General features: G+C 37.0%; 3 protein-coding genes and 1 pseudogene across 8 annotated transcripts; 2 read left to right on the top strand and 2 right to left on the bottom strand.

The window, feature by feature from the left end:
• The window catches only part of LOC145604093 (protein FAR1-RELATED SEQUENCE 11 pseudogene), a 2,586-nt pseudogene extending 1,903 nt beyond the window's left edge, over nucleotides 1-683 (bottom strand).
• A 2,636-nt stretch (nucleotides 684-3,319) lies between these two features.
• LOC145605281 (uncharacterized) lies at nucleotides 3,320-20,867 on the top strand. Its single transcript, XM_081661328.1, has 13 exons — nucleotides 3,320-3,858; nucleotides 3,927-4,002; nucleotides 6,266-6,471; nucleotides 6,583-6,669; nucleotides 11,619-11,711; nucleotides 12,969-13,123; nucleotides 14,084-14,168; nucleotides 14,269-14,355; nucleotides 15,722-15,841; nucleotides 18,274-18,375; nucleotides 18,452-18,622; nucleotides 19,131-19,218; nucleotides 20,450-20,867. Exons 1-11 carry the CDS (start codon nucleotides 3,487-3,489, stop codon nucleotides 18,617-18,619), a joined length of 1,551 nt encoding a protein of 516 aa, XP_081517454.1. The 5' UTR covers nucleotides 3,320-3,486; the 3' UTR covers nucleotides 18,620-18,622; nucleotides 19,131-19,218; nucleotides 20,450-20,867.
• A 3,223-nt stretch (nucleotides 20,868-24,090) lies between these two features.
• Nucleotides 24,091-25,215, top strand: LOC145604095 (uncharacterized). The gene has a single exon (XM_081660042.1). It carries the CDS (start codon nucleotides 24,091-24,093, stop codon nucleotides 25,213-25,215), a length of 1,125 nt encoding a protein of 374 aa, XP_081516168.1.
• Nucleotides 25,216-37,947: 12,732 nt separating this feature from the next.
• On the bottom strand, nucleotides 37,948-51,349 carry LOC145604591 (Galactose oxidase/kelch repeat superfamily protein). Of its 6 annotated transcripts, none has more exons than XM_081660482.1 (14): nucleotides 51,264-51,349; nucleotides 50,792-50,910; nucleotides 50,152-50,229; nucleotides 49,278-49,397; nucleotides 49,137-49,200; nucleotides 48,985-49,046; nucleotides 48,712-48,851; nucleotides 48,502-48,628; nucleotides 40,955-41,069; nucleotides 40,751-40,839; nucleotides 39,507-39,590; nucleotides 38,640-38,951; nucleotides 38,501-38,560; nucleotides 37,948-38,396 (listed from the first exon to the last, which is right to left on the bottom strand). In XM_081660482.1, exons 2-14 carry the CDS (start codon nucleotides 50,900-50,902, stop codon nucleotides 38,220-38,222), a joined length of 1,539 nt encoding a protein of 512 aa, XP_081516608.1. In that variant the 5' UTR covers nucleotides 50,903-50,910; nucleotides 51,264-51,349; the 3' UTR covers nucleotides 37,948-38,219. The 6 variants fall into 6 exon arrangements, with proteins under 6 accessions (XP_081516608.1, XP_081516609.1, XP_081516607.1 ...); XM_081660483.1 differs by having other exon boundaries at nucleotides 49,289-49,342; nucleotides 50,792-50,907; nucleotides 51,264-51,333; XM_081660481.1 differs by having other exon boundaries at nucleotides 50,792-50,907; nucleotides 51,264-51,333.
• Nucleotides 51,350-72,089: the final 20,740 nt, after the last annotated feature.

Raw genomic sequence — 72,089 nt, forward strand, 5'->3', positions numbered from 1 at the left:
TGATCAACCTTAACAACATATTGGAAGTTGGAATTTTCTTCTTTACAAGATTTGAAATATTGCAGTAGATTGGCTACATCATCTCCACAAATTGATCTTCTCACTTTAGTAAAAAGATTAAGGATATCTTTTTCAAGAAAAGGTAACTCTCCGTGTTCTAGATTTTTTTCAAGCTCGAGAACACGAATAATTTGTCTCACTGTAAGACCGGCCTCCTTTAAGATAAGAATATGCTTCTCATCTTCTTGACTTATCATTCTATTTGCCGGAAGGAACCGCACTTGTGATTGAGATAAAAGAGGATGATTATGCTCTTTTGTAAATGTAGTTACATGCCATTCTTCATCAAATATTTCATTGCATCTCCTCAATTTAATACGCAAATGAGCATTGCAATTACATCTAGTGGATACTCTCTTTCTTTGCTCTTTGTTTGGGTCAATTTCCTTTAGTGGTTGACTTCGACTACGATGACAATAGAAATCACGCCGGATGATTTTACCATCTTGTTTTTTGGTTCGATCTTTTCGAATGCTAAAACCATGGAGGTGTGCATAATTTTGGTAGAATACCCATGCTTCTTCTTCACTAAGAAAAGTTTGACCCACAAATGGCTCAAGCCATAAGTTCGATTGATCATGATTTTCTTCTTCATATGATGGAGGTTCATTCAAATCAAACATTTTTTATTTTCTGTTTTTGTTTTTGACGATTTGTATTTGATGGAGGTTCATATGATACCCATGAAATATCAATTTTTCATGTTTCTGTTTTTGACGATTGGAAGAACAATGATATACATGTATTCACATTTTTTTTTATCTTCTATGAATTAAGGACAGTTATGGCAGTAATTAATTTTGGTTTGTATTCACATTTCACATAGTACTCAGAGTATTTTTTTTGGGACAATAAGAAATATTTAATACAATAGTAATAAATGTGAGAAAGCTAATGCATCAAATATTGCTCTTATCTAGTGCCCCCGGGGCGCCAATTAGCTTTTGCCTATTTATAATATTTATGTGCCTGTGTTTTTCCGGGATTTAAGTTTTAAAAATCCAAATTATTTTTGGGTTGATAATTGATTTTGTTCTAAAATGATTTTTAATTGTCCATTCTACAATTTATGCCATACATATTAAACAAAGCTAGTCCATTTCATTTACCTAATTGGCCCATAAATTTTATGAGGCCCAATCTTAAAACTAACCCTACACCACTCTCTCTCCTATAAATACCCCATTATTCCCCAAAATTTTCCCCACACAAAAGGTTAGTCTTATTTTTCCTCCTCTTTATTTTCTTTATTTTATTTTTTTTCCCTTTATTTTATTTTCCTTTTATTTTTTTTCTTTTCTTTTTCCTTTTTCTTTCTTTTCTTTTTCTTCCTTTCTTTTTCCTTTTCACGTGAGTTTTCACTCACGGTCACCACCACCGCCCAACACCAACTGCCGCCACCCCTGCACACCAGAAACCGGCGCCGACCACCGCCGGCCGTCGGCGACCCACCACCAGCCCATCAGCTGGCCCACGTGGCTCCTCCTTCTTCTTCCTCCTTTTTATAATTTGTATAATTTTATATGTAATTGTTTTGGGTTTTGATTTTGTAGTATAAAGATTATATGTTTAGTATCAAAATCATGTTTTTGATAGCTTAAACCTATAATTTCATATTTTAATTATGTTATAAATTTTCAGATTTTATAATTTTAAAACCTAGGGTTTTAATTTAATCAAATTGAGATTTTAGGGTTCTAATGAGCAATAAATTTGGGGCTTTTGTTCCTATTGGATTTCTAATGCATAATTAACCATAAAAACATGTTTTTAATGAAGTTTTAAGGACTTTTAATGTAAATTATATTGCTGGAAATTTTTGTAAGTATTAATTTGTGATTATTGGTTGTTTTCTAGGAAGTGATTTTTCTCTAGGAGACTTTTAAGTAATTAAAAGTGGCGCAAAGGATTGTTTACACAAGGTACGTACATGTCTACTTCGTTGTAAGTAGTATCATGTTTAGGTACCAAAAGAAAAAAGAACTTAATTTCATGATTAGAGAACACTTGGATGGAAATTGTTTGGTTATATATTTAATTAATTTATGTATTTATGTTTATGAGGCATGTTTTGGTGAATTAATTATGCTTGTATGGAATTATGGATGCAAGTATGTTGAATTATATTGGATTAATTGTTTGTATGGAATGTTGATACAAACATATTTTATTGGATTGGTTTGTTAACCACATTTGGATTATTAAAGGATTGGAATTGAATGGTTTAAGTGGAATGAATTTATTAATTATTCCACAATGTTATTATTTATTTATTTATTACTCAATCATGACTTGTTAGTATGTTGAGTAAAGGTGGTTTATTAAGCCGAAATGGCTAGGTGGGTTGACTATATTCAACAATTTTGGATAATTTGGAAGTTTAATGGAATTAAAGGTCAATTTGTGTTGTGATCACCATTGTCCTAAATAAGATTAAAAGTGAGTTGATGTATGAATGTTATGTATGGTCTTCTTGAATGAGTCGGCTATTAATTAAAATTGTAATCACGTGAAGTGAAACATGGATGAGCAATAAAACTCTGGAAAGGGTGCACTTCTAGAGTATTGACAATTATGGGTTGGGGTACACGATGGTAGCCCGTGGCTTTTTGAGGCTTGTTTGATCAACATGTCCTCTTCTCTTTTGGTATTTACATTTTGTGAGAATGGAGTCGCGCCCATTCTTGCATCGCGCTAAACTTTTATTTTAAATGGTCATTTGAGACCAAAATGATTTGGTGGATTGGACAACCTCGTCTATTGCTTACTCCAAACTAAATTGAATTAATTAAATTGAATATAATGAGTCAAGTGTTTGGAATTGGTTAGTAAGTATGTTGAGTCAATTGAATTGTTAAAGTGTGGAGTCTTGATTAATGAATTCGTGTTGTATGTTTATTTATTATAATTAATTGAGCATGCTAGGTTTTGGTGCGTTGTAAAATCCTAGGCTTTTAAAGGGCCATGGGCATCTAAGGAGAAGGATCCCCTACGATGGGAACACCCTCCTTACACTACCCAAACCGTTTATAACCCGAACCGAATTGAAATCGCTCAAGAATAAACCGGAACCCAATCGAACTGATAATTAATTAAACCGAACAGAAACCGACCCGAAAGACACTTGAATCGATTTCAAACTGACCAATTTCAAAGCGACCCGATTTCTAATCGAACCGAAACCGATTTGGCAGTACTACCAAACTCCCATTCCCACATCCCATACGCCCCGTTTGAGTACTCCAATTCGATCCTCCTTCTGTCCTTCCTTATCTTAATTATCTCAGTTAAGTAAAATGACGAAATGTGAACCTCCATAGACCAAAAAAAAAGCCAATCAAAGATCTTCTTCAAACTCCATCATATTCATTCGTCATCTTCACTTCCTTCAATCTCTGATCATACTCCAAAACCCTAAAATCCGCCATGGAAGCAGCTTCTTGCTCTTTACAAGTGTACCAAGTCTCACTCTCTCCAATTCGCTCTTCACCTCGCTTCCTCACTTCCTTATCTCGAATATCTTTCTCTTCCAGCTACAAATTGAAACTCAACTACTCATTTCGCGACATTCGGCTCAAGAATCGCTGCTCAATTTCAAGTAGCGCTGACATTTTCGTCGCGTCGAAAGAAAATGGGAAGCGTATTGAAGAAGAAGATGCGGAGGAAAGAGAATTTGACTTGAAATCTTGGATGCATTCTAATGGTTTACCTCCTTGTAAAGTTGTTCTTAAGGAAAAACCCTCACATAATTCTAATCACAGGCCAATTCATTATGTTGCTGCTAGTGAGGAACTTCAGGTTTGTATTTTTTGTGATAATTTGCAGTTGCTTTTGATGAATGAATAAAATTCAACCCTCTTTGGTAGGCTGGTGATACTGCATTTTCAGTTCCGAATTCGTTGGTTGTCACACTCGAGAAGGTCTTGGGTAACGAAACTGTTGGTAAGCTGCATTTTCAGTTCTGAATTCATTGGTATTGCATTCGTCTAGGGAATTACTACCTCTGTTTCAGATTAATGGCAACGATTAGACATTTTCTACTACACTTTATGTCAAATCGTTGCAAATAACTTGAAACGGAGGTAGTATATATGTGATTTAGTTTCATATGCAATGGGATGTGTACTGTGTATACAATTGTTTTTATTTTTTTAGCAGCTAAGATTGGAAATCACAATTTCAATTTATTTTTACAGTTGTTATATAGGGATTAATTATGTTGTTTTAACAATATTGATAAAATATTGTAATAATAAGTACAATGAAAATGAAATTGTTAATTTACTGATTTCTTAGCCAGACGACTCAAGGCTCATAATTGATTTCATACCTGTGTGAATGTGTAATTGTTAAAACTTTCGATTCCATACTCAAGTTGATATGTATACTCTGTTGTACAAGGACCATAAGTTTTCATATCTATATCTCTAACTTTCAATTAAACAAATACGTTAACAGGTATATGGGATTTAAAATATACTCAAGATAACTTTACTGATGTGTAGAGTGATCCCAAAATCATGATAAAAAACAGTAACCTTTACTATAAATAATTAGAGGAGTCATTATTATACGGAGTAACTTCTAACCATATTTCCTTAAAACTTCAATACTTAAATTCTTTACACTTTAACTTTAATCTAAAAAGTAAGATATTAAACGATCTTTTTTTTTCTTCTCTTTTGTGGCATAGGTAGTGCTTTAGCATAAACACATTCCAGTTTTCATAAAATTAAAAGCAATGTAAGGAAACTCCTTTTTTCATGTAAACTTATGGTACTAGAATTTGTACTTCCTCCGTTCCATTTTGATTGCTAACTTTGAAATTTTACACCGTTCACGAATAGTTTTTGCTCTGTCTTTAGTGATTCATACTCCAGGAAATTGTATAATGTATCAAATTTACTTGTATATACATATATATATATCTCTCATATCCTTTGTATATATCTCCTTAGATAGATCAAATGCATTCAAGTCTATTTAACAATTTGAATTTTTTCTATTGGTGCAAGTATGAAATTATTTTAACATGCAGAAAAAGAAAACAAAGTACTTGTATAATGAATCAATTTAAAGTGTAATTGTGAACTTGACATTAGTTGAGAAAATTATGAATTTCACCAAACTTATTTGCGTCATTAACCATGATTATAGTGGACCGTAGAAAGCAAATCCAGATAGCAACATCCAAGGACCAAGATCTGTAGATATGGAAGTAATACACCATAGAAATTGTCGAAGAAAACCATAGAATAAAATTAAATAGTATTATACCAGCTGAAAAAAAAAATGATATGTTTAAGAAAATTAGCTACAAGAACTACACAATGATATGCTCAAAAATATTTATATATACACCTACATCATCATCGAAATAAATTGGTTAGATGATGAAACTGAGTATATGACAGAAGGTAAATTTAATTGTGGATCAAATGAAATTGGTGTTGAACAAATGCCTCTGCTCCTAACTCTTGTGGTTAAATTTGTGAAATTGAGATGTGAAAAGGGGAAGGATATAGGGAAAGAAGGATAGAAATGCTGCAACTTTGGAGATAATTTTTGTTTGTGTCGGTTTTGGATAATGGTTTTGAATGAAGCAGTTTGAAAAATACACTTAGATTTTAAGCGGGAGTGCATAAGGGAGCAAGATTGGGGTATTTGATGTTTCCCCATAAAATAGACATTTTTGTTTTTGTCACTTTTTTGAGATTTCACATTATAACGTTGTTTTTGCCCACTATGTTTTTTTGTGGCTTTGTTGTTGTTGATGGTGATGATGACTTGTTGTCATTGTTGTTGTTGACCAACTGATGTCATTTGGTATAGAATGAAAAACAAATAAGGCATAGCACATACTCTCCATGGTCTGAAATATTCCAGACTTACATTTTTTAATATAACTATGAAATTTTCTTCAAGATGTAAATTTGAACCTGGCTTTGTATGAAGCTGGGTCTTTTTGACGGTTGCATCAAAACCTGATCTGTCTACCACTAGGAGGATCATGTGATGATGCTTACTAGATAAGGTGTTTTTTAATTTTTTGTTTCAATCAGATGCTACAGAAATGCGTCCAAACTAATATTTGAGGCTTATTGACTATTGGCCATGCTATTTGCTTACAGACATGTGCCTTTCATGATATTGAAACAAATCCAACTGCGTCTAACTTGCTTCAGCTTCTTCAACTTGTGTGCAGCGGAACTTTTGGCTTCAAACAAATTGTCAGAGTTAGCTTGCTTGGCATTATATTTGATGTATGAAAAGAAACAGGGTAAAAAGTCCTTTTGGTATCCATATATCAGAGAGCTTGATCGGCAGAGAGGTAGGGGACAACTTGCCGTGGAGTCTCCTCTTCTTTGGTCAAAGAGTGAACTCTCTTATCTTTCTGGAAGTCCTGTCCTGGTATTCTATTTCACTTTCTTATTTATAAAGAAACTGAGCTTTGTTTGTTTTGTGATATTGTATTTAGGTTGATATATTGTTGACTATAAAAATTTGTTTGATGGTTTGCAGGCTGAAATCATGGTAAGGGACGAGGGAATAAAAAAGGAGTATGACGAGCTCGACACAGTTTGGTTTATGGCAGGATCGCTTTTTCAGGTGACTTTCTTTGTCTTCCTTAGAATTAGACATCATCATTATATAGTTCATTTTAGCAATGTGCTTAAATGCATAATTTTCTTCTAATATAACATTTATGTTGATTTTACTCATCGATATGGTATAGTTCAGCTATTGTTAATTATTATTACTTCTTTTTGTACACAAAACTCAAGCAGCTAGTGTGTATTCTGAGATTTTATTGTCAGCGATTCTTCATAATTGACAAACTATTTTGTTTTATATACTGTTAAGTGATTCTTGAATGAAGCTGTGGTATGACATTTCCTCAATCAGTGCATTTTATCTTCTACAGAATTATGTGTGTATTTCCATTTCGAAAGTATAAGCTACTTTCAGTTTTTGATGTCAAAGGTAAGTTACCTTTGACAATTATCTTCTTAAAAAGGTAAGTTACAACACATAAACTTTAAAGATTCATACTGATAGATATTTTCATCGCAAACTTTTAGTCAGTTTGCTTTAGTAATATTGTTAGCAGTTTGGGCTGGGTCTATTTTGATTCCATTGGGCTATTATGGGATGGAGACCATTGCTTAGTCCTGACCTTTTACTCCCATGTTTGGCTTAAGCTGGACTAATAGCTAGACTTTCTCTGTTATTATCTCTCAATTATGATAGTAAGTTAGGTTCTATTTGTATCCATAATAAAAAATAAAAAAAAATAAAAAAATAAAAAATAAAAAATAAAAAAAAAGAAAAGAAAAAACCATAACCGCTCTCCCACTCCTCTCTTGGTTTTTCAAAAACTCGAACTTTTCTAGGTTGTTGGAATTTGGAAACTTGGCTATTTCTGACTTCTCTATAAACTTTGCATGTTGGTGTTTATAATTTCAATGAAACTACATTGTTTTACTACAGTGGATTCCTCTTGTGGTAGGATTGGTTGAGTATGACTATGAGTATATGAGCTATGTTACTCGGACCCAAATACACATGTCCAACACGAGTGCGTGACTAAGTGTTCGACTTGGCTATTTTGTGAAAAAGTTCTATGTCCAAGTGCCATATCCATGTCCAAGTGTCGAGGGTCCAATACGGGTATTTCAGGTGAAATGAAATATGAAACGAGTCTGAGTAACATAATATGAGTATGAGTATGAATATGAGTATTGAGTATGAGTATGTATGAGTATGAGTATGAGTATGAGTATGAGTAAATGAGTATATGAGTATGAGGAGATGTATTGCGTTACAAGATCTATTCTATAATTGTAGTCTTGAAGTAGGAAAGCTTTATTCAATTCGTATTGTTATGTATTTGTTAAAATTATATCTCTTTTGCAGATGTTGTTTATAAAACAAATTTAGGCTCTATTCTTTCAAAAGTTTTAGCAAACATTAGTTAAGTAAATACAAGCTAAACTAAGGATAAGGTTACCTAAAATAAGTTAGCATCGATAAAAATAAGTGTATTTTAGGCAAAAATCAATTAAGTTCTTTTACTATAATGCAAAAGACAAAACTTAACGTATTAGATAGTAATTATCTATTCAAGATATTAAATGAACCAATCTTACAAGCAAAATACATTAATAATTGACGTAGGAAAAGTAGGTTGAAAACTGACCTTCTAAAGTCAAACAAAATTTATAATCTCTTAACTACCCTAGTACAAGTATATGGGCAAGTAGTCATAGGGTGAACCACTAGAAATGGTAATGTTAGAGCGTTCTTGAAGTAAAGCCTAAGCCAAGTCAAAGTCAAAAAAGTGAGAGGAAACTAAAACTAACTAGCCAACTAACACTTAACACCAATATGAATTAAAGTCTACTATGGGCCAAGATCCATATCAATATGTAACGGAGAATTAAATTGATAATGAATCATGCAAATCAACCAATGCAATAAAAATTATCAATCAAAGCTCACAATCCCTTGCAAAACTAAGATCAATATGCAATTAAGCTAGCAAACAATTGTGATCAATCCATCATAACCTAATAACATGCCTCCATCAACTCAATCAATTTAATCACATAATTAATCATGAAAGTTAATCATAATCTACTCGACCAATCAATTTAATGCTTTACTCAACACTTAGTAGATCAAGTTTGAAAAAGCAATTAACAAAACAATTAAAAAGCATGAACTTATCAAAATTGAAGAACAACTACACTAATTAAAGCATGATATTGAAGAAAGCAATGAAGAGCGGAGAGAGTGAGAAATGCTCATTGATTAAATGGAGATCTTCAATACAATTGTCACACTCTAATTTTTAAAATCCAAAGCCTCTTGGATTTTCCTCACTTTCTCTCTCTAAAACTATGCAAGGGATCAGCCCAAGCATTAGAGTTAGGCAAGAAGGCCCAAGAATACTAACAATTGATGAGACGGAAGTTGTTAAGAAATCAGTTTTGGAGAAAGGGTACAGTAGTAATTCATGAATAAGTTAGTTATTGAGTTTGTTATTTTGATTCCCTTTGCTAGCAACTTCTAGAGTTTGTTGGTTAATTTTTGGGTATTAATAGGAGATTGGGGTGAGGGGGAATGTATGCTGAAAATATTGTTAAGCTTTTGCTTAGTTTTGGAGAGCTGCTCTTCCTCTCGAATGAAGGGTGATTGTATTGCTTGATTACTCTGATCATCAATACAAATATCTGTTACTTAGCTCACATCAGAGAGATTAGGAAGATGATTAAGCAGAAAATTAGCTAAGTAAAAGATATTTGTATTGATGATCAGAGTAATTAAACAATACAATCACTCTTCATTCGAGAGGAAGAGCAGCTCTCCAAAACTAAGCAAAAGCTTAACAATATTTTTAGCATACATTTTTCCTCACCCCCATCTCCTATTAATACCCAAAAATTAACCAGCAAACTCTAGAAGCTGCTAGCAAAGGGAATCAAAATAACAAACTCAATAACTAACTAACTTGAGCTTGAATTACTACTGTACCCTCTCCCCCAAAACTGATTTCTTAACAACTTCCCTCTCATCAATTGTTAGTATTCTTGGGCCTTCTTGCCTAAGTCTAACGGATACTATGCTTGGGCTAATCCCTTGCAAACTAATCCTAATCTAGAGAGAGAAGCTCTTAAGAAAGCTAATTTCTAGAAAAAAAAAATGAGATTTAAAAATGGGTTCTCCTACTTTTGGCCCCAAAGGGTATTTGTATTTACAAGCTGAATATAAGAGAAGTAAAAGGAGGAAAAGAATATAAAGAAAATAAAAAGAGTTAGAAATTAAACGTAGAAGAAAATTAAAAGAGAAGTAAGAACAAAATAAAACAAATCACAAAATAAATAAAAGAAGTCAGACCTTTCTTCACTTTGATTTTGGCTGCTCTAAATAGGGAATAATCCCCTGCTTCGCACCATCACCAATCATACAACATCATCACCGTTGATGGTTGATCATCAAGCTTCCAAATATAATTAATGGTCAAAACGCTTCAGACCAGCGTGCATGCACTCGACGCCACCGCACACGTGGCTGGGTTGCATACTTGCATCACCCTCAAGGTGAGTGCTCATGCGAATGCGCTAAGGACCGTGAAGCTTAACAGAATTTGGGCCAAAAATTGCCCAAAAACGTGAGGGCGCAGCTAGGGGTCTCAAGAGCGCTGTATGAGCGCGAATCTGGGTTTCAATTTATGAATTTAACTGATGTTGAATGCCAAATCTTTGCAATTGGAGGCCGGAATTATTGTAACTGGTGGCGGGTTACTGTGATTGGTGGTTGGAATTTGTAATTGTTGGTGGCGAAGTTGGCGCCAAGTGTTGCGGGGCCTGTTTGGTGGTGATGCAAGGAGCAGGGACTGCTGATAGGCATTACAATTGCTGCTGGGCTGCCGTTGCTTTGTTGTGCGAAGTGCAGGGGCCTCCATGACTGGTGTGTGGTGTTGGTTGTTGTTGTTAGTTGTTATTGTTGCGGTGGAGGTGCAGCGAGGGGCTGCTGTGTTGCGGGTTGGTGGACTGTTGCTGTTGTTTGCGTGGGTACAGAGGGGGGTGCGAGGTTGCTGTGTGTGTAGGAGAAGGAAGCAGGTGGAGACGTGGAGCGTTGATGTGGCTGTTACAGATGCGTGGCTGCTGGGATGTGGATAGGAAGAGGATAGCAGGGAAATGGGTGTTAGGGTGTGGTGTAGGATAGAAAATGATGTGTATGTTAAGTGGCTAGCAGCAAGGGACTTTATGAATGTTGGCTGTGTTGTTGATTGCAATTCCTCAAATTAACACTAACACTTTGAACACAACTTTCGGCCTTGAAACCCGAACTTTGAGCCAAATGTATACCTATACACGCAAAGAAAACCGAGGAAAGGAACGGGAAATAAAATAAAACTAAACTAAATAAAATAAATGTAAAAGAAATAAAAAAAAAGGAGAGTCAAAAGAAATCAAAATAAAAGAGAACGAAATAAAGAAAATGAAAATAAAGGTCACCAAAATAAAATCAAAACTAATTCTAAAAATCAAATACTATAAAAGAGAAACAACTAAAATACAAAATTATGAACTAATAACACGAAAAACTACTTAAAGTCCTAAACAAGTTATTAAAGATGTTAAAAAAAAAGTTATTAAAGACGAAAATTAAAGAAATCATTGAAAAAGAGAAGAATAACTGAGAAAGACATACAAAAAAAAAGGACCTAAACTATTCTTTTGAGTAAGTTGCAATTTGACCAAGGGTTGTTCGGTTCGCAAGAGTCGAGGAAGGGAAACAATAGAAAAGATATATGAAGGGTTATGGATCAGGATAGATTTACTCATAGCCTATAGGTGATGATCAACAATATTGGTCAATGTTAGCAATGTTTTTGACGACAAAGTCCAATTACCTTAAAGCCTATCTTTCTCTCTACCCCTCGTCCCATTGTGAATTGCTAGGAGTCATGATTTATGATCCTTTCCTTCTATATCTTCATTCTTTTTATTTTTATTTATTTATTTTTTGTTGTTGTTGCCATTTTACAGCAATATCCTTACGACATTCCCACTGAGGCTTTTCCTTTTGAGATCTTTAAGCAAGCGTTTGTTGCTGTTCAGTCTTGTGTGGTGCATTTACAGGTAAGTTTAGTACAAGGACATATTGACATTTCCTATCATGTATAAATCATCTTGAATGTCTCTTCCTTTATAATTTGTAAGTAAACCATTTTGTTAATCAAGGGCATTTCAGTTTGTGGTTTCTTGCATCTGTCATGTGCTATCTTTGAGTGTCTTTACGCTGTATATGTCCACTTGTCACATAACAAGTTTATTTTCAGTATTCTAACGTGAGTTCTGTCTGTTACTGGATACTCTTACGGCTACACAAGTAATTCTTCTTTTTTTTAGTGTTCATTATTATCACTTTTTCTGTGTTCTCAAACTGCTAGTCTAGTCTTTCAAATGTATATTACCAGAGTATTGCAAATCTTTATTTTATTTTGGGAAAGGCTTTTTCTTCTCTTCAGTTGCTTGGAGTTCTATGGTGAAGGGATAGTTTGTAGCCCCATGATACGTAGTGTAGTCTGGGTGAAGTCTTGCTCATACGATGAGATTGAAGGGGGATAAGCTCCTGGTGTAGATTGTATGTCTTTTAAGATGTCAGGTTTGTTGGGGAGAGGATCGTATGATGAGAACTGAGATTGTAAAGGAGTGTTTTCTATACTTATGACAAGTTAATATGAATCTATGTTTCCTGTCAGAGTATCTCCTTTTTCAGGGGGAGTTTGGTTTATAAATAGGTATGAGGTATGGGCATATCTAATGTTTGTTTAAGAAACTTTCATTTCTAAACCCATACCTCAAACCAAATGGTATGGGTTTTAGAAACTCGGGGGGGGGGGGGGGGGGGGGGGGTGGTTCTTAAAATTAACTAAGAGTATATCAATATACAATGCAGGATGGCATTAGTTCTTGTACAAATAGTCTTTTTTTCTTAAAATTCTTTTTTTTTTAAAAAAATACCCCTTATTTTCCTCAAGTACTATGATTGCCCATTTATTTTGCTAAATTATACTTTAAGCAGTAGTGACCAATTTGGTGATAGATTTACTACTTTGCTGCAGAAATGATTACAAATATTTCTCATTGACAGGGAGCAAGATTCTTTGCTTGTTTTATGAGACTACATGTTCCTGTAGTATGCTGATGCCTGCTTATGCTTCTCTTTGAGTCATGTTATTTACTTAACTTATTTGAATGTTTTTTCTTGACTTTTGTTTTTCTGCTTCATTTGTTGATGTTTTGCATTCCATGATGTATAAAAATGCTTAAGTCAATAATATACTTGATATTTTTTATTTATTTAATATATATATATTTAAAATCTATGATCAGGGAGTGAGCTTGGCACGCAGGTTTGCTTTGGTGCCCTTGGGCCCCCCACTGTTAGCTTATAAGAGTACCTGCAGGGCAATGTTAACTGCTGTAGATGATGCTGTGCATTTGGTGGTTGACCGACCTTACAAGGATGGAGAACCTATTGTTGTCTGGTATATTTATGTACTCTTATGATTTCTTGGAACATGGATTTCCCTTTATGTAATTACATTCTTTACACTGTTTCTTGAAATTGTTTGAAATTAAGCCTCATGGATTTGGTTTATTTGGAAACATATGTTTAGCTTTTTGTGTCTGTTGCACAAGAAATCACTGAATCAGGAGGCATGAATTTGATAGCACAGTTGCATGAATGAGATTGTAACCCATCATGTCACCTTCTTTCTAACTTTGTGAAGCAGCACATTAATGGCAGCTCTATCTCCTATAGTCATATTACCCATTGTTTGCTTAGAAAATCTCTTGCATATCTCTCTGTTTCGTATGTTAAAAAAAAAAAAAAAAAAAAAAAAAAACCCTATCATTTGTAGTTTTTTTTTTTTTTTTTTTTTTTTTTTTTGACGAAATACTAGAAAACTTATCAAGGTTGGATAAGTTAAAAAATTTGTTGGCATGGAGAAAGTAGTGAGCAACAGCTTGTTAAGTAATAATTTTCCACTGCAGGTTTTTTTTTTTGTTTTATTTATTTATTTTCAAACAGCCATCCAGTGTATAAAAAGGCACATCACTGAGGTGCAAGATGACATGGTCCATGCCCTTTTTTTTAGGCGAGGAAAACAGCTTTTTTTACCAAAATTATTATCAATATTTTATTTTTTTATTATGAAGTATGCCTCACTTCAATGAGGCACAAGGAAATACATATTGCCTTGTGCTTTGAGTCTTCTTATACACTGTAGTTCTTTGCTGATTGTCTGAGGTGATTATTTTTCTTATCCTTTGCTGGAACAAGTTACTTTATAAAAAACCAAGATTCAACCTGGTTTTTTTGCCCCCACCCCCCACCACTTTTTTTTTTTTTTTTTTTTTTCTTTTCTGTCTCCCTGTTTCTCTCCTAACTCACGCAACTACATTTTCTATCTTATTATTGTGATATGTTTGACATATACCAGGTGTGGACCGCAGCCCAATTCCAAGTTGCTAATTAATTATGGTTTCGTTGATGAAGATAATCCCTATGACCGTATTGTGGTTGAGGTAAAACTAGCTAGTAACTTTCTTACGGTACATTATCCTTTTCAGCAACAATTCCTTGTATAATATTTTTTAAGTTTCTAATTAATTACGTATTCTTTAGGCTGCCCTAAGCACAGAGGATCCACAATATCAGGAAAAGAGGATGGTTGCCCAACGTAATGGAAAACTATCTCAGCAAAGTTTTCATGTAAGGACTCATTCTTTTAAGTAGGGATGAACCTTTTCAGATAGAATTTCCTTGTCTGAAATTTACTATATGAAAACACAAAATTTGTGATACCTAGTATCCTTAAAATATTCCGCTATGCGATACTACATTGCTGGACTTGCTGTTTAACTTTTTTTTTTAGCGGCTTTTGAAAATTTCAATCTGTTCGTTCAGTTATAATTAGCAGCCTAAGTTAGTAGCCAAATGAACGATAATAAACAATAACTTCTTAAATCTTTGTTCAAGGAACATAAATATTGCATTTGCACTACAGAAACCTTGTTGCTGTTTTGTTGCACACTTGGACATAATTAAAACTCTTTTACAATTAAAAATGCTTCAGTTGAATTTCAAGGTGGGAGAAGAAGATGCTGAAAGTAGTTTTTCTGATAAGGATGTTTTTTAAAAAAAAATGTATGGGCAGGTAAGATTTTTAATTATGAGAGGGGTAGCACTGGTGGAAGACTGAAAAATTTCTTGGGTCTTCTGAAGTCTTTCGTTCCGGAATTGACTTGATTTTGCATTTGAAATGACGTGTTAATTTTTTTTTTTTTTTTTTTTTTCTCCTGATTAATTCCAGAAACACTGCAGTTATGTTGGTTAAAGTTTTCAGAAATCTGGTATCTATTTACATTAGTTATTGAAATTCCAATATCTTGAAACTTAATGACCGAATTCATAATTCATAAATCTTCTTCCAGATCTCACCATGAGCGTTTTTTTTGTTGAAATTATAGAAACCTAACAAGATTATCAATTCAAATTCCCCAAAAAGCTGAGACCAATCCTATCGAATTCTAAATTCTGCTATTCCCAAAAATCGAATGCTATAGAAGTTGATAATTTCTTAAATAATGTTATTTTAACCTGATTAAATTTGATTAGATATGACTAAAGTTCAAGTTTACAAAATTTACCCCTCTTTATAATCTCATACTATGTTTAAAAAGTCTTTTATACGAATTTTATTCAATTTTGTCTCCTCTTTATATTATCAAAACTTTCTGTTTTTGTCATATGTACTTGTTCAAATACAAATACTATTTATGTTTAAGGTTTGATTATGTCTCCCTTATATTTTTAAGGTTTTATTCATTTAATAATATTATTATGGCCTTAGAATTAATTGGATAAGACCTGAAACCAATTTAGTTCAAATCCAATAAAGCAGCACATCTGCTTCATTTTAACTTGATCAAACCTGAGCCAGGTACTTGCATGACCTGAAATCACCCGAACCCGCAACAACACATTACTGTAGTGACCTGAACTGTTTTCAATCTGATCTGCCTGATTGCCACCTTTACTGAAAATAGGGTTGTCACTTTCTCAATTTGTGTTGCAGGTGCATGTTGGGAAGGAAAAAGAAGCAGTTGCTGACATGCTTCCATATTTGAGACTTGGTTATCTTTCAGATCCTGCCGAGATGCAATCTGTTATCACTTCTCAAGGGCCAGTATGTCCTGTAAGTTGACTATCTTACTGTTATGTGTTATGTCCTGGTAACGAAACTTTACTATGTTGATACTTTGGTGGAAGTTTCTTCAATTTTTTAGTCACATACATGCGTTGTAGGTTATTTCTGCTTGTCTGTAGATACACCATATATCTGTTTGTTGGTATGCTACCCATAGTTCTGGTCAGATTTTGGAGGAGTCATGCTTATGTGTCTTGATACATTCTCGAGTTAGTGTGTATAGGTCCAAAAATTGTGGATACCTTTTCTTACTTCTCCTGTATGGTTGCCCTTGTGAATTAGCCCAATCTAGATAGCTTCTTTACAATAGTGTCTATCTGTTTCTGATTTTTGAAATTTGAATTGCTCAAGGTTGTGGTTTAATCTGTAATTCTCTATAAAATTTCATTTATTACTAGGAGGGTTTATGTAGCTCTCAGTGTATAAATTCTAAGCTTGATATCATGTCCTAATCTTGCAAATTATTATAGGCTCAACAAGGATTTTAATTATGAAATAGAATGAGTATCTGCTTATTCCTTTGCTGTTCTCCTTGTTTTACTTGTGCTGTTGTGTAACGAAAATCTATACTAATATATTAAAAGGCGTTACTAAGAACGTCTCCGTGCCACGTATACCACGCCACGCACCTACTCATCTTTCATTATGCCACATCATCACTACTTAAGCGACCAAAATCATCATGCCACGTCACCCAATATTGGGTCGTCATATAAAAAGATGATGGTAAGGGGATTCGAACACCCAACCTCTTATATGAAAAATGGTTATTTAACCATCTAAGCCAATCATCAAGTATGCTATGAACATGAAAATAAATATATATATTTGATAATCACAAGGTCTTATTAAAAAAAAAAAAAAAAAAAAAAAAAAAGACATTATAAATATCAAATACATCATCACAAAGAATTATTGAAGAAGCAATCTGGGCTACACACTAGTGAGTTATTAATTGCCAAATCTTGAAGGCTTTATTGTTTGACCTTGTATCTTGTACTCTATTTTCCTTACTTGAATAGTTTCAGTTTGTTGCCGCAGGTTTAAGAGAAATTGCAATTTGGTGACCTATCACCTATGCTTTCAATGAATTCATTCTGAGGGCTGGTTTAGTGGTTTTTCAGTTTTTGTTCACTTTGGCATCCTATTGTTACCCCAATGCTTTAATAATTTGACATGTATCATAAATTACTTATTAGATGGATGACATTTATCCTGGACGAACCTCAACTAGCCTAAGTCCCTAAAACCTTTTCTTCCAAGACACACGTCTCTCAATTACTAGCTCAAAACATTTCTCTGATTATTTAAGAGGAGTTACAAACTGTAAAAAAAATAAACAAGAATTTTTTATGTCAGGTGACCAAACTGTAACCCAACTCTAAGTGCAATTTAACTAGAAATTTGGCACTGAAGTGAGAATTTTTCTACTTTTAAATAGACATTTGCTTATGCATTATCTGAAATTATATGTATGGTTTATCTTGAAAGTCTCAAGCTGGGCTTCATCTATGGTGATTCTTCCTTGGTTGAGCTAGAAAAGCTGTTTTTTTTTTAAAAGAAAGGAAAGCTTGCCTGTCTTTTAGGACTAAACATACTTAATTAGTAACTTCTAAGCTCTTAGTCTAATAAAACCAAGTCTGATTCATGTTGCAAAGCCATTTCTTTTGCCTTTTAAAGCTAACTTATTACTCATCTCTGAACAAAAACTGCTAGTGTTACACCCCCTTTGCCTTTATTTCACAATGTGAATGGATTGGAATGAATCAACTTCCGCTATTTTTGAATGAGCTGAAAGGGTTTCCCAGAGAAAGAAACTCTTTTAAATCCACAAATACATTTCTCTTTGTTATGTTCCTCCATTCATAGAACCCATGCTCTTTTTGGAAAGCTTTCGCTCCCTCCTTAAAAAGTTATAATTAAGCATTGTGGGGAAAGAGTTGTTTTTTCAGATTTTTTTTCCTTTTTATACGCTCTAAAGAGATTATGTCATGAAGAATGATGCTTGGTTGAATGAGCATTGTTTGGAAAGAGGTGTTATTATCAAATTACCCCTGCCCCCCATTTGGTCTGAAGAGATTATGACATTCCAAAAACACCTCGTTGTGGGATGAAGACCACTACCTTAGTAGCTCAATGCTCTATATGGTGCTTCCTTGTGGCTTAGTATTTGTTCAAAAAAAAAAAAAAATGATCAAGGCAAATTTATACTTTTTTTTCCCCAAATGAATTGTCGGGCTTGCACCATTGGGATACTTCATTAGGAGGTGTGGGTTTAAGTAGTTAAAAACTCATAAAAAAATTCCAGTATTCTGTAAAAGGATTATTATTGCAGTTTGTATATAGAATATTTGAATTGATAATTTGATATGACACTGCACTGTTATCTTATAAAACATAAAACAAAAAAATAATTGCAGGTGAGTCCTTGTGTTGAAAGAGCAGTTCTGGACCAGCTTTTGGATTATTTCAAGGAAAGACTTTCTGGCTACTCTACCACTTTAATAGAGGATGATGCCTTGGTACTCTCCTGTTCTCTCTATTTTAATATGAAATGATTCACTATGAAGCTTTATATGACAAGGTTTAATAATTTAGTTAGCAGATCAAAATCTAAATCCCAAAAAACGAGTTGCTACCCAGCTTGTTAGGCTGGAAAAGAAAATACTACAAGCATGCTTGCAGGCAACTGTGGATTTGATAAAACTGTTGCCTGATCATAGTGTCTCTCCTTGTCCTGCTCCATATGCCCCTTCATTGAAGTGAAAGGTATTGTGGTCTTTTTATTTAGTGTTTGGGCATAATTTAGAAAGAACTATATTATGTGTATTTTTGTTGAAGAGCATGAGTACATCACATTATGATAAAAAGAACATGGAGTCAATTTTAATTTGAAGCTATAATTAAAAAAAAAATAATAATAATAAAAAAAAAAATTAAAAAAAAAAAACAGAATATATTTCATGTTCTTTTATGAAAATGACATGTGATACTTCCTCTACTTCTCAATATCTGCATCAATGACTTTTTAAACTATTGTTATACTAACTTTGACCACATTTTACCACTAATGTATATAAACTATTGTTAAACTTGTGCATTGACAAACGTGTGTAGTCAATTGGTGCAAATATTAAGAAATAGAGGAAGTATTACAATGCTCTTGTGTTTTTTGAGTGCACAATGTTCACTCTTTTCCATAGTCTACTAATTGGATTTAGGATATAAAAAAATTGTGTCAGTTTAATATTTGTCTTGTAATTTTTTCTTCTCAAAGGTTGTCACGTAACATGCGCTACCATAAGATTTCCTTGAAGAGGATGCGTTTGAATCTTTTCTTGTACATGGTGATATCAAATTGTGAGGTCAGTATAGGCACTTTTGAATGATTTGAAGATTAGTATTCCTTCTTTTTTATACTTTTATTTATTTATTTTTAATTTCGGGGGGTACGAAGCTCCATCTTACCAAGCTTTTTCCGTGTATATTATTTGCAGACTTTTATCTTGGTGTTCGCACATGTGTGTGTGTGTGTGCGCACGCACGTGCGTGTGCATGTGTGTGTGTGTGTGTGTGTGTGTGTGTGTGTGTGTGTGTCTGTGTGTCTGTGTGTTTTAAGCATTATCATCCTTTGATTCCTTGATTGTCCACTTTGGGTAATGAATGTATTACAATTTTAAATGGGAACTTATACTCTGTCTAACACCATATAATAGTTTCTATAAAATCTGGAGGGAACCATGTATCTCTTCTCACTCTTCATTGGTGTGTGGGGTAAGGGGGAAGAGAAAGGGGTGGGGGTGGGTGGGGTATTGCTAGGGCTACAGGGTACATTTGTGATTGAAATTGAAAGAGTTTAAAGTTTGGACATGCATTTAGTGTCTCTGTGTACTGGTGGAAAGGGGGAGGACAAAAGAGTTTTGAGGGATCAAGGGTTGGGGCTTAGTGGTTTGGGATAAAAAGGTTGAGCAGTTGGTGATTTTAGGTTACATTTAGTGAGGTAGCGTAATGATGATAACGGGTACCGTAGCAGCAGCTCATACATTGTGTTACTGTGGAGTGGATGGTTTGACTGCCACTTTGCACAGAGTCACCCTCCTAATTGTTCACTGGTTTCATTTCCTGACTTGCAACTATGACTAGAAGAATGTTCGAAGTGCTATTGTTGATATTTTTCTACACCGCAACCAGCTTTAGGATGTGGTTTAGGAACTCATGTCCGAGTGTGGGATTTTTTCATAAGTCATTTTCAAGAATGTTTTATATATTTGTTTTATTTGACTCATGTTAATGCTAATTTCAAATTGCGGTGAATAATTAAGTCTTGTTTGAATACCTTGTACTTGATTCTATAGAAAATTAAAAAAGTATAAACCTCTTGCAATATGGATGTCTAACAAGGTCTACAATTTCTTATTTGGTCATTCAGTAGTAATATCATCAGTCTTTGTGTGCATCTGTTTTCCCTTTACTCGTCTTAGTTGGGAGACTTCTTAGGGGTGATAGTTGACCTTGCGTTACGAGTATCATTTAAAATTGTCCTTTTTGCATATGTATGTTTGGTTTCTAACTGTTAATGTCTTCTGTGGCCTGCAGGTGTACAGAAGAGAATGTTCACCATGTATTTCTGGTGTATATGGTGGTGGTATGGCATAAGTAAATATGCAATTAAGATGTAAAGTCACTATAATTCTGTTTCTATTGTTCCTCGCTCATCATATACAAAATAGATCAACTTTAGAACCCCTTGCGCCAATTGAGCTCTACTATCTTTTATCTACACTGCAATTTTTAACAAATCTATGATGTAAAATTTGTTTACTTCATTTGATGTAGAGGGATAATATGATGGGTGTGTAGAATCCTTGTGTTGTAGAGTATTCAAAGGGCCTTTCCATCTAAAAAAACAAATTAAGTAGCTTGCAGTAATCATTAGTAACAATTGATTATGCAGGTAAAGGTTATTTTAGGAGATTTGATATATATTTTTTACAGTAATGTTGATAAATTTCAATATTTGTGATCTAAATTCCTTATTGTACCCTGTCAGAAGAACTGAGTTTTATTGACCTTTTACCACAAGCGAAGAAAAGGCATCATTTTTTATTTACCTTCTTGTCAAAAAAAAGACCCTGACCGTACCTTAACCCAAGCGGTTTTTTTGGTCTGTACGGGTCAGACACTTAGGTTGGAAGGTGCAATTTTTCCCACAAAATCAAGCTTATTTTGGTTAGAAAAGGTATCAATGCTTAGAAATCTTTTATATGAGATTCATCAACAAATATACAAATCTCGTCCAAGTAGTACATGTTCACACTAACAAATGATGTATAGGGATCTTGTATGTAAAAATAGGAATTGTGTCAATTCATCCACATTCTATAGAATGGGTAAGCACTATATGCGGTGGAACATTATAGGGCTTGGGATTATGGAATGGTTCATAGTATTATGTCATTTCTTATAGTTATTCTTTCAAAAGAATTTCTGAATTAAATAGATGTAAAGGAAGTGTGATCAAGTTCGAGTGCAATGTGCGAATATCAAAGTAAATAAAAGAAATGTTAGTTCTCAGATCCTATTTGTGTCTAGCATAAAAGAGTAAGGGATCCTATTAAAGCAAGAGCAAATGGAGTAGCTAATGGTCTTAGCAATTAGTTCTTTGCAATGAAGGATGAACCCCCAGTCTTGATCCATGTTGGAAATACAACTATAGTTTCTCCAAAATGGTTAAAAGTTCATTTAGATGGAGTAGCTAATGGTGAATCAATTGATTATATTGAAGAAGTTAAAGCTGGTAAATTCTTATTCTTATAATGAAAAGAGCACCAGTTTGAAATTTTTTTAACATAGGAAGAGTCGTATGGAGACAAATGTGTCCAAAAATTTTGTATAAAGGAAGGAATCACCAAATATCCTATATATATGATACCTATTTGGATAACAAAGATAGTGAAAGTAACATGGTGCTTAATTTTTCCGGAGATTAAGGAGTTTGTTGAAGAGGTATGGAGTTTAGAATGTAGTGGTTCAACTATGTTCAAACAAGTTCAAAGGGGCAAGTGGTTAAGGAATAGGATTCAAAAGTGGTGTTTGAACAATAAGAAGATTTGGGGTATAAATTGGAGGAAGTATTCGAGGGAGTTGCTAAATCAAGGGGAAAACATAAATTCCTTGCAAGATGGAATTACTTATGTGCAATCTATCAACGAACGAGTCTCCAAGAGTACGATGGAATTCCACTATTGGCAACAACGAATGAAGGAGCGATGGATCCAAGAAGGTGATTGTTCCTCTACATTGATGTTTAACAGAGTTAAGCAAAAACAAAAGAGGAGGGAGATTATTACTTTGAGGCGTGGTGATGATGACTGGGTGATAGGTCAAAAGAATTGGGAGGGTCTAATTCATGATACTCTCAAAGAGGTTTACATTCCAACAAAAGGGTTGGTGGATAACCGTCGGGAGAAAGTTAGTTTAGTCCTTCGGGAGCTAGACTTACCAATAGTGTCGGACATTGATGCTGCGGAGTTGGTTAGGCCTTTTAGTGCGCAGGAAATTAGAAAGGCGATGTTTTCTATTCATAATCTAAAGGCCCCGGGGCCGGATGGTTTAATTGCGGAGTTCTTCCATCAACATTGGAGTACAGTGGGAGTCTCGGTTATTGAGGCGGTACAATCCTTTTTCTCTACAGGTTATTTCTTGAAAGAGGTGAATGCCTCTTTGCTGGTTATGTTACCAAAGGTAGACATTCCGGAGCTGGCAACGCAATTTCGGCCTATCAGCCTATGTAATACTATCTACAAGTGCATAGCTAAATGCCTTGTAAATAGAATGAAGCATTTACTCCCTTCCTTGATTGGTGAATTTCAACATGCTTTTGTGCCAGGAAGGTACATGGAAGATAATATTCATTTAAGCCATGAACTTCTGCATTTGATTAACACAAGTAATGGTGTTACAACGAAGGCGGTGATTAAATTGGATAGGTCCAAAGCCTATGACCGGGTGGACTGGGTTTTCTTGCTCGAGGTTCTAAAGGTGTACGGTTTTCCCCCGGTTTGGATCCAGTGGATTTCCCAGTGCGTAACTACGGTGTCCTATAAAACCCTAATAAATGGGCAAGTCTCGGATACTTTCAAGCCGGAGTGTGGTTTAAGACAGGGGGATCCTTATCACCTTATCTGTTCCTCTTCTGTATGGACATTCTCTCCCGTATGCTGTTAATGGCGGAGAACATCAAACAAATCCAGGGCTTACGGGTAACTCGGAGGTCACCTCGTATTTCCCATTTATTTTTTGCTGATGATGCAATGTTATTTTTTCAGGCCAATACGGATTCCTGCAGGAGCGTGGTTGACATCTTGAATAGGTTCGGTGATATTTCGAGACAACAGCTAAATCTGGACAAGTCCTTTGTCAAATTTAGCAAATGAGCACAAGCTTCGGAAATAGAAGAATACAAAAATATTCTTAGGTTTGGGCAGGTTAATAAAATGGAAAGACACTTGGGAGCTCCGATTGACTACTTTGCAAGCAAAAAAGTGGATTTTCAACACTTGATTGATAAAGTGTCCAAGAAAATTATGTCTTGGAATGCTATTAATTTGTCTCAGTCGGCAAAATTAGTACTAATCAACACTGTGTTGATTAGTATTTCTTCACATGTTATGAAATGTTTCAAGTTGCCAGCGTCGGTGACAAGTAAGAATGACTCTTTGGTCGCAAGGTTCTTCTGGGCGAAAAGAGGAGATAAGGGCATGCATTGGGTGAAAAGGAAGACCTTACACCTCCCCAAAGGTATGGGAGGGTTAGGTATTAGATCTATGGAGGTTTTAAATGAGGCTCTCTTATTTAAACAGGTTGTCAGAATGCATGTCAACCCTCAGATTCTAGTGGCCCGAGTTCTGGACCCTGTCCATAATTGCTCGGTTTGCACTGGAACGCCGTTGTTGGGATGCCGGGGGAATATCTCTTGGGGAAGGAGGGGTTTTCGAGATGTCGGGAACAAAATGGTTGATGGTTACGCTTGGAAGATAGGTAATGGAGAAAGAGTAAAAATTGCAAATATGAAGTAGGTAAATGGAGCTGTTCCGGAGTTAAGATCGGATGTTTTACTTCGTGATGTTAGTGGTGGGAAGGTCAAGGACCTTTTTCTGAATAATCAAAGACAATGGAATGCTACTATGGTGCGGGAAAGATTCGAGTGGGAGACGGCAAAGAAGATAATTCTAGAAATGGAGCTGCCAGATTCTGATGAGAAAGATTTCTTATTCTGGAATTTCCACCCATCGGGTAATTACACGGTGAAATCTGGGTATGCCTTCTTATTAAATTCGCATTCTATAGAGCAAGGTCTGGGAAATGACTGTGTTTTCTTCAAGCTCATTTGGAGATTGAATATCCCACCAAAATGGAGCTTATTTTTATGGAAACTAATCATGAATGGTTTGGCTGTAAAGTCAAATCTGAAATATCGAGGGATAGATATAGATGGTGATTGTAATTCTTGTGGCATGGAGGAGGAAGACTTACAACACCTTTTTAGATTATGTTCTTTCGCGAAGTATGCATGGAAAAATTGCGAATTGCATATTAGCTCTGAAATTGATGAATATACTCCGTTGAGACAATGGATTCAGCAACATATCCTGCTTTTTCATAGCGAGGATGGGAAGCAAAGTAAACGACTCCATACTTTCATGGGAGTTTTGTGGAGTCTATGGTTAACTAGGAACGGGAGGGTTTTTAAGAATGAAAGAGGTTACTTAGCAGACTACTATAGGCATTATGGCATAACTATGAGTAACCTTGAGATTTTCCTCACACCAAGAGGAAGGTATAAGGAAGTTCCCCGAAATTCAGGATGTACTGGGGATCAGCCACCGGGCTTCTGCAGGTTCAACATTGGGAATCGAGATTTACTCCCAGGAAGCCCAATGGAAGGGGATACGGAGATCACTATTATGGTGGATGGGTCTTGGCAAAAGAACACAAGAAATGCAGGTTTTGGATGGGCTTATTCTTCGGATGCTATTAACTTCGTGGAAGGGGGAGGGGCTTATGGCAAAGCGATTTCAGCTCTACACGCAGAACTGTTAGCCTGCATACAAGCCATCAAATGGGTGCGCCTCAAGAGTTTGCAACGCATCACAGTTTTCACTGATTCATTGGCTATCATTCAACTCTTGAGGTGTCCCAACAAACGGGAGGTGAGACTTCTTTGGACTATAAGGGAGTTACTACATGAAGGAGGATTACTTGATATGTGCACTATATGGAAAGTAAGCAGGGATCAGCTCACAATGGCACATAACATTGCGGGTTGGTGTAGATGTAACTTAGTTAATTTCTTGATGTAATTTCTTTCGTTTAGTTGCTTTTGTCACAAAAAAAAAAAAAAAAAAAAAAAGATAGTGAAAGTGGCCTATAAAAAATGATGTTAGATGAAATGATGGAAGCCCCACAACAGCAATTAATGCGCAAACCTTTTACTATATAAAATGAATTGGCTGAATCTGGCATAGAGTCAAAGGCATGCTTAAAGTAAGTTTGCTAGAGTCTTTTTGAAAATCTGATAATATCTTTTAGAGAAAAACCTCACCTTAAGAGAAAGATTGGTTTTGCATTTCTCTTAAAGTATAAAAAAATTATAACTTTTGTCATGTCTGTTAGGTTATCAATTAGTGTTGTAACATACAAGTGTTGTTGTAATATTTTCAAGTTAAATTAAATAAAGATTTCTTTTAAAAGGGAACATTATCCTCTCGAACATTATGTCTCAAATAAATTATTTTCTATTGAAAAGTTTATCATAAACACAATATAAATTGTTCGATTAGATATTACAGTCTAAATTAGGATCCGACCTTAGGAAAACATGGTTGAGGTAGGGGGGACAAAAAAATGTATTGGTTTGCCGTAACCATTAACCGGTACAACCGGCTTGTCTAAAACTTACCAAACCATTTATTAAACGGATACGGTTAACCGAACCGCTAAATATGGCTGTTTAGGGAATTTTTACCCTAGACATGTGGACCAATGAGGAGGTGCCACATGTCAGAGGCTGGCAGGTCACCCTTGGACAATCTCCAGCTGACACGTGGCCTCTCCAGAGGCTTTCTTAGAATTGCGGCCTTCAAGGGCCCAATTCCCCAAAATCCGCTATTTGGCGGCGCAGCCCATCAGTCCTAGGTCAGAATGACCTAAGGAGGACACTTTTCCCAATGAACCTATAAATAGGGAGATATTCCCCCAAAATGGGGGACATTCAGAAATTCACCCAACATTTATTACACTCCATTTTTTCTCTCATCAGAGAACACCTGAGCTTGGAATCCAAGCATATCCCCACCTTTAATTCCGCACTTTTTACTCTCCTTCAAGTTACTAACTTGAGCGTTGGAGGCGGAGCACCACCCAAACGGTGTCTTCGTTGATTTTGCAGGTACAGAAGCTCTCCGGACCAATCTTCGAGTCGTAACTCTCCCAAGGGACAAAAACACCCAAAACATTTGGCGCCGTCTGTGGGGAGAGTACCTCAAGATGGTTCAAAATTCTGTACCAATTCTCAATTCTACCTCTCTACGTCCGAGTACTCAGACGGGTAACCCGGAAGTCTTGCAACCGGTTATTCAGCCGGTAGGATTCGAAATCCCCCAGCCTCCACCTCAGCCTCAGCCAGAGGTATTCACTGAGGAGGAGGATGAAGAAGAAGACAATGATGTTGAGACTTACATCTCTAGGGATGGTTCTCTCATCTCTAAATCCATCCGTTCCAGAGATCAGCTGGAACGAAATCTGGATCAGGCGGGCCCTAGTAGCCGGCCCACTGGGAGGTCAGACGGGGAAACCCGGAAGACCAGAGGAGAAGCTCCAGTCACCCGGAATGAGCTCATGAAATTCATGAACTCCTTCAAGGGTGAGATCAAAGACATGATCAACAACAAGGAAGACTCTTCCAAGAGTCAGCCGGCTAAAAAGACTCCCAATAATGGGAAGAAGAAGAAGTCGGTCAAGGACAGCCAGCCAACTCCTCACCCAAAGGAGAAGGCAGCCGCAAAACTTGATTGGTCTAAGATTCTGATGCCCCGGCGACCCCAGCCGGATGGCAAAAAAGCCTCCACCTTTGATGCTCGAGAAGTCATCAATCGTAGGAGGCAGGAGCAGTCTGAGTCAGCTTCTACCTCAAGCTTTCCAGACAGCTTCAAGCAAGCTTCTGCAAGGAACTCTATGTCCTTGCATGAGAGTCGGACAGGCGGTAAATCCGTCAACACCGAACCTCAGCTGATGATAGGGTCTATGCCATACGCACCCCAGGCGCGGTATGGGCAATATGGCCTCCAATTCATGCAGCCACCCCCATTCGGAGGTCAGGCGGCATATACCAGTGCCCAGCCACTGGACTGGCAGCTCCGGCTGATGAGGCTTGGCGAACAGCCGTCTGCCTTTGCAGCCAATATAACCGAGGCGGCTCAGCCGGCTAAGGTTAAGAACATCTTGGTTGGTGCTTATGATGGCACCACCAACCCTGAAGATCACCTGATGGCATACACCAACCTAATGTGCTTACAAGGTTGGGATGATGCTACCTGGTGCCGTTGCTTTCCGGCTACATTGAAGGGCATTGCCCAACAATGGTTTGGCAACCTGCCAGCCGGATCTATTGATTGCTTCAAGAAGCTAGCCTTCTTGTTTGCCACCAACTTCTCAATGAACATCCCTGCTAAGAAGACAAGTTTAGACTTGAGCACCATTAAGCAGGGAGAGAGAGAAGGGCTACGCTCATATGTCAGGCGGTTCAACCTGGTTAGAATTCAAATCCAGGGGCTGTCTAACGAGGTAGCATTTACAGACTTTTTCAAAGGTCTGAGAGACGGGTCGGCTTTTAAGTTCGACCTTGTCAGAAAAGGGGCTTTTACGTTACAGGCGGCCCTGAGGGAGGCGGAAAGCTATATACAAGCAACCGACCTCTGCACGCCTGGTAACCAGTCGGACTCTAAGAAGTCTGACAAGCAAAAAGAGAGCCGGTCAGCTCAGCCGGCGAAGAAAAAAGAAGGGAGCAAGAAAAGAAAAGAAGTCTGGGCGGTCAGTGATTCTGAGCAGCCGTCCCAGAAAAAGAAAAAAGAATTTAAACCGTACGTTCCCCGGTACGAGTTTAACAAGGATTGTAACTCCATCCTCATGGAGGTAAAGGACCGGCTGTCCATTGAGAAGCCAAATCCAATGAAGAGTTCCGTTCAATCCCGGAACAAGGGCAAATATTGTCAATTCCATGAGGAAGTTGGCCATGACACCAACGACTGCTTCAGTTTACAGCGGACGTTGGACCGTCTGGCTGAAAAAGGACATCTGAAGTCCTATATTTCTAAGTCCCCAGCCGGGGCAAAGAAGCAGAACAAGGGTCAGTCCTCTAAGGCTGCCTCCCAGCCTGCAAGTAGTTCGGAAACCGACAAGGATCCGGTCTACACCATTGCAGGCGGATTCTCTTGTGGTGGCCCTACCATCCTGGGCACCAAAAGCCATCTTCGAAAGATGGATAAGGATGATGAGGAGCAGGCGTTTGCCAGCTCCACTTTTCCGGATGTCCTCATTACTGAGAAGGACAGGGGCAGCGTCCGCCGCCCGCATGACGATCCGGTTGTCATTGAATGCAAAGTCGCCAACCAGTTAGTTGGGCGCATCCTTATAGACACCGGCAGCTCGTCAGATATCATCAGCCTCCGGTGCTTGCAGAAGCTAAAATACAACTCCAGCAGCATGCATCCGGTAACCCACCCCCTGGTTGGTTTCGGGGGTGGGATGGTCTATCCAGCCGGCAGAATTGACTTACCCATCCGGCTAGGTGAGAAGGGCCAGGGACGACACATGGTTGTCAGATTCTTGGTCGTTGAGGAGTTGACCGCCTACAACATCATTCTTGGGAGGCCAACCCTCAACGAAGCCAAGGCTGTAATCATCCCTTCTCTCATGCTCATCAAGTATGAGAGGGATGATGGTTCTGTTGGTTCCCTGAACGGGGATCAGAAGACGGCTAGGGAGTGTTATCTCTCAGCCGTCAAGGATACTGTGGCCGCAGACGGCCAAGGGAAGGAACCAATAAACCTTGAAAATGTCAAGGATGCTTCCTCACCTCCACCAGCAGCCGGAAAAAAAGAGAAAAGCTGCAGAGCTTGTGGTGGTGAAGAAAGAAAAGAAATAGCAATCACTGACCGGTGAACGGTCAGAGGAGCTCCGTCCCCAACCGGCTGGAGAGAGTATTGATCTCGTTCTGGATGACAGCCGTCCAGAACGAACTGTTAAGGTTGGGACGGTTGCTAACGCTGTTCTAGGTGCAGACTTGCACCTCCTGCTGAAAGAATTCAAAGATGTGTTTGCCTTTGAAGTGGAAGAGATGCCAGGCATCAGCCCGGATCTTGCTGTCCACAAACTCGCCGTGGATCCAAAAATGAAGCCCATCCGGCAAAAGAAGAGAAACCACGGTGAGGAAAGAAGTCAGGCGGCAGCTGCCGAAGTAAAAATGCTGTTGGATGCTAGGTTCATTCGGCCATGTAATTTCCCCGACTGGGTGGCAAACGTTGTGCTTGTAAAGAAGCCGAATGGTACCTGGCGGATGTGTGTAGATTACATAGATCTCAACAAGGCATGCCCAAAGGATAGTTATCCACTTCCAAAAATTGACAGTTTGGTTGATTCAACAGCCGGTCATGCCTTGATGAGTTTTATGGATGCCTATTTCGGCTTCCATCAGATACCTCTGTGGAAAAAAGATCAAGAAAAGACGGCCTTCGTCACTGATCAGGGGTTATTCTGCTATACTATGATGCCGTTTAGCTTGAAGAATGCGCCGGCTACATTCCAACGGATGATTAATACAGTCTTCATTAATCAAATTGGGAGGAATGTAGAGGCGTATATTGATGACATGATAGTCAAATCCAAGCAGCAGTCGGATCATCTTGCTGATCTCCGAGAAACCTTCACCACACTCAGGCGGCATAAGGTTATGTTAAATCCTAAGAAATGCGTCTTTGGTGTTGAGTCTGGGAAGTTTCTCGGATTCCTGATTGATCAAAGGGGGATAGAGGCTAACCCTGAGAAGATACAGGCGGTAATTGACATGAAGTCACCCCGCACTGTCAAGGAAGTTCAAAGACTCACCGGTTGCCTGGCCGCCTTGGGGAGGTTCCTCAGCCGGTCAGGTGACAAATGCCTTTACTTCTTCCAGGCAATCAGGAAGAAGACTAGATTTGAATGGGGGGATGATGCTGAGGCGGCATTTCAGAAGTTGAAAGAACACTTGCACTCTTTGCCAAGGCTTGTTAGTCCTTTGCCAAGAGAGAAGTTGTACATGTACCTAGCCGTCTCAGACCATGCTCTCGGTGCCGTTCTCCTTGCTGAACGAGACGGTACACAGCTCCCGGTATATTTCATTAGTCATGTGTTAAAAAATGCTGAACTTCGGTACCCCATGGTGGAAAAATTTGGTCTTGCTCTATATATGGCCTTCAAAAAGTTGAAGCCATACTTTCTGGCACATCCGGTGGTAATTTACACCGACCAACCCCTCAAGCGGCCAATGTCCACTTTGGAGTCATCCGGCAGAATGCTGAAATGGGCTATTGAAATGCAAAGTCTTGAAATATCCTTCGAACCAAGGAAAGCAGTGAAAGGTCAGGCGTTTGCCGACTTCATTGTTGAAATGACTCGTCCGGTTCTCCCGGATAATGTTGATCAGGTTTGGAAGGTGTATGTAGACGGGAGCTCTACAAAGAACGGCTGTGGTGCAGGCATAGTTTGTGAATCTCCAGAAGGAGATAGATATGAGTATGCACTACGGTTCAAGTTTCAGGCCTCGAATAATGAGGCGGAGTATGAAGCCCTGCTAGCCGGAATCCGCATGTGTAAGGCAGCAGGGGCAACAAAGATTGACGCCCACTCTGATTCTCAGTTGGTTGTTAGCCAGTATGAGGGCACTTATGAAGCGACCCATCCGGCAATGATCAAATATCTTCAGGCTGTCAAAGTTGAGGCTGGGACACTTGAGGAGTTCAGATTGAATCAAGTGCCCCGGTCAGATAATCACCCGGCGGATGCACTATCCAAATTGGCATCATCCGCCTGCCATGATACGCCTCGGTCAGTCTTTTGGGAAGTTCTTGAAAAACGAAGTATTTATGAAGAGCCCATTGGAATTCTGGATCGAAGTTCTACTTGGATGAATGGCATCCGGGCGTATCTTGCAGACGGCACGCTACCTGATTCACCTCAGGAAGCAGCCGTCATGAAAAAGAGAGCAACAAACTTCGAGTTGAGAAACGGAGAACTCTTCAAGGCTGGTTTTCTCAAGCCCTTGTTGAAATGTGTTACCCCAGAAAAGGGGAAGGAAGTACTCGAAGAGCTGCATGCGGGATTTTGCGCCTCCCATGTAGGCGGCAAGTCCCTAGCCATCAGAGCCAGGCGGCATTACTTTTGGCCTACCCTTGAGGCAGATGCCAAGGTATTTGTGAAGAAATGTGATAAATACCAGAGGTTTGGCAAGCTAATACATCGCCCGGCTACTGATCTGACGGCAATCCACAGCCCAGTCCCGTTTGCTAAATGGGGCATGGACATATTGGGTCCATATATGCCTGCTCCAGGCGGAAAGCGCTATATTTTGGTGGCTGTGGATTACTTCACCAAATGGGTGGAGGCGGAGGCAGTTAAGAATATCAAGACAAAGGATGTCATCTCCTTCATATGGAAGAATATTATCACCCGGTTTGGGGTACCTATGTCTATGGTGTTTGATAATGGCCCTCAGTTTGAAACGCCTCAGCTCAAGACTTGGTTAGGAGATCAAGGCGTCTCAAGTTACTTTGCCTCAATCGGCCATCCTCAAGCAAATGGTCAGGTTGAGGCATTCAACAAACTCATCTCAGACGGAATCAAAAAGAAAATTGAAAGAGCCGGTGGCCTATGGGCTGAAGAGTTAATTCATGTGTTATGGGCCATCCGGACAACTGCTAAGGGGTCAACCGGAGAAACCCCGTTTCTCATGGTATACGGGGCTGAAGCTGTTTTACCCATTGAACACTATGAGCCTACGCTCAGAGTGATGCTCTATGATGAAGAGGCAAATTGGGAGGCCATGCAGCTGGCATTGGACTCCCTCCCGGAACGTAGGGGCAATGCTGCCCTACGACATGAGATATACCGTCTGAGAATGACGAGAGCCTACAACAAAAGAGTGCACAAACGCCCTTTGAAAGTGGACGATTTTGTGTTACAGAAAATGGAGGCAACCGGTAGGGCCAATGAGCTTGGAAAGCTAACACCTAACTGGGAAGGCCCCTACCGGATCTATGAAGAAGTTAGGGATGGCACATACCGCCTGGAAACCCCAGACGGTAGACGCCTGCCTAGAACTTGGAATGTAGACAACTTAAAAAAGTACTACTTCTGAGTATTGTAAGTTTTTTGTAACAAGAAGTATTAATGAGAAATGCTTTTGTTTCATTTATTGTCTTTTTATTTCCGTTTGGGTTTACCCATGCTAATGTTGAAAATGTGTGAATAACTTGAGGCCAATGGCCAGATAAAAACTAAGTTTAATACTTAGTATATGAAATCAAAAAAGTCCATAGTGACAAGAGGCTAACAGCCGGATCCTAAAGCTAAGCACAAAACCGTTTAGCAGCTATCAGCCGGTCTAAAAGCTAGACCTGAGGCCAAGGGCCAGATGGTTGCCCATTTTCTCAAAATTCGTCTATTCCAATGTGGCTATAGGCGTCCGGCGACACCCCTCCGGGTGCAATCGTCGCAGAGAACAGCTACCATGCTTGTTCTATAAGCCCATGCAGGCGGCAACAATTGAGTAGGCTAAAGCAGCCAACTCATAGCTGTTGTTCATATTATTTCTCCCAAGTAATCTTTAGTTGAAAATTTTCCGGCTATCTACAAGTATCAGCCGGAGAAACATCGAAAGTCTTTTACTTAGAAAAATTTTCCTCAAGTTGCGTATTTCTGGGGCATTTTTTGCGTAAATGGCTATGAAGCATACCCAGACGGTTTGACACCGACTGGGGCAGAGGTTGCATGCCTATTATTTGGCCGGCTGTGTACTTGGTTTGGGGCAATCACTATTGTGATTGATTGCCTTACAAACATCCCATGCTCTTTTAAGTATGAGAAGTTTCCAAGGCAATCAATCCTCTTTTTTGTTTGGATTAAACCAACCACACAGCCGTCCAGGGGCAAAGACAGCCGGATATGATTCCTGCCGCATGCTTTTTATAAGTTAGGCAAATTGTTAGGCAAATTCACAAGTGTATATTGAGTATATATGCAAAAGTGAAAAAATTGCAAAAAATTGAAAAAACTGAAAATTTAATATGCAAGTAAAAGAAAACCGACTGAGTCGGTATACTTCATAGAATAAACTGGCTCAAGGCCAGAAATAATTGTTACCCGGAAACACATCCGGAATACAGGGAAACAAAAGAAAAAGATAAAAAGTTACACAAATTACTCGGCGCACAGGCCGGAAAAGTAAGTTGGCATACTGCCGCTGAAAAGGAGAGGAGCTACGCTGCTGGTTCATCCGGCTGGGCTGGAGCTGTTGAAGGAACATCATCCGGAATCTCAACCGCTTCAGGCTGATTTTCCTTGTTCGCTTCCTTTATAATTTCATCAAGGTCCGGCTCCTCTGTGTCCGAAACCTCAGCACCACTCTCCAAGGCCCATTCCTTGAAGCGAACCGGAGCAGGATCCCGGAGAACCTTGGCATCATACACCTCAGTGGCGTAGTTGTACCTCAGTTTGTAGACTTCAAAGTCTACCTCAGGATAGAGAAGCCCCCAAGCATAACGGAGGCGGATCTCATTGTCCCGCTCATTCTCTTTGATGAGCCGGTCCTACTCAGCCTTGAGCTCCTCAGCATGTTTGCCCTTCAGAGTGGCAAGATCCGCAATCAGCCGGGACTTGTCTGCTCTGAGGGCAACGTTCTCTTGGTCTGCTCCCTCTAAGGCCTTAAGGTTGGAGCCGGCAGTTTTCAGCTGTTGCTCCAGATCCTTGATTTTGTTGTTGGCATCATCATTAGCAGCCGTCAACGTCCTCACCAGCTCCTCCTGTTTCAACTCGAGGGATTTAATCTCAACATCAAAATTTATATATGCATATTCAGCAGAGTTGAGATTAGCTTGAGCCCTTCTTTTGGCATCAGTTACCTCTTCTTGCTTCTTCCGGAAGGGCAACCGGAGTCCATCCACCCGGACCATAACCTGAGCAAGGTCATCCGGGAAACTAAACACTTAGCAATTTGTAAAACAAAATGAAATAAAAAGAAATGTAAAAGATAAGGGGCAAGTTCCACTTACCTCCGCCAGCTGCCCCAGGATCTGGTCAAAATCGACCTCATGGCGGTTGGGTATGGAGTTCTTCTCCGTCTGGGTGAGGGTTCTCACCATCCGTTTTCCAAACCCCGCCAGGTCCGGGGCAGAAGTAGCATCTACAGCATAAGGACTTGGTGAGAGACTGGCAGCATATTTGGTATTCATTCTTTGCCGGCTACTCACAGAACCCCCGGAAGGGTCAGTCATAGTCTTGACGCGCATAAAGTCAAGCGGCCAAGGAATTTCAATCTTACCTTTTGAGCCGTCCTTCGCCGGCTCCTCCCCTGCGGCTGCAGCACCACCTGCAGCCTTGGATGGCTCGCCATCCTTCGATGCTTCGTGAGCATCCGGCTTTTTCCTTGACTTCTCTGAGTTTTCACTCAGAGTAGCCATGGCTTCGGGGCCTTTACCCCCGGTTGTTGGAAATCCTTTGGCATTAACGCCAGAGGATGTTGAGGTGGCCTTCCTCCCGGACTTAGCAGCCGGCTTTTGAAGGCTTTCATCCCCGGGTCTTTTCAAGACCTTTGTCATGGAGCGGGGAAGGATGCCGGTTGAGGTCTGCAAAGTGCAAGGAAAATGTCAGTCATCCGGAATAAGAAAAACTTGAAAAAATCTCAAGTTGAAGTGTCTTACCCCTCCTTTCTTGGCCTCCTTGGCCTCAATGTTGGCCTTCTTGGCCAAAATGTTTTCCTTGCAGAGCAGAGCCGCAGACTTTTGAGGGGTCTTAGCCGGGTCGACCATCCTCCTAGCTTCCTCTGCAAATAGAGCACAAAGTGTTAGAACAAAAACAAGTTCAAAAGCAATAAAGTTAAAATGCAGGCGGAAGACCGCCGGGTGTGTGAGTGTATCTACCCTTTGGAAACATAGGGCTCAACCCGCAGGCGGACAAGAACCTCTCATCCGCAAAGAAATCCGGGTGGGGGATCCAATTCTTTGGAACAACTATTTGAGACCCATCCCCCAAGGGCTCAGTAGTTGTTTTGAAAAACTCCGGCTCTATTATTTGCTCCCGGGCATTGGCAGTCAGGGCAGGGCGAACAGCTTTTTGACCTATCAAAGCCGGCTCCTTGTTGTAACGCCGGAGAATTTTATTCATTCTTAAACTTGGGGAGGAGACCAAGTACCACTTGTCTTTCCAGCCTCCCCACTTGGACACTTTGTCCAAAGACATCAAGTACTCCGGGAGCGTGGAGATAGTGTACCACGCTCCATATCCGCCTGGGGCACTTTTGAGATAGTGCATGTGGGCGAAGGCAGTGAAGCTTGGCTCAATATCCTGGAACTCGCAGGCGGCGATGTAGCTCAAGATATTGACCCAAGAATTAGGCGTAAGTTGCCATACTCCCAGGTCATATCCCTTCAGGATCTTCCGGATGCCTCTGTGAAGGGGAAAGCGGAGGCCGGCTTCTATCACCGCCTCGTAGCAGACAAAGTAGTTGTCTGCATTTTCAATGTCATCTCCCCAGGCTAGAACAGCATTAGCCGGAGGGACGATGATGTCCTAGTCCTCCCCAAAGGGGTGTTGTTCTTTGAAAGCCTCAAAGCCACTTTCAAGAAGGGCTATATCCCCAGGTTTCATCCGGGTTTTAGTAGGATCCGGGTTTGCTTCCTTCTTTGCTGTTTGGCGATAAGCCTCAGCAAGGTCCTCTTTCTCATCACCGGATCCTTCTTGCTCCTCAGCTGCTTCATCAGCTGAGTTATTTTGGTCTGGGGAGGAGGCGGTCTCCTCACCGTCTCCCCCGGAGTTGCTGCTGCTTGAGGTAGACGGGGTGTCCTCAGCTGAAGTACTTTGCTCAGCCGCCTCGTAATCCTCCTCCCTCACTACTTCACTTGCGGGCACTTCCCTAGTGCGCCGCCTCCTGGGCTTGGTAGCCGTTTGTTTGGTTCTGGCCATTGTGTCCTGCACAGACACAGAGAGGGAAGAAGCCGGAGATGAGCAAAGCACTCCAGAAACTCCAGACAAGGCACCCCCGGTTCTAGACTCAGTCGTCCCTGGTGACCGGCTGAGTGTCCTAGGCAGTGCCGTGTGTGCAAATGGAGAGTTCATTTTATTTTAATTTTTGAAAAAATCAATGTATACAGCCGGAATTCAATGTATACAGGCTCAAGAAAAAGAAAAGAAAAAAGAAGGAAACGGATGGTTACCTTACTTTGAGTTCTGAAAAATCTGAAAACGGCAAAGCAACCAGTGACCGGGTGACTTCGAAAGTGCACACGGAAATCTTGAACTTGCTTAAACGCAACCGGGATCAGAGCACTTCTCTCTAAAAAGCACTTCTCTCTAAAAACTCTTTCTCTCTCTAGAAAAGTCAAATGTGTGAAGTAAAGAGGAGAGAGGGGGGGGGGGGTAAATCCTATTTATAGGGGGTGAAACGGCGTGAAGTACAGTCATCACTGTCAAAAATGGCCGTTTTTTACTGTTCACCTTTCATGGGGTGACGCGTGTCACAGGCACCACGTGGCCTGCCACGTGGCACCTGTGAGGGGCAAATGTTTAGGGAATTTTTACCCTAGACATGTGGACCAATGAGGAGGTGCCACGTGTCAGAGGCTGGCAGGTCACCCTTGGATAATCTCCAGCTGACACGTGGCCTCTCCAGAGGCTTTCTTAGAATTGCGGCCTTCAAGGGCCCAATTCCCCAAAATCCGCTATTTGGCGGCGCAGCCCATCAGTCCTAGGTCAGAATGACCTAAGGAGGGGCACTTTTCCCAATGACCCTATAAATAGGGAGATATTCCCCCAAAATGGAGGACATTCAGAAATTCACCCAACATTTATTACACTCCATTTTCTCTCTCATCAGAGAACACCTGAGCTTGGAATCCAAGCAGATCCCCACCTTTAATTCCGCACTTTTTACTCTCCTTCAAGTTACTAACTTGAGCGTTGGAGGCGGAGCACCACCCAAACGGTGTCTTCGTTGATTTTGCAGGTACAGAAGCTCTCCGGACCAATCTTCGAGTCGTAACTCTCCCAAGGGACAAAAACACCCAAAACAATGGCAGTTAACAGTTACAGTTACAATTTTTTTCACAGTTTTGAGCAAATGGTTAACCATCGGTTAACCGTTACAATCAATATAAATGTTTTTACATAATTTTTTTTTAGGAAAAATGTATAATAATGCAATTTGATCATTTAGGTTTGCTAGTGTTCCAATATGCCATGGTCTCAATTTAAAGATGTTGATTTAATATGAGTAATACATTAGATTCTATGTCTTATTATGCTTTAAAATAAACTTAATAATTATGACTTTGTATCGTTTTGGTTTATTGGTATATACTCTTAATTGTAACATGAATTTATTGTTTATTTTAACGCTTGTATTAAAATAAAAAGTTTATTTAAATTTTTTTGAACGAGTAGCAGTTAACCTGTAATCGTACCGTTAAGGAACAGTTAACCGCTACAATTTGCATTTATTAGTAACCGACATAACAGTTAACTGTACCACTGAGACTAAATAGCACAAACGGTACGATTAACCTATTGTGCCCAGCCTTAGGTTGAGGACCTTGGTAAAGATGGAATTGGGAATTGTCGCATTTGTCGGCATTTGGTAGTATAAAAGGGTCCCCACTGCCTTCCTAGTAGGGTTTTATCATTCCCCTCTTAGAAATGTTGTGAAGGATATTTTGGCGCTGCAAACAAAATGAGAGAGAACATGTGCGTGGATAATAGAAATGAATACAATTGTTAATTGCACAAAAAAATTGAAAAAGGATAATTGTACAATTTTCAGTCCACATTTCACATTATAAAAGAAGCGACAATAAGACCCAGGACGAGGCAATGACTCTTATGTTCATCTAAAACAATGCCAAGTACAATCACTTAACTTCGGTATCGTTACCAAATTTTCAGCTAAAGCAATGCATAGTTGCTGTTAGGAAAAAACAATGACAACTTTGCCATTTCAGAACGGAAAGCTACCAAAACTGCAATACATCAACCCCATAATAGAGTTGAAATATTTGGTGAACTCTCAAGGACTGCTTTCACCACCAGAAAACCATTGCCAAACACCCTGTGAACCTTGTCTCTGTACTGCTGTATTGTGCTCAACCTGCTCAGTGAAGAATTTTTCTTTTCTTAGTGATTGCACTTCAGCCTCTACAGAAGGGAGTGATTCCAACATGCCTTGTAATTCTGCTGTCTGTGCCTGGTAGACATTTACCGGAACAAAAAGAATTCAGTAAGATCAACCATGCATTTAGAAAGCATATTCAGTATATATAGAATAGTTGCAGCCTTTGCAGGTTGTACCTCTAACTTGAAACATTTTGATCTCTCTGATATCAACTGACCTTGAACAGAAGCAAGTTCCTAAAGAAAGAATGTCCTTTTCAAATAAAATTCACAACTTGCAGCATTGGCACTATATAAAGATTGATAACCTGTATACCTTGGATAATTCTTCATGGTTACTGTTAATTTCATCAATCTTTCCCTTCAGCTTAGAGTTTTCTTCTCTAACGTCAGCAAGTGACAATTCCAAGAGTCTTTTCGCGTCTTTAATACTACTCGTACCAGAAAAACCATCATGCTTTTGACCTGCACCTTCTACTTCAGTGTTCTCTGTCTTGATTGAATCCAACTGCTTTTTTGAACCAATAGAATAAGCTGCAGCAACAGATGCTGCTGCTGCAGCTGCGGCAGGGGACAGGTACATCTTAGGACGTGCAGAGTTGTTCAGTTTAGGTCTCATAACGAGTACCTAATAATAAAAGGTAGAAATAGCAGACTGTCAGCCATCTTATCTCTTATTTTTAGACAAGGAATTTTGAATCTAATAGAGTATCAATTAAGGCTTCTTAGATTTAACCTTCATCCAAAAATTCGTTTACCGAATCACAACACTGGAAATAGGACATCTAAATGAAAGTGAAAGTATTGAGCATCAATTAAATCTTTGGAAGGAGTAATGCATAAAAGTTCAAAAAATAATATGCATGGTTCATATGCTGTACATACTACATAGTGCACACTATGCATGCTCCTCACAAAATTTAGATGTCAACCTCATATTTCTTAGATTTCATTCAAACCAATTTGAATACAAACATCATTTTTGTGAGATTTTTATGAATCTTCTACCTATAAGAAGTATTTATGTGTTCACTAGATCGAGGTAATACTCTCTCCAATCTAGAGAGTAATGGGTTATATGAACCATTCTTGAGGGTTGGCCAGAATTATAAAGGTTGAAACTCGTTCATGACAAGTTCAAAACACCGAGTGAAATAAATAAGATTACAAAGTCTCTACATACCTCATTGTTATAATTTCCATTATATCCACCAAAAGCAACTAAATATTGGTCCCCATGAATGTGAGCTAAGCAGATGCTGATTCCCTGCTCAGAAGAAAGTAACAATTATTATCCAGTATCATTCATTCATCAAACAGAATAAAGTACAAAATATCTCATATTCAAAGTTGATGTCTCCTGAAGTTCAACAAATAGTTTTACGCCACCCACCAGCCACCGCAAAGTTACAGAAATAAAACAAAAAGACAAAATTAGGCTCTGAGTGCTGCTGTGATTTTCAAAATATATATATATATATATATATACATACATATATATATATATATATATATATATATATATATATATATTGCCTACCTTTTAATGAGTAATAAACTTTGTAAATTCTCTCTATATAAAAAGTCTATTGGTTTTGGTAAGTTTGATATAACTCTGCATAATATCATCTATCTGGTCAAAGACAAATCAGAATATTTGCAGTCATCTAAGAAATAGAGAACACTTAATGTGGATATGGGGAATACAAAACAAAAAAAAAAACAAATTGTTTTCCTTCAATCGTTCAAAATTGTATGGATTTTCAAAAAAAAAAACAAATTGTTTTTCCTTCAATCATGCAAAATTGTATGGATTTTCTCATATCAATAAATGTAGCCAATTTAATTGATATTTATCACAATATTGGATTCTAGATGTTGAACCAAGAAAAGTTGAATAACAATGTAATATATAAGGAAAAAAAAAAAAAAAGCCTAATGCCTATTATTTAGAGACCAAGAGGGCATTTTACCCACAATGTATGTGATCTGTTGTCATGGTATTCTTCAAATTTTACCCTTACATAACTAAGAGGTGTACAAGTGTATGAGGTGTCATTTACTTGTATAACAAAACCCCAACTGAACCATCTGTTGCAAGACTCCCACTCATAGGCAATCACCCTAGCCATAAAAGGACTTTGGTGCACTCAGGAGCCTCCACCACTCATTTACACTTGCAGCTAAGCCATACGCCTTGATGCCAAGGACGTAATTTATCTTATGTTTTTATCCTAAAAAGTGAGACTTCTAAGCCCTAATCTGCCCTCATATGAGACTGGGCAATGGTATTAATCATTGTAGCAAGGTAATCCAAGAAGTATCTAAAATTCTAACTACTCACTATTTCACAGAGCTTTCAACAAACAACTGCAACAATACAAGGATAGTAAAAATCAACAACACAAATAGGCAAAGAAATCAGACCTCACTGGCAAGTGGATCTCTTGGTTTCACCATAGTTACCACTGACCAAACAAGCTTGGTCATATCTAAGACTAGTGTATCGAGAGCTCCTGATAAAACAACCATAAAATTCAATAATAAGTGCCACTAACTCGTTGCAAAACTAAGGGAGGTACCATCTAGAAAATTGTAAAGACGAAAACCACAGACAGGTTGTGTATTTACCATTTTTATTGTCTCCGCCACCAACTATATACCAGTTTCCATGCACCGTAATACCAGAATGTCCAGCTCGGGGAGATACATAATCACCTCGAGTCTCAGGTTGAGACCACTCCATCTACACAACCGGAAGGACCAAAATTCATTTAACAACTTAAATATAGGTAAGAATATATTGGGTTAATGAACAGACTTCACAGGTTTTTCAGATCTATCAATTTCTCAATGAAAATACATTACACAATTATCTAACACTACTTTGAACATTACCAAAAAAAAAAAAAAAAGGGTACTCCTGTAGTATTCTCCACTTTGCATTATTGGTTGTTACTAAATTACTCACCCCAACTTATCCAATTTACAGTTGAGCCACACAATAAAATATAAATCAATCCTTCCTTTACACATTACCTCGCCAACCCCTACTCTCTCTCCTAAAAGTAAAATAATAAACAATAATGAAAAAAAAAACACCTATCAACACCGCTACCCACATGATGAGCCCACCTTATACTCCCTCCATAACCTATGTGCCCAAACTGGTTGAATGTAACATTCTCTTTTAAAGCACCAAAATAACTGCAACTGTTATTCTATTTGGGAGCAGGCAAATGAAGGGCTTAAGGTAGAGAGGATGAATGTTCTTATCTCTCATTAGCAATTGCAGGCTGCTGATCTTGATAGAACCATGTCCTCAGCATTTAGCAGAAACTTGAATTGGTGTTTAGAATGAGGAAAAACCTTTGTAAATGTAATTTAGCATGCAATAGTCTATATCATGATTCTAGCAAATAGTTAGCACGTTCAAGTTATAACATGGTGTCAATCTCTGGATGTTGGTAATAACTTACTTAAGATTGCTGTTGGGAGGCAAACTACAGCTAATGATTCGGCACAAATAATATTTCAGATCACGAACTTTGGTTGGGGGATGGGAGTGTTAATCTCCCTTGATGGTCAGATTTCCTAGCTAATCTTATTTGTTGAGCGTACCATCCTACTAGTTCTCTTTCTAACATAAGAGTTCCTCTAGGCCTGTACAAAACTATCTGAGAATCCGAAAATCCGAAAATCCGATCCGCAACCGATCCGAATTTTAGGATATCCGATCCGAGTTTTCATTTCGGATCGGATATCCGATCCGAAAAATCGGATATCGGATACAATTTCGGATATTGATTTCTAAATTTTCGGATATCCGATATCCGAAAAATATCGGATATCGGATATCCGAACTGATATCCGATATTTTACAGGGTAAATATTATTGAAATTAAATATATTTTTATTTTAAAAAAATAAATATTATTAAAAAAAAACTTAATAATCAGTAGTACTTCAGTAGACAATAGACAACCTATTCACTATTTCACTTGTTCACTTTCTCTCACTAAAAACCCTAAATTCTTCCCTTTCCCTCTCTACGCTCAGCCGCTCTAGGCGCCTCAAGCTGCCACGGCGCCACCCCACCCCACTGCCACGGCGCCACCCCACCCCACCAGTCCACCACCACGCTCCAGATCTCCTTCATTCCACTCGCCCAGATCTCCTTCTACTCGTATTTGCTCGGCCTCAAACAAGGTATGTAGTTCAAATTCATTGTTTTGATGTTTTTGGTGGTTTTCCTGTCAATTTTATTTTAATATGTGTTGTGAATTTCGTTTTTTTATCTAAATTTTGTTGTGTGAAGGGTCGTGAATTTCGTTTTTTTTGTTGGTTCAAATTTTTTTATCTAAATTTTTTTTATCTAAATTTTTTTTTATCTAGTTCAGATCTCCTTCTACACGTGAATTTTTTTATCTAAATTTTTTTTTTAATCTAAAAAAGGGCCATTCAAGTTTTTTTATCTAAATTTCGTTTTCGGTCGTTTTTTTAGATAAATTAACCATTAGCTAAAAGTAAGATAAAAATCGATTGTTAATGAGTAAGATGTTTTTGATGTTTTTTGACAGGAAATTTGATGGGAATTCACAATAATTTTTTATCCTATTTTACTTTTTCTAATTACGACCCTTCACACTTCATATCCCATCAAATTCACAATAATTTTCTAGCTATTTGTGTTAATTTTGTTGAATTTTTATTGCTTATTTTCTGAATTTCGTGCTTATTTTTTGATGCTTATTTTCTGAATTTCTTGCTTCTTTGTTAATTTTTGTTCAAATTCTTATTTTCTGTTACTGCTTTAGTGCTATACTCAACATAATTATGTGAGTTTAAGTTTTTGTTGGAGAATTCAGATTCTTATATTGTAATTGTATATGAATAATTGTAGGTAAATGGATGAAACCGTTGATATGACGAGTGAGAGTGCCACTCCTTTGAATGAGGAAGGTACACAAATTCCAGAAAATCCAACTCCACAATCTGAACCAGAAGTTCAAGATGTTCCTAATTCAAATAAAAGACCAAACGAAGAAGCTGCTCCAAGTAAAGGTAAAAAAAAACGATCTTGGCTTTGGGAACATTTTGAGAAATTCAATAAAAATGGGGTTGAAAGATCAAAATGCTTGTATTGTAAAATTGATGTTTCTGGTAGCTCTAGACTTGGCACAACTCCTATGAAAAATCACCTTCAAATTTGTAAAGAATACCCCCCTAACATTGATAAGTCACAAAGACGTCTTTCTTTACAAAGTGAACATCACTACCAGAGATGATAGTGTTGGTGAAAATGTGGTGGGGGAAAAGAAAGGAAAGTTAGAGTTGTGGAAGTTTAAGCAAGATGATGGTCGTAAAGCTTTTGCAAGAATGATAATAATGGATGAATTGCCATTTAGGTTTTCCGAGCGTGAGGGTTTTCGTTACTTTATGTCGGTTGTCCAACCAAACTTTCTCATTCCCTCTCGTATTACTGTGGCTAGGGATTGTTATCGTGTCTATGTAGATGAAAAGAAAAATCTAAAAAAATTTTTTAGTAAGTGTTCTTCACGTATTTGTCTCACCACCGACACATGGACATCTTGTCAAAATTTGAGTTATATGTGTTTAACAGCCCACTTCATTGATCAGAATTGGAAATTACATAAAAAAATTTTGAACTTTTGTCCAATTAGTGGTCACTCTGGAGAAGTTATTGGTAAAGAAGTTGAGAAAAGATTGCTTGAGTGGGGCATTACTAGAGTCTTAACCATAACAGTAGACAATGCAAGCTCAAATGATGTAGGACTTCAATATTTAAAAAGGAGGTTTCAAAGGTGGAAAGATGGTACTGTTTTGAATGGTAGGTTTGTGCATATGCGTTGTGCAGCTCATATTCTCAATCTTACTGTGAAGGAGGGTTTGAAAGAAACAGATAACTCAATAAAAAGAATTCGTAATGGTGTGAGGTTTGTAAGATCCTCTCCGGCAAGAATGCAAAAATTTAAAAATTGTGTAAATCAAGAGCAAATCGAGTCAAAACGTCAACTTTGTCTAGATGTTGATACTAGATGGAACACCACTTACTTGATGTTAGATTATGCCTTGATTTATCGTAAAGCATTTGATTTGCTTGAAACTTGTGATGGTGGTAAATTTAGAACTGAGTTGTCTAAGACTTGTGGTGTTCCCGAAGATGAAGATTGGGACCGTGTTGCTTCTTTGATACCTTTTCTTAAAATTTTTTATGATGCCACTCTTAGACTTTCTGGTTCTTTATTTGTTACCTCTAATATGTACTTGCAAGAGCTTGTGACAATCAATAGAATGATTAAGAGAAGGTGTGATTCTCATGATCATAATGAGAAAATGATGGCTTATGGGATGAAGGCAAAGCATGATAAGTATTGGGAAAATATAGATAATATCAATTTGATGTTGTATATTGCTGTTGTGCTTGATGCTAGGCGTAAGTTGGATTATGTTAAGTGGGCAATTGATGATCAATATGATTCGGATAAAGCTAGGGAGTTGTATGGTAGGATTAAGGAGACTTTGACTTCTTTATATGAGCATTATGCCACACAACAATCTGAAAATCAGTCCACCACTTCTGAGTTAGATGATTTGTCTTCACAAGATTTGGAAAACTATGATGAGCATGATATGGCAGTTTATGAATTTGAGAGAGATGTTGGTGCACAAAGTGTTGTTCAAAAGAAGAGTGATTTAGACAAGTACTTAGAAGATGAAAGAGAACCACATGTCATTGGAAAGAATTTTAATGCATTAGAGTGGTGGAAAAAACGTGAGGAAAGCTATCCCGTAGTCTCTCTTATGGCTAGAGATGTATTAGCCATTCCCGTGTCCACCGTAGCTTCGGAGTCCGCATTTAGCACCGGTGGTCACGTGCTTGATCCATTTCGTAGTTCTCTCTCACCAACAATGGTAGAAGCTTTAATTTGTGCACAAGATTGGTTGCGAATGACAAATGAACCACTTGTGGTGGAAGAGCGTATTGAAGATCTTGAGAAGATTGAAGAAGGTAATATATTTTTTCTTTGTATGATTTCAAGTATAATTTATTTTCTTTATTTTAGCCTTGAGTTAAATGATAACTATTAACTTTTTTTTTTTTTTGGTATAGAACTGTCCACTTTGGTTGAGCAGGTTTCGGTTGTTGATGACTACATTTGAGGCATGCATTTGAGGAGTATTATTGCTACTGTTTTTTTTTTTTTTTTTTTTTTTTCTACTGTTTTTATTACTTAGTAAAATGTAATATTGAGACTTTGGTAAACTTTGTAATATTGAGACTTTACTAAGCTTTGTATTTTTTATTTGAGGAGTTGGATTTGTAATGCACTAAGATTGCTAGTATGCTACTGCAGTTCTGGTTGTGTTTGTGGAGTATTTAATGTTTTTTTTTAATTAATTTAATTTGCAAAAAAGACTACTACAATTATTGTACAGGTTTTTCAAAAAAAAAAAAAAAAAAGTACAGGATTAACAAGTACAGCCGTACAGGATTTACAAGAATACAACCATAAAATTTTGAGTTTTCATTAAACATTGGATAATGGATATCCGAAATATCCGATCCGAATGATTTCGGATATCGGATATTGGATATCCGAAATTTTCGGATCGGATTCGGATTTCAATTTCTGACATCCGATGAATCGGATATCCGATCCGTGAACAGGCCTAAGTTCCTCTTAAGAACAAGATAGATAAATTAAAAAGAGACTTCCTGTTGACAGGGTTGTGATACTAGGGGAAATCATCTTTATCTGCCCAAAGTTTAGGGAGGCTTAGGTCTCCAAGACTTGGTCTATGATAGGCTCACTTAATCCACACAAGAAGCAGCCACTAATGAGAGTATGTACAAGAAGGGGAAAGCACCATGGGCCACAAGATCAAGGTGATAGGTAGCATGAAAGCAAATGATCAACAGTGGAAGAAGACAAACAAGTTTAATAGAAACACTTGCAGAAGTGGTAGCAAGAAAGAAAGACGGATTCTCTATGGAAGTAAAAGACAAACTATAATTAATACTAGAATGCTTTATGCTGTAATATATAATGAAAGATAACGTTTGTAAGAAGGCATGTGTGTATTGAGATATTTGAATTGAGATTGGTAACCTAAAGTTAATTGTAGAGAATAATAGCCTCAAGCAATTCTTTGTAAACCTTTTACCTTAGTTATTTATAAAAATCAGCAAGCTTCCATATTTATCAATTTCTTATTTGTTATTTTACATAATCAGTAAATCAGTCTATTACATGGTCTCCATGCATATAGCCATGGAATGATATGGAAATGCATTTCCTTGGATCCAGATTCCCTATGGAATCCTGATATTACTAGAACAATAAATTGTGCCAGTTTGATGCTCATCATCCAACACTTACATAGCCAAAAAATAATTACCTTGCTCTTTTTCATGTTGGTCCAATCTAAGGCTGAAAATGATTAAAAAAAAATTTTAAAAAAAATTACAGTTTCAACGAGCATAGCGAATTGCCCATATCGCAAGATTCTTGATGTGTAGAGGTTTGTAAGCAACCATCTATCTAGCGATGTCTACATGCGCAGTGAATTGTCAGCACTGTGAGCTGTTGAAGGCGTAGCGGCTCACACAAAAGAATTCCCAGCATATCTAATGTCGACGCACTAGTCAGATATGCATTTCTATCCCTTACTCTTCTATGAACTAATGCTTTTATGCAGGTATCGATGTAGACAAAGTGATTTAAAATTGCATAACGTTTTAAATCATTCTTTGTATCGACTACTTTAACTGAGTTTATAGAGACGTAATTCAAGGGAGAAATGAAAAAGAGGGGGAATGGTGGGGGGCAAGTAATTAGATAGAAATAGGAAGATTTCTATGGGCATCAATGAGTATTTTTGAGCTTCTCCAAACTACCAACCCACACGGACACTTTCAACCACTTTGAAACCTTTTGATGAATGTAGAAAGTAAGTGAGAAAGAAAGATGGTTTAGCATTTTCAGAAGTTAATTGACAGGAAAAAAAAAAAAAAAAAAAGTCTCAAAAAAATCTGCCAAAGGAGATATAATAATGGATTCCAAACAGGTTAATAAGGCCCCCAAACTATGAAACTATCTATCTACACTAAAATTGAAAATCTATGAAAATTATCACCATCCCTCTCCCAAAATCTTGGATCGGTAGCATTGAAATCCAATACATATCGGCCGAATAGTGACGTGCCGGCCGCTTTATACTATTGTTCACAATCTATACAGAGTGGAAAACAATAATAAGGCTTCTCCTATGCCAAAGAATCCTCCCAATGAACAATGCACTCTAAATCACCCACTATGCATATGACCAAAGTCAAAAAGAGAGAAATTCCTGTGAAATAAACTTCAACAGTAAAAAGAAAAGCCTGGTTTCTGTTGGCGATTTGGCGCTTCTCATCCATTCCATTTGTACTGTAAGCATATGAAGTTCATCTACAGTAATCGCAAGGGGTAGAAAATGACAGGTTCAAGTAATGCTGTTACCAGATATAATCCATCATATTTATCTTCTATTTCTGCTATGTTTTTTTTTTTTTTTCTACTTTGCTGTCCTTCCTCTTCTATCACCTCAAATCAGCTTAGCATACTACATATACCATATCTACTATGTGCCTAGAAAACCAAGCTCAAGAGGACAGCCATTTTCCCCACTAATATAATGATTTTAGTCATCAGATTACCAAAACCCAAGTCACCCTTCTCCATAGGAATGTGATAGATTTGGTTAAGAGAAAAATTTATCTTCTCAGGAGCAACTATTCAAACACAAACATGTACATTGCTCTAAAGATAGCATTTGCATGAATAGGAATAAATAAACCAAAAACACTACCAAAGCTTCTGTAACAAATGCAGAACACACATATACAAAGTTCAATCTTTCCATTGTAAAAGTGTGTACGTTTAGCATCAAGTTCAATCAAGTTCCAAAATGGTTTGACAGACATCTAGATTCAAGAAATCTAGTCCCTCCATCGTTACCTATTAGATAGAAGCTTCAATGGTGCATTTTGTGATTATTATTGGTCTTTGTGAAACCATATAATCATAAATATGTAATAGCTCATGCCTTGAGAATTAAAATACTAGCAAATTATATCATATCCGTTTATAATCTCAAAGGACAATACTTACTGTTTCCAAGTCTAGCACATATAAATCATTGAAGCAAGTTGAATGAGAACATCCGCCAAATACCAGGAGGTAACGTTCAGCATGTAAAGCAGCTGCATGATCATATCTTGGAGAAGGCGGATTCTGCCTATCAAAATAACAAGAAAGTGATGCACAGCTCATATGCAATCACACCAAGAGCTAACAGAAAAAGGGAAAAGAAATACTCACGTAGCTTCAACTTTATTCCAAGTCATTGTGTCAAGGTCGAGAATATATATGTCATTTAGAAGATTCCGGTGGATATCTTCACCACCAAACACTATCAATTTTGAGCCAAACAGTGTCACCGACTCTCCTTCTCGAGCAACCTTGCAAACAATATACACGGTTAAATAATTGTACGAACTTCAAAACTTGTGTAACATAACAGGATAATAGAACAATAAAAGAAAAGAGGTGCTTTGGAAAGTGAACAAACATCAGTCAGCATATTTTAAATACCGGAATTTCTCCAACAGTCTCCATAACACCACATTGTTGCGTCTCTAGATCCAAAAATCGTACTGCGAAATTGACACACAGAAAGTCAAATAATATTGTACCTTTGACTAACAATAATAAACCAAATCAGAGTAATGAGAAAATGGCTGAACCTGTTACACAACTAGAATACTTTGAATGCCCATCAAGTAGTAGCAACTTCTGTCCCCAAACAATCTGCAAACATGACAAATAAAATGCTTAAGAAAAAATGTGTTTTACTTGGCTGGGATAATTATGGTTAGTCAATTTACCATATGGTGACCTGAGGTGGCTTGGAAGACTTGTAACAAGCTATCATTTTCAGATTCAACTGCAGCTGGGGCAGCAGATAGCTTCAGTGACGACCATGTAATATTTGTAAAATCTAAAACCTAAAAATGCAAATGTACATCAGAAATATCTTTCAACTACAATCAGCAAAAATTGGAAGATTATGTAAATCTCCTTGGAGATGGTATTCTCATTAACAAAATATATATAGGTGAAACATGACAACCTAATCATGGAGAATACAAAGAGTTACATAAATATAATTACAGAATACCAAAGGATGAATGAATATTAATCATATTATCACAGTAGACAAGGGTAGCCCGTCTAATTGGGCAGTAAAGTTCGAGCAGCAGGTTGCGAATCCAACAAGTTTCCACAACAACATCAACGAACAAAGCACATCGAGTTGGACATCCTCTTTGTTCGTGAGAAGGTTGCCTCGGGTCAAGTAAGGGTGCTTCACGTTCCTTCTTCGTACCAATACTCCGACATCTTCACCAAGGGTTTACCTCGGCAGCTCTTCTTGGATTTCAGAAATAGTCTAAGCGTTCGGCCTCCTCCCGCTACGAGTGCGGGGGTGTGTTAATGAACATGATTAATATTCATTCATCCTTTGGTATTCTGTAATTATATTTTTATGTAACTCTTTGTATTCTCCATGATTAGGTTGTAATGTTTCACCTATATATATTTTGTTAATGAGAATACCATCTCCAACTCTCCAAGGAGATTTACATAATCTTACAAAAATAATGTCAGCTTTACTTCCAAAAGGATGGGACTAGCATTACCCATATGAATAAGTTAATAACGTGAACAATAATTAAATATGAAATGTAATCAGATGATAACCTGAATATCTGACAAGTGGCGACCATTACGACTACCACCCGAAATGAAAAGCCTCTGCCCAACAACTGCAGCAGCATGCTAAAAAAGACAAATTAAAATGTTATACCTTGGTTCATATGAATAATCACAACAACAAAATATCAAAACATTGTAATATAAAACAAGAAAGGTAGGAAGAAGATATACAGTACATACAGTACTACATCCACCAATAACACTGTAACTAGTACAGAGTAGTACCTTTGATTATTTAGTTAGTATAGTTTTTGGTAAACTATGCGCTAAGTCTGGTGTTACAATTAATTAGAAAAAGGAGTACAAGTTTTCACAAAATAACACATGGAAAGACATATATGCTACAAGCAAGTATTTCATACGGAGTACGACTTAAGTTAATGGTATATACACAAACCCCATCTTTTCCATTACAAGTAAAGTTCCAAATCCAACAACCTTGATTGATTAAACTGAACCAGAATTCTTTAAAAAAATAATAAAAAAAAAAAAAAAACAATACCATTGAAGCCAAAAGAAAGCAATGTCAACTTAATTCACCCAAGTCAAGTATCTTTCTACCTTTAATGAAATTGCTTGAAATGCAGAAGAAATTAAACAAACAAAAACAATCAATGATCAAAACCTTATAGCGACCCAGAGGTCGACGACCGGCAACAGGAACTGTCACCCATTGATCATGGAGCAAATTGGTGAACCAAGTTCCAACATCAACATCCTGATCTCCATTTTCCATATCAACTGCTTCAAAATCACAAATTATTAGTTCATATAACATGCCAAAAACAGATCCAATAAAATCAAAATCGAACAATTTACAATCAATAATTCACAGGCCCGTCCCTGAAGCAGGACAGGAGGGGAAGAGATCTCATGTCATATCCAATTATCTCGAAAATAACATAATTATAGGGATATTTGATTAAATAAACAAATTAGGCTCATAATTTTGGTTATGATGTTTCGAAATCTAAGAATTTAGAACCAATAGTTGAGATTTACGAACCCTAAACTTAAAGCACTGATAATTAAATTAGATTAGATCAAATATAAACTTTAGATTGTGAAATTGATATGATGAACAACAAACAACTTACCACAGGAATGCGCTTCAACGGAGAACGTGAACTGCGAACCTCCTATTTATGAGTATAAAGACTAAAGAAGTAGAGAGTATTTTAAATTCAAATGTACTCGTAATTATTACAACACTAGTTTAGGACCCGTGCCATGCACGATCTATTAAAAAAAAATTTAAAAATTGACAAAACATACACATAATATAAAGCGTGAACAAACAAACAAATAAAGTGTCTCTTTAGAAATGTTCAAATGTTTTAGAATAAAATACACATATATATTCTAGTAATTGAACAACACCTATATTGTATAGAAAGAATTCAAACGACACACATATAAAGTGAAAATAAATCACTATAATGAATAAAAAATTTAAAAAGTAAATATACCTTGAAAAGCCTTGATTTTTGCAAATTGAATGACAATAAAAACTTGTCGATTTGGATGCTCGGCTAAATAGTCTCTTAGTTGGTCAGCATATGTATTCCACAATGTGCAATCCAAGACATTTTCTCTATAACAAAAAAAAAATAATAAAAAAAAATTAGGTGTCATGAATTAAATAAAAAAGCTTAATACTGCATGATAAGATATGACTAAAAACATTGTATTTATTAATGGAAAAAAATTATATTCTACTTATTGCAAATCCTCCAATTGGATGTTGATCATCTTTTGTTGATTACCATCTCTTAATAATGTATTGGTTAATGAAATTCCGGAAAGATAACTCCGCAAGATGCTAGCACAACTTATACACATATATAAAAAATGATGACAAACATTTAGATTACATACCTGTTCATCTAGTAAAACCATCTCTAGAGAATGTACATCGTTTGCATTATTAAAAGATGGAATAGTCCATAAGTAGATAACCCTAGCCTGTATAGTAATATTTTCATTCGACGTATTGGTATTTTGTATAAGCTTTAAAGTTTGTGCCACTAGAAAAAATAACGTTTAAAGTTATTTAGTGGTTGTGATAAAAAAAATCACATTAATGCTTTTTTATAATGGCCGGTTAGGTAAGATGTTTTTGGAAAATTTGGGATAAAAATTAAAAAGTAAAGAGAATTAGAGAATATTGCATGATTTAATCATATAAGAAATGAATATCTTTTTTTTAACACAACATCGGAATATATAAATTAAAAGATCATCCTTACATCGAAAATATTACAAAGAAAATTGATGAAGGTAATCACATCACCACAAATGAAACACAAGAAACTAGAGTTCAGACTAGAAGCTAGGAAATAAAACAACAACAAACAAAGCAGCCACCTCCCATAAACAAAAGCAGAAGCAGTAGGACATCGAAGCACAGAGAGGAGGAAGCAGAGACTAAACAGCTGCAGCATCAGCAGCAACAGGGGCAACCACGGCCAATTCCAAATCTCTATCATATAAGGCCTTCACACTGTCTGGAACAGTGAAATAGCTTCTGTATCCAATAGCCATATCGTTCCCAACTTCAGCTAAAGTATGAGCCATCACATTCAAGTCCCTCCTAATATGAAAAAGCTCAAACTCCTTGAATCTGTTGATACTAGTAGCTATGTCATTGATAGTAGCAGCAAGTTGATGATGAGCATTATAATTCATAGTGTCCAACATCACTTTTATGGACAAAGCATCAGTGTACAGCTCAACCTTTTCAATATCAAAGGAAATAGCCATGGCCAAGGCATCCCTGAGAGCATATAGTTCAGCAGCAAGAGCAGTAACCGCGTTATACTTACTAGAAAAACCAAGGAACCAAGTGCCATCTTCATTACGAATAACAGCACCACCAGCAGCCTTATTGATCATCCTCCAAGATCCATCAACATGAATTTTTTTAAATCCGGGGGGTGGAGAAACCCAACCCAAATTAGCAGTAATAACAGGACCAGTTCTGAGGGTGAGAAACGGAGCAGAAGGCTCAAATCTGGTGACAGAACAGACCCATCACAGCTCGAACTAGAACCAGCACCAGCAGACCCCACAGGGGGAATAATCACCATAGCATCTTCATCCTTAGAGGAATCAGCAGCTGAACAAGAACTAGCAGAGTTGGAAGCAACCCCTTTGCCTTTATGCTGCATAATTATGTTAGTACATTGATAATCATTGTAAAATCTAGCAAACATGGCATGAGCATGGAACATTTTCTTTTCAAAAACAGCAATATTTCGGTGCCTCCATAGGTGCCAAAGAGTTAGGACAAAGACCATCTTCCAATGAGCATCAAAACTAAGATTGTAATTCAACCACTCAATCCAATCAAGATTCATGAATTTAACAAAATTAAAATTACAAGGATAATGAATATTAGAAAAAATATCATTCCAGAGGATATGAGAAGAAAAACAATCTCGAAAGAGATGCATATGAGACTCCTCAAATAAATCACATCTAGAGCACATAGGAGTAATAATGGGAAGAAAGGTAACAACTTTTTGGGCAACTGGGAGAATAGAATGCATGCAATTCCATAAAAGCATTTTATATTTAGAGGGAGCTTTGATTCTCCAAATATTCTTCCAAGAAGAACAAAAAGAGGAAACAATACAAGAATCCTTGATGAGAAAATGGTAAGCAGATTTAATATCAAACACCCCATTTTTAGATAAAGTCCAAGTAATAAAATCTTCCATATTACCCGATTTAGAGATAGGGGTAGCCAAGATCAAATCAACTATAAATAAGGGCAGCAAATGTCGAATGTCATCAAGATACCAATCTCCATACCTAATGATATCACAAACAAACCAATGAGCTTTGGAGTTAGGAACATCCACATCTAAATAAAGGTAAAGCGGCTTCTCCCCCACCCAATGATCGTACCAAAGAGAGGTGGTTTTCCCGTTACCAATACCAATTCTTAAACCGGAAGCAAGAAAATGCCTCCCTTTAAGAATATCTCTCCATATAGGAGATTGAGAGGTGCAAGGATTGCAATAAAAAAAAGCAGAGTTTCTCAAGTATTTATCATTGAAAATCCTAACCCACAATTTATCATGCCTAGTAAGCAAAGTCCACCCTAACTTGGCCATAAAGGCAATATTCCACTCCTTAAGCCTTCTAATCCCTAGACCACCAATTTCCATAGGTTTAGTGACATGACCCCATCTAATCCTAGGCGAATAATTGATATTATCCACCTTATTCCAAAGAAATTTCCTGCACTGTTTCTCAAGAGAATTAGTAACTGAGCAAGGGAGAATATTAGTTTGCATATGATACACAGGGTAGGAATTAAGAATTGCTTTGATTAAAGTATTCCTACCAGCCAGATTAAGAAGCTTGGATTGCCAACCTCTTATCCTATTCATAGATTTATCAAGCAAAGACAGATAATGCGCACCCTTAAGCCTGTTTGGACTAATCTCGATACCAAGGTACTTACCAAAAGTAGTAGAAGCTTTAAGATTAAAAAATTCACTAATACTGCTTCTAATCACATGATTCATCTTTGAGGGAAAAATAATAGAGGACTTAGAAAGATTAATTCTCAAGCCAGACAAGTCCCCAAACCTATTCAAAATATCCATCATCACCTTAACATTATCAAGAGAAGCATAACCAAATAAGAAAACATCATCGGCATTAAAAATGTGAGAAATATTAATAGACCTAGAAATCTTAATTGGTTTCCAAACTCCATTATTGACACTAGACTCGATCATATAGGAAAGTCTCTCGAGACATAAAACAAAGATGTAAGAAGACATAGGATCACCTTGTCTAATACCACGAGAGGGCCTAAAATCCTTAGAAATTTCACCATTCCAAAGCACAGAAATATTCGGAGTTGTAATACAAGACATAATAAGATTAACAAGAGAAGTAGGGAAATTGAAAGTAGTTAAAGTTTCCTCAATAAAGCTCCATTCAAGGCTGTCATAAGCCTTGGATAAATCCAATTTTAGCGCAGCAATATTTTTCCCTTTTTTCGCCTTATTAAATAAATGAGCAACTTCCTTAATCACAATCACATTATCCTCTATCCCCCTACCCTTAATGAAACTCGACTGGAGAGGGTTAATGAGTTTATTAAGATAGGGCTTGAATTTATCAGAAATCAGCTTCGTGATGAGTTTATAAATCGTATTACAAAGCCCTATAGGCCTAAATTCTGAAATATGGGAAGGGGCTTCAATCTTAGGAATCAAAGAAATAAATGATTTGTTAATAGAGGAAGGAATGCACCTATCAATAAAACATTTAATCACAAAATCAGAAATAGAATTCCCAAGATTATCCCAAAAAAACTGAAAAAATTTTGCTTGAATCCCATCAGGACACTTCATAGGATCCATACGAAAGAGACACTCCTTAATTTCATCAAAACAAGGAATTCTACTCATACGAATTTTATCATCTTCAGAAATACGATTAATAGGATTGAAAGAAATATTAGCAGAAATATCCCTTAACCTAGACGAAAATAAATCCTTGAAATAATCCGAAGCTATATCCTTCAGTTTATTTTCATCATGAATCCAATTTCCATCATTATCTTTTAGAGCAAAAAATTTTCCTTTCGATTTTTTTATTTTTGCCAAAATATGAAAATATTTCGTATTATGATCCCCAAATTTACGCCAATTTACTCCAGCTTTTTGAGCCCAGATTATACGCTCCTTCCTATAAATTGAATCCAAATCTTGTAACAGATTTTTCTCCAATTTGACAAGAAAATTAGAGTAATTTTTGGCTAAATAAATTTGAATACCATTAATACAAGCCAAAATTCTTTTCTTTTCTAACTTAAGGCTGCCAAAAATATTGTGATTCCAATTAACAATATTCTTGCCAAAATTATTAATACCATCAAGTAATGCGCTATTAGGATCATTCCAATTAGCTAGAAAAAAATCTTTGAATTTAGGGTGTTCTAACCAAACTTCTTTACATCGAATAGGAAAAGGACCAAGGGATCTAGAATTACACACATCAATAAATAAAGGACAATGATCCGAATAGGCACGGGGAAGATGATGTACCTTAGTATTAGGAAACGCGTCAAGCCAAGTGAGATTACCTACAGCACGATCCAAACGTTGTTGAATTAGATCAACACCATCCCTCGCATTAGTCCAAGTAAAAGGATTTCCATGAAACCCTATATCGACAAGCCCTGCATCTTCAGTAAATTCCTTGCTTTGCCCTTGCTTAAACTCACGACCTCCAGACTTCTGTTTTTGATTGATAACTTCATTAAAATCACCCGTGAAAAGCCAAGGAACTTGACTAGGAGGCAAGCACTCCCTCATCTTTCTCCAAATCTCATGACGAGCATTTGGAATAGAAGGTGCATGTATAGCAGAAATAAGCACATCAGGTTTATCATTTCGAAAATGAAAAAGAGCATGCACAATGTGATGTTCAGCAGTAAAGATGAGTAAATCCACATTACTCTTCCAAAAGACCCAAATACCCCCTCTCGTACCATTGGCAGGAACAGCCTTATAATCAGAAAATCCAAGTTGCAACATAACTTGCCTAGCACGCATCGGAGTAGCTTTAGTTTCAAGAAAAATAAACACATTAGGATGAAAATTGTCAACAATATGCCTTGCATGCGGCACAAACTCGTCCCTAATAGCACCCCTAACATTCCACATGATGATCTTCATATTCAAATTTGGCAGAGGTTGCTGTAAAGTAACTTTCAGAACATCATTCAAACCGGCATTGGGGGGAAGGAAGAAGCTCTCCCAATCCTTCCACTGCTCCATAAGATTCATTGGCCCTAGATCCTCCAATTTGATCGGAGTTAGCAATGCATGCACTTGTTGAAAGCTCTTCGGAGGGTTGATGAAAGTGATTTGAACTTGAGTTCCCACCACTTGCTCCTTGGTGAAGAACAGCGCTATACGGCGATTTGGTACCCCCATGTCGAACCCGCAAGTGACGAATTGCAAAGGAGTTACCAGCATTCTTTTTGGGATTGGTAATCCGTCGAGAATATCTCTCTTCGGAAGAGCTACTCCTTCCTGCTTCCTCAAAAGAGCATCTATCAGAGTTTTTGCATTCGGAAATTCCTCCCTCGCAGGAAGACATTGCCTGAGCACCACCGGAGGGGGTAATTTGGGGGATATCAACGGTTTTTCCGGTAGTAGATTCAAAGTTTGAGCTGAAGGACCGAGATTCTGTTGTCTGACAGATCTCATTAGAGGGGATGCGATCGCACCGTAATTCGGTAGCCCCAGAGTCACCGGAGGAGCCGGAGGAGGTGAAAGCGGTGGGGGGTTGGTCGACATTGCTGTCGAGCAGGGTATTGACATCTTCCTTCTCTGGTAAACAACTGGAGAAGGGGATGGATTCTCTAGTAAGGTTCGAATTACAGATTTGGGAGGGGATTTGCACTGGTTGGAATGTGTTTGATCGCTCATTTTCAGTAGAAAGGCGGGAAGAGGGAATAGAAACTGGATGGTCAGAGAGAGTGGAGTTTGAAATTAAATGAAGAGGAGGGGAAACTGAAATGAGAGGGGGAACAAAAGAAATAGCAGGAGGTAAATCCAAGGCCATAGCATCCACTTGTTCAACACTGTCTTTTGAATGGGGAAATATGGTAGGTAAGGCTAAAGGATTTCTTTCTTGAGCAGCTATACTAGAACTATCATGATTACTAGTGTTGGTAATCAAAAAGTCATTTTCCTTTTCACAAGCAATCTCAACTTGCATATCTTCATTGATATCATGGCTTTTTTTCTCCTTCCAAACAAGATTATTGGACAATTTAATCTGATGACTGAGGGAATTATCACCCAAAACTTTCTTGGAACTCAAAGAGGGAATTAAAGAATTCTCAACAGGAAGGCTAACATTGTTATTATCAATGTTAATGACAGCATTAATTTTTTTCTTATGCTTAGTATTGTTATTATCAATACTATTTACATTATTGATATTATTAAATTTTTTCTTAATATTGTTATTATCAATGTTTTTAAGAGAAACATTGCTCTTATCAATGCTTGATTTTCCACTGTCATTATTCCTCTTTTGCTTCCTCTTGTTGCGGACCATGGTACATGGACCATATTCTTGATCCACTTCACTAGATGGGCCTAAACAAACCCCTTCACTGCTGGACCCAGCAAGAGCTTCAAAAGAATTTTTCTGAACCACTTGAATAGAGGGAGCAGACCTATCATCCCCCAAAGGGTTCTTATCAACAACTTCAGGGGATTTTAACACGATTTGGCTCGAATTAACCTGATCAACCCGATCTTGAATACCCATATCACTGACAACCTTCGAGTTAACTCGATCCTTAACCAACAAACAATCCTTCTTATCATGTCCTACTCTGCCGCACTCAAAACAGAGGCAATCAAGATTCTCGTACACCACCTGCTGCCAAGCTCCTCCCACCCAAACCTTAGTGACTAGAGGTTGACTTAGATCAATCTCAACACAAACACGCGCATATCTTCCCCTAGTTAATCTGTCAGTAGCATAATCTACTCGGATGGGTTTAGCAACAACCTTAGCAATTTCGAACAAAGCATTCTTATCATAATACTCCACAGGGAGTTCTGGAAATCTAATCCAAACTGCCATCTGCTCAAAATTGGACAAATTAGGTCTGAAATTAGGCTTCCACTTAGAGATCATGAGATAATGATCGAAAATGAACCAGGGTCCCCCAAACAGAGCACGCTCTAAATCATCTTGAAGAGAAAATCGAAATAGGAAGATATTTTTCCCTAAATCAATCGTTTCTAAAGATCCTTTGATTTTCCACATAATTAAAGCACGTTTTGCCATAAAACCAGGGTGAACGTTAATTCCAACAGATTTCCCCATCAATGTCAAATTCCAAGGATCTCGAAGCTTTTTAAGAGTCTCCTTACTAAATTGAACAGACAATTCCCCATCTGGAGCTATTTCTTCGCAATCATCCCATTCCATAGCAGTAGCTACTATCTTCCTCGCTTGGTCAAACCACTAAAAGGATGAGGCAACAGCTAGCCTCCCTAAAAGAAATCAGAGGCTTCACCGGAGGAGAAGACTGAGTACCCCCTGGTGGAGGTAACTCATCCACCATGGTGAAGAAAACAAGAAAATGCAACAAGAAAAGCTAGAAAGATAAAGTCTTATAAGAAATGAATATCAACCGTATGTAATACGAAGTATATATATTATAGTAAGAATATAGTCATGATTAGCTAAGATGTTTTTTAAGGGAATATTACATATCAACATACAATGGTATACGATTTGCTAAGAATATTTTTTTTTTTTTAATCATATCATTTTAAATTCTTACCATTGTTGATATAGTCATGATTTGCTAAGGATATAGTCATGATTTGCTAAGAATTACATACCAACCGTAATATCTAGTATATATTATATGAATATAATTAGCTAAGAATTTTATTTTTTTAAGGGAAGATTGCATATCAATTAACAATAATAATATGATTTGCTTAGTGTAGACACCTAAAAATGTCTCCCCAAAACCAAACCCGATGATGAACAACCTTTCACCGTCACTATTGGTCGGGTTCAGTATTTAATCCCGAGAGTGCTTAAAAATCATATTTAATTAAATTTATATGTTTGAACAGTCCATGGATTAGTCTTGATGTTTGGTAAAAGCATAGTTTTAATTTCAGCCCATTTATTATTTAATTTCAGCTCAAACCTCTTTCTTATTTTATTGTTTTATTATTTTTGGCCCAAACCTTTTATTTGTTTCTTTTTACTTATTTTAAAAATCAGAAAAGGCCCGAAATTATCAATCAGCACTTAGATTGCTGAATGAAATTAGGGTTAAAAATGTATTTAGACGGAAAAGTGGGCTGGAAATTCCCGCGCCACGGGAGGAATCTACCCATGACACGCGTCACGGGAAACTCTCCCGTCTGACGGTGAGATTTCCCGTGACACGAGAAGTTTGCTGTGACACGGGAATTTCTGTGTCCTTTCCGCGTAAACCCTAACGCGTTTTCTTCCCTGTTTGCTAAAAACATCCCGCATCACTCAAAAATTGCACCGTGTCACGGGAAACATTCCCGTCTGACGGTGGAACTTCCCGTGTCACGGTACAGTTTGCCGTGTCGCGGAATACTCTTTTAGGGTTTTTATCTTTTTAGGGTTCCGTGTGTTCCCTCAGCACATTTTTTCTATAAATACCCCCTCATTTCTGATGTACGGGGCATCAATTAACTCTTTCATTTCTCTTCTATGCTTTAGCCTAAACACTAGCCTACCCTTCTCTCTCAAAATACCTTCCTTAAGCACTCCAAGGAGTCCGTACTTTACCCGAGGTTCTGTTCTTAAACCACGGCGTGAAAGGTAGAACTGTTTCAGGGTTTGGCCCCAAATCAACTCTATTTAATTTAATTTAATTCCATTTTAATTATTGTTTACTTAATTTTCCATGAAATTACTAATGCGTTTATTGTTTTTATAGTAGCAAGCAAGCAAAATCAAAGTAATGTATTTTGTTCCTTTTATTTCTATTATTTTTCTAACGATTCTATATTGTTGGATTTTTTGCTATATTGTTTCCAATATTAATGTTTATTCTTATATTTATTATGATCACCGTGTTGCATGTTAAACGGAATGTGTAATTGAAAATAACGCCTAATAAGATAATTTGGACAACCGGTTTAGGTTCCTTTAATCTTGTTGTTTAATCAAGTGGTCACAAATATTTTAGAATTATATAATGCATTAATATTCAACCAATTTAGCATAATAATAGTTTGGAGCGAATTGAATATTTTGTTTGTATACCTTTGAGATCACAGGAATGCTTTTCACAATAAGAATCGAGTAGAGGCCAATACGGGTGAATGTGACTCCATGACTCACTTCGTACCATCATCCCCGATCCTCCTTTCGTGGTTCCGAACCATATGGAGTTAGTAATCTCATGGATTATGAATGGGGTCTAACCTTCACGGGTCAATCGTTGTTGCCTTCGTTGTCCCTTAATCGTGGTTGCCTTAAATGATCCGTGAACGGTTTACAAGTTCCTTAAAAACTTGTTGGCGGCTCCCTACTTTCCTTGTCCTAATCGTGTCCCTATCGTATATGTCAATTCCCACTTCTTATGACTGCCAAGCATATTCACCACATGCTTTTACGTAGGCGCGCTTCAAACGACGCCTACACTTAGATTTGTATTTTTTGAAGGGAAGTTTGCAAATCAACCTTAATATATATGAGTAGCTTGAATTTTGTTTTTTTAAGGGAAGATTAATATCAACCGTAGTATATATGTTAGGATAGTTAAAATAAGATTTATTTGGTGATTATTTAAATATATTGTATCTTTTTAACATATTTTTTTCATATTACCGTAAGATTATATTTATTATTGATCATTATTTACATATAATATATATATATATATAAATATATATATATATATATATATATATATAAATATATATATATATATTAATATATATATATATGTAAATATTTTTCCCACCGGTTCGAACCGACCGAACCGGTGGCAATACTAATCCCTCAAAATCCCGCCCATTTTTTCCCCTATTTTTGCCACCGGTTATTTAAAACCGGTGGCTATTGAGCGGTGCCTTTTTGCTTTTTTCTACTAGTGAATATCATTAGTTATTGTCAGGTTTAGATAAGGCCAACAACATTACAAGGTATAAAAGTCTTCAATTTTATAGAACTTATAAGGCTAAAGCCTATAATCAATCGAATGGAAGGAAGAAATCAGCATTCACAAATTAAGTTGATTTTCAGAGGGAAAACTCGAAAAAGGCTAAATAAGCCATAATAGGTAGATGTAAAAGAGAATCACCATACTGTACCAAACTGTCATTTTTTAGACTAAATAATCCTAGATTGAATCACCATACTGTACCAAACTGTCATTTATTCAAACTTGACACCTCAAAAGAGAATCAGTTTTCATTCGAATTAAGTCAGTTTAATGCAATATAATCAATGTAGAGGAAAAAATACTTAGCATACTCAAATTAGGTGATATAATACTCTACAAACAGGGAGACCACATGCTTCATGAACATAGGACAAACAAACAAAATTTTATTTAGACAAATCCTTTTTTATGAATTTATAATAAGCATATAACTATAGAGTAATTTCATTTATACTTCATGTGGTATTGCTGTTGAGAATTCGTACTACCTAGCTGCTGTTTTTTACCACTCAAACCATCATGATTGAGCATACAAATGGGAGTACATTAAAGCGTGTATTGAATGAACATGATAAACTTAAATTTATGTTAGTGACAGATGATCAAGTAGAGAAGAGGCATAACTGGAACATCTGGCTAAAAGGATATACACCAAATCCCCCCCTATTGCATCAACAACTCAGCAAGAGTACATGCAGGACCTGATATGCTGCTTAATTGCCAAATAGTGGAAGAGACAAATTGTGTATATTGTGGCAGAATCCCAATTGATGTCAGGAATGATAAACTGCAGAAGAATAAATTGTGTAATTCAAACGAGCCATGTGGAGCTTGAGATACTATATAATTTACAGAGACAAGAGCACAAAATTGAATGGACTCAAACACAATTCTTTGTTAAGGGAAAAGAAAGAGGATTTTACAGTCATGAAAATAAAAGCAAAACCTATAATCATTCGAATTGACTCTTCCATTTGCAATAAAAAGTCTTCAATTTAGAATAAGAGAAAAGTACAGTCTAAATTTATCTAATGGATTAAGATTTATCCTATGGAAACCCCAATTGATTTTTTTTTTTCCTATAAAAAAAACCTAATTTTAGACAGAACATATATTAGATCTAAGAAATAGAAGTAAGTTACATGAGATTCTGGGAATACGAAATCTTCTAGGCCACTTTAGTAAAAAAATGCTTGAATCGAAAATGTGATGAAGTGTGTAGAGAATAGAGATTAGAGAAGAGAGAAGACAAAAGAGAGTAATGGATGGAATGAAAAAAAAAAAAAAAAAACGACAGTGTAAATTCTAGGGCTGTAGATTTTTATTTTTTACTTTTTATTTTTTATTTTTTTTCTTATTGTATTCTCTTATTGTTGTTTTTCTATCTTTAAGAATACTAGTTGTTGGTGCGATGCGCGCGCGCCCCCAACGCTATGATATGTAATTTGTAAATGTTAATTATGTGTTTCATCTTGAAGATTATTAAACATGCATGCAAGTTTGGTTTATGTTTGTTAGATATGTTTTAATGATTGTATCATTGTAATGCTTAGGTTTGTATGTGAATGGTAAAAGCAGTGACTGTTTAACGCGGCTTTCCATCTTCTCAACTAAATTCTTTTGATCCTCATTATATCTCTCAGCTTTCGCTGTATCTCTCTTTCTTTTGGCCTCCTCTCTTTTATTCTTCTTGTCCCTCTCTTTTTCTCTTCCAACACCTCTCTCTATCTCTTTATCTTTTTATCTCTCTTTATCGTTCTCTCTAAGCCCCTCTATCTTTTATCGCTTCCTCTTTTGACCCCTTTGTCCCTCTTTTGACCCTCTCTCTCTCTCTCTCTCTCTCTCTCTCTCCCTCCCTCCCTACCATCCCTTTTCTCTCTACTCTTAACTCCTCTCTTCTATCCTCTATTTTTTCACGCTCGCTCGCGTCCTCCCTTTTGCTCTTTCTTTTTTCGGGTTGCCTTCTCTCTCGACTCCATTTTTTCCTGGCTCCTCCCCTCACTCTCTCTCTCCATCTCCCGACTCCTCTTTCTCTCTCCCTCCCCTCTCTTTCATCCTCTCACTTTCGCTCTCCCCTTCTCTCCCTCTCCGATCCATGCCCATCTCTTTTAAACCCCTTTATTAATATGGTTATACAAGCATAAAATAATAATACAAAAAAAACCATATACTGATGAATCTAGCATATGATTCTGATAGGTGTTTTAAATCTTGTTTGGCTCCTCCCGGCCCCTTTTTGGTACTCTTTTCCTTAAATTGAGTTGAAAAAAAATTCAAAAACACTTACAAGATATTTCATCCCTAGCTATTATTGCACCTAAAATTATCCTTACTCCAATTTTTTTTAAATTTTTTTTTTAAAAAAAAACTTCTAGGTTTAAGTTTTATCTATTACTAATGCATTTTGAATGTCATGGTGATAGACTATAAACAAACAATAGTAAAATTTAAAGTTAGGGCTCAATCGGTATATTGAAATATTAGTGATTAGATATGTATGTATATCATTGTTCTTTAACAAACCACTTTTAAAAATTAAAATCACAAAAAGTAGTTTAATAACATACTTTTTCATTGCAATTCATCTTCAATCCCAAGAGATACTCACGACAGCGAAAGTATGCTCACCAATGATAAAAATTTATATCTTAGATCCTCAAATTTTTGATTGCACGACGCTATGAGATACGACATTTATCCATTACTAACAGATTTGAACAAAAATAAATTTACAAATAGGAAATAAATCCAAGATTTATAATGAGTTTAAAAGCAAAACCATATGATCAAATCATCGACATTTCAAATTTATGGACACAAGTTCATATATCATACCTTTCAAAATATAAACCCCAAAGTCCTTTTTAACTTCGTAATAACTTGTCATTTTGGTGCAAAATGAACGGTTTCCTTTATTAGTAATATAATTTATTTATTTGTGAAATTATAACTTTTGTTTTATTTTTTTTTAATAAATATATTTATCTTTTTGAATAAAAATGTATGGGGTACAACCGTACAAGTATGGGGTACAACCGTACAAGTATGATGTAAAGTAAATTTAAAAAACATTTATTGAGTAAAACTACATTTATTGAGTAGTAATTTAGAAGTTACATGGAACTAACCCACAAAGCCAACAACCAGTTGTTTTTTATTTAAGTGTTGGAATAGAATTAACAAAGGCAAACATGTAGAGCATTTTTTGTATTTGTATTTCTTAAATGAGGGACATTCTCAAGAGCATTAGGCTGGAAAAACTTGGTATGGTGATTCTTCTGAGCCACAATCACCACAAACTTTGGGTTACACTTCTCATCTAGGAATTTGAAAGCCTGCCAAGGGTTTGGAATATGTTTAGTTACGAAAGTTGAAAATTATCAAAGGATGATAGTCATGGGCATATATATATATATATATATATATATATATATATATATATATATATATATATATATATATATATATATATATATATATATATATATATATATATATATATAATGCATAGATCTTAACTACTTAAAACACTTACCTGAAAACAGAGTATGATAATATGTTCAACTGCCATAGAAATCAAGCAGAGCCTATAATGACCCATTTTAGATCTGCTTAAGCTTAAGACAACGTTCACACAGTAACATCTTCGGAAAACATATCTCATGATACCTTCATCTTAGACACAAAATTGTCAATCATTTCGACCTAAGAAGACTGAGTCCTTAGATGCCCTACAACGACCATTCCATGGAGTTAAAAACCTAAAGAGCATAATAACAAACAATATCAACTAATGCTGATAGCAAATTTGTCATTTTTTCGAAATTGACGAGGAAGGGGGAGTTTAGAAATTTACAGCAGCAATTGATGCACATCATAATGCTCTGGTGATCCGTGAGATACATCCACCCTATTGTGAGTACTTTTGAAATTAGTGGTATAGAAAGAGTATGCTCAACAACGAAGATACTATTACAAAAATGAAAATTAAAAAATTTAATAAATAATAATAATTGAATTAAACAAAAACAATCTGATTGAAGCCAATATAAAACACTTCTTACAAATTTTTAAGCTTTATAGGACATGTAAATTACCTACAAAGCCTCAATCATAGAAGACATTCAACATGTGATCATATGAACAAGATTTAACATAACAGGTTCAGATGCTAAAAGAGAAGAGTGCTCTTGCAAACATTTCTTGTTTTTGAGATTAAGCTTCTAACATTCCTAAATCCTGATGTAGTCTATACTTTATTCCCTTTTTGAGGCACGTTCTAAATAAGTAAAGAGCTATAGAAGAGAGCATCCCTATGCCTAAAGTTTTTAACATTCCTAAATCCTGATGCAGTCTATACTACTTCCAATATAAATTTTCTTCTTTGGATCTAGATTAAAAATATACAAAAGCTAATTCCTTTCGTCTACAAATAATACTCAAGTATCATGTTTCATTTCCTCATGAATTAGGAAGTGATATGTTTGACCAAATTAACCTCCACATCACACCTTTTCTCTTGTGAGTTCTTCTAGTACAATCAAAATCTACTAAAGAAGGAAGTTGCGGAGTATTCTACTATTAAAATTTTAATTCTCATACAAAGTGCAGGTACTGTGGTTTATATTCCACTTGGCCTAAAACTGGCGTTAAAATCTTCAGATTGCATGGTCAAATTGCATGGAGAGCACTTGCTTCTTAAGACAAAAAGGCAAAGGTTCAAGATATTATTTACATTCACTAAATGTTTGCATACAATCTCCTTTCCTCTTCCCTTAAAATGATAGTATTACATGAGCGCGCTAACCTTTCCTCAAGGACCTAAAGTTCCTTCATGTTTTTCTTGTACTCTTCCTGCCCCCTCATTAGATATGATTCTTCTGAAAAAAGAAGAAAGAGGTACGGATGTTAAGGGACGAATATATATTCTGTAAAGAATCAAATAGATAACCAAAGACAATGTAGAAAAGTCTTTTTATAAGCACAAGTAGATTTCTCAAGATGTTTACTCACATCCATTATTGCCTTTTTTTTCTTCTTTGTATTTTTCCAGTTTGCACTGCAGGTCTTGCATCTTTGTTGTTACAGCCTTTTCAACAGCCACGGCAATACTATTATCCTTTTAACTTCTGGCCTCAATAAGTAGAGATTCATAATACTGACCAAAGAAGAGAGATTATTTTTAGCTAATCGATCATCTTCACCATTCATTTGATTAAAAAAATACTTAACAAAAGTTCTTAAATTTTTCCACTTAGACCTCAATCAAGCACTTCATCAAAACAACTACACTATTTCAAAAGTTTAAACAAAAACTGAAATCACTATCAAAGCAAAAGTATAGAAAACATAAGGACCTGTCTATGGTTCTCCAGCTGAGTTGCAAGAAGATGAGTACCCATATGTAATCTGTGCACAAAAAGTTAAGAATGTAAGCAATTAGTTCATCTTTGAAAATAATTTGCGTTCAAAAAATTAAAAAACAAAACACTGGAGTTCATTTCATAGATATCTGGGTGCAGCTATTTATAATTCCACTTTCCAGTTCAAATTAAAACTTATAAAATACACATGATTCTGGTTCAAGGAGTGATTTATAATTCTGTTTCAAAAGAGTAGTAGTTTAACTTCAAACATGATTCATATAATAATACGATCACCATAGGTTTTACTATAAGTAAGTCATTAAAGGACATACTGCTTCGACTTTATAAATTCAAATTCCCAATGTAAGAAAGTAAGGTTGGTCTTTTTCCCGGTCTTTGCTGCTGTAAGCACTTGGGAGTGAGTGCTCTCAAATAAAAACAACATACAGTTTCAGAAACACTCACTCATATATTCACCCTTTTCATTGTACATTTACTTCTTCTAACACCCTTTATTTTATTTTTTTGAACCATATTAATAGAGGGGAAAAAATATATTGCTAGCCTATTTGTTATGGGTAGAGAATGGTACCTTATACTGGGGTACCAAGTCCTCCTCTAAGAAAGGAAAGACGAGCAGTGGCGGTGGCGGTGGTGATAAACTGGTAATGGTAATGGTCGTAATGGTGGTGGTAGTTGAGGAGTGGAAAGAAAAGCGACTACGCCACCAACGACTACGGTGGCGGCTGCTGCAGCAACATCTGCAGGAAGATGCATGAATGTTGTACTTCATTTGTATCTTATGTATCACAAACAGAACAGTTAGGTCTATCATCCAGCTGCTGGCATAATCAACAAACCTGATGACATGCATAGCAAAATTAATTTATACTGCATTATTGATCAATGCCTGTGTAGCCAAGACCACAAAACTTCATAAGCTTCCAAATTGTGCCCAGCACATAGTAATGGTTAATTTCATTCTTCAGAATCTAGAAAACTTTAAGCAGATGATATGTTTTTTTCGTATAAGCCACTCCTTAAGAAGGTGGCAAGGTTCTAGATATAGCTATATGGGGGTATAGGCATGAATATATACATATTTACAAATTGAATTAAGTTTGTGGAAATTAAATCTTTTCATTCCAACCACCTGAACCCATCGTACTCCTACTCAAACCAACAAACACATGTAAATGAGATCACCATCTTCATTTCCACTTATACTGTGTTTTAGCATCACAAGTCAAACCATATTTCTTCCAATTACGCAAAAGAAAGTTTTTCCAGTAAACATAAGTCACTATCATATACTAAGCGTCTAACATGATCACCATCTTCCAGCTTGAGTATATTTACCAAGATAGAGTATTCATGCCTTGATAGAGCTCGCCAAAGGGAGAATGGCTAACATTGCTCTTGAGTCTTGACAGAGGTCAGGTCTTCCTATGTGCGTCCAAAGACCGATGCTAGGTGATCCTCACTCTCATACAAGATTCAATGATGCTGCATATGTTTGTTGGGTAGTTCACTCATTAGGATTGATTCTCCTCCATGAATTTCTACTCTAGACAAAGCAACTTGTCTGTCAGGTAAATCAATGACACCAAAGAATATAACTCGTAGTGTTAAATACTAATATCTAAACCTAGATCTCCCACATAAATTCAAATTCAAACCAGAAAATCTACATTGCCTCATAAAACCAAAGAAATTATACGAAGGAAAAAACATAAATTTGAAGCAGATAACAACAGACATTACAGAAGAAGATAAATTAGACAAGATGATAATAAAGACGAAAATCATCAAATTCAATGGTTTTACAAATTAATCAGATATCAATTTTGGCAAAAACTAACTGTTTCAACTGCCTAGAATGGTCTAAAATAAGACTGACTATAAAAGCCCTTTCTTATTGTTCTACAATGTTCATAAAGAGCCATGAACTCAAATGGATAAGGTTCCCACAATTGATATTACAACAGAAATCCACATACACTCTAATTACAAGAAAAAGAAACTCGATTTCATTCAATTAAATTATTCGTCTTATATAATACAACCTAAATTACAGTAAAAATTAAAAATAACAAAAATCTTATTCTAAAAATGGAAAAAGCTACAACCAACAAATTCAATAACAATCAATAAACAAGCAATTCAACAAAAACAACATTGTAAATCATAAAATCAATAACAACAATTTTAAAAGGCAGCAAAATACCTAGTAGGAGCCACTGTGTAACAATACCAAAATCGGCAAGGCATTTCTTCTTCCAGGGCCCTAAAAGTTCATTAAAATTATCTAATGATAATCAGTGTTACATAAAGATAAATTCTAAATATAAATTATTTATAAAAATAAAAAAATAAAAAATAAATAAATAAATAAAACAATTATAGCACATCAATTCAACTAAAACAAAATATCATATAGTGAGGTTACCTCCCAAAATCACTTGGCAAAGGGTGGAATAGAACTGTAGAACTTAAGCCCAATAATTTTACAAATTCAAGCAATTCCCACAATCTTCAAAGTAAGACTTAATAACTTACACAAGCTCGACAAAATTAAAGAAGTGATTAATTTCTATACATGATGAATAACTTACCGGTTAGAGAAGCACACACGTAAGCATTTGAGCAGAGTACTTGAACGCTTATGAGAGATAATCCGATTCCTAAAATTAAATTTACAACCCAAATCAAACAAAATTAAACAGACCAAAGACACACATATCAACACACAAATTATGCAAAGAACTATTAGCAGGCCGGAAAAAAAAAATTCAAGAGATTAGAGAAAATTACCCTGATAATTGGACAGAGAAATCACGAATCAAACCAAACAAATGCTAAAAATTCAACCACAGCAAGAATGCAATAACATCATAGATAGTGGATTAGAGTTTGCAAACCTTGAGAACAAGGGAAGGTGTTGAAGTTCCTTGATCCGTTTGAGATAGGCTAGCCGTAATCCATGGATGTGGTGGTGTGTTCTACATCTATCGCTAGTTGCGGCGGCGTAGGTTGTGGTGGTGGTAGAATTCTACATCGCTTCAAACTAAAGAGAGGATACCCAGAAAAAATTCAATTATAAACTTAAATTAAACCACAAAAACCTCAATTTTTCCAAATACCCACAAAAATTTACATCTACCCCATTTCACAATCAACAAAAAACAATCAAATGTTGGGTAATTACCATCAAATGAACAACAATAGTCAGATTTTTTTTTGGTTACCGAAAAGCAGTGATGGAGGGGAAATCGCTGGTGGTAGACGTAACATGAAAAGCACCAAGCTGTATTTTTTCCCCATTCTTCTGATAGTTGAGCATAGCGGCAGCGCTTCCACAGGGTGCAGTGTCGAATGGCTCATTTTTCGGCAACGATGGAGAAGGGAATCAAACAATCAAGCGAAAATTTTCGATCAAAATACACCCTAATTCATAGATTACATAGATTATTGTTAGATTTTCCAAAGAACTTGGGAATATATTAGAGAGATAATAAGGAATTTGGGTACTTGTTTCAGTCGTGTGAAGTTTTTTGGTACAAAAAAAATCCCAAAAAATGAAGAAAAGAGGACATTCAGTTAACCATGAATTTGATTAAAAGAGAAGAAAACCCAGATAACTAATTATCAAGAAACAAGAGAAAAAGAGGAGAAAATTGGTAATTGTACCTGTAATTATTCGGTAGAAGAAGGTTCAAGCTGCATTTCTTCCAATTCGGTCTCCACCCTTGCGTTTAACTGCTGCTGCTCCATTCTTGCGATGTGAGCTATGCCCAGAAAAATTAAAATGGAGGAAGAAGAGAGTAAATGAAGGTAAGGACTAAGGACCAAGGAGACCAGAGGAAGTAATCAAAGGAGAGAGAAAGCAGTCAAACACCGCCATGAATGAGGGAGCAAGAAGCCAGGAAATGGGGAAAAAAGCACCGAGTTAAGGGGAAAAGCAAAAGGACAGATTTGGTAATGTATTAATATTGGGGGCAAGAGTGTAATAGCGCCAGAATTTACTGTTCCTAAGGGGCACTGTTGTTAAGCTACAATGCTCCCAACTTCCTACTTTTATAAGGTTTGTAGATTGAGTACTATTCCTTCATACACGATGCAATCGACCAAGCTTCCTAGGTCGATGTGTGATGAGATTGATCGAAAGAATAGGAATTTTCTATGGGGTGAGTTAGAAGGGAGAAGGAGAGTGCATCTTGTTTCGTGGGATAAAATTACTAAGCCTAAGGTCGAAGGAGGCTTAGGATATAATTCGATGCGTGAAGCGAACAAGGCTTTCCTAGCTAAGTTGGGATGACGTTTACTTGCTGAACCCAATGCACTTTGGAGTCGAATTATTCGTGCCGAATATTGTGATAGAAGATGCGATTTAGCATGTTCCAAGAGAAGCCGAATTCATCGAGTACTTGGAAGGGCATTCTAAGCAGTGTTGATATTGTTCGAAAAGGTGTTAACATTGCAGTAGGGAATGGCTCGAGAACTTTCTTTTGGCATCACCGATGGGCTACAGAACAGCCTCTACTTTCATATGTGAATAAAGAGCCACCTTTAGATATCCAAGATTCTACAGTGAAGGAAATGTGGGATAATAATTCTGGGTGGAAATTAGAATTGTTCTCGGATTATCTCCCAGACAAAGCCTTGAAAGAAATTGCAGCACACTTTGTGCTAGATGATGAAGATGCAGTTGATGAAGTGTACTGGAAAGGATCTCCATCTGGTGGATTTTCTTTGAAGTCTGCTATTGCCATCATTCGAATTTGAGCCTGTGGAATCGATAGATTGGAAGCTGCTTTGGAGAC

Source organism: Chenopodium album, chromosome 22, assembly GCF_948465745.1.
Source record: "Chenopodium album chromosome 22, dcCheAlbu1.1, whole genome shotgun sequence".
NCBI lineage: Eukaryota > Viridiplantae > Streptophyta > Magnoliopsida > Caryophyllales > Amaranthaceae > Chenopodium > Chenopodium album.

What these genes read in the sequence shown, in the direction of transcription:
- LOC145605281 (XM_081661328.1), top strand. Translation starts at nt 3,487, where the DNA reads ATGGAAGCAGCTTCTTGCTCTTTACAAGTGTACCAAGTCTCACTCTCT. An exon ending in TTTCTGGAAGTCCTGTCCTG is followed by an intron (nt 6,472 to 6,582) that starts GTATTCTATTTC and finishes GATGGTTTGCAG; the next exon opens with GCTGAAATCATGGTAAGGGA. An exon ending in TATCTCAGCAAAGTTTTCAT is followed by an intron (nt 14,356 to 15,721) that starts GTAAGGACTCAT and finishes TTTGTGTTGCAG; the next exon opens with GTGCATGTTGGGAAGGAAAA.
- LOC145604095 (XM_081660042.1), top strand. Translation starts at nt 24,091, where the DNA reads ATGGAGCTGCCAGATTCTGATGAGAAAGATTTCTTATTCTGGAATTTC.
- LOC145604591 (XM_081660482.1), bottom strand. Translation starts at nt 50,902, where the DNA reads ATGGAAAATGGAGATCAGGATGTTGATGTTGGAACTTGGTTCACCAAT. An exon ending in GCCACTTGTCAGATATTCAG is followed by an intron (nt 49,398 to 50,151) that starts GTTATCATCTGA and finishes TTGCATTTTTAG; the next exon opens with GTTTTAGATTTTACAAATAT. An exon ending in GAGATCCACTTGCCAGTGAG is followed by an intron (nt 39,591 to 40,750) that starts GTCTGATTTCTT and finishes TCTTCTGAGCAG; the next exon opens with GGAATCAGCATCTGCTTAGC.